Raw genomic sequence first — 72,089 nt, 5'->3', positions numbered from 1 at the left:
GCAGCGATGTGAAGCATGACATCTCAGGTCAGCATCATAGGGGAGGCGTAGTCAGCCAGGTCAAGATTCCAACCTGCCGTTGTTTCCCAATGATAACTGCAGCACATGCATCAACTCACTGGGTTGTCTCTTACTGATTGCAAATCAACAGTTTCGTTCAGTAGCAAGAATGGCAAAAGAGTAGCCATGAAACTATAAGTTGCTGGCGTGTGAGCGTCACAGGCGGGGCAAGGCGGCTCTTCCTGCCACGCCTCACTGTGGTGTGGCTTGGTCAGGCTTAGCCTGCCTCTGCACAGGGACATGGTCTGGCGCTTCCCCAGTGTGCAGCGGGATTGGCCAGCACAGCGTCGGCACAAAGGAGATCACTACTGTCCCAACATTGCAGGGAGCGCGGCTATTCTGTAATGAAACAGTGTACTTCCAGGTAGCCTGCACCTTACGTCAGTATGCTGCATCCAGGGCAGCTTCTAGCCAACTTTGTGCCCAGGGCGAAACACCAGAATGTGCTCCCACCCCTAACAGGCATATGATGTCACTCCCAAACTACACCTATGTGTTGTGCGACAAAACCCCTTCTCAATATGAATAAATAATTTTCATATAATAAAGCTGGTTTCATTACAGCTGTTGCTTTCCAAGAAAATGTTTTTTTTCTGTCACCTGCTCTTAGGGAAGGCCTTGCCTGAATGCAGTTCCAAATTCTCTATACTGGCACACTACGGTCTGACCAGCCTACCTTGGTCTAATGGACCACTGGCCCTGTGTTGCAGGTGGTCTGTTCGTACCACCTCACTTGCATTTCGCAAGGGGCAATACTAGACTAACCAAATGAGTGATTTTCTGATGGAAGGATATCATTCCAAGATGGACCATCTGGTACATTCATATTCTACTCTTTCAAAATACCTCTATGAGAGTGGGAAAGGGGTCAAATAGCACCAGCGGGGGTTCATGTATGCTTTGCATTAAATCACAGAGCCTTTAAGGACTATAACAGTGATCAGAGATCTCTATATTGGATAAAAAAGTCTGTGATAAAAGGATTGTATGTGTGAATCTCTAAATTCATAACAGATGCATGAATTGGTGCTCACATCACTGTTCACAACACTCATCCCACCATTAAAATGTTTATAACCATAAACCATGCATACTCATTTGGACAGCTTACGTTTTTGGATGCACGTTTAAAATGGCTGTACCATCAGACACTCAAGGATCCTTTTGCTTTTTTTTGCTGATGAATTTTAGATGAGGAAGGGCTGGGTTTCAGTGTGAGCATGCCCAACCTCCAATACAGAAATATCTTTTAGGAATTATATCTATAGACAGAACAGGGCACTGTAGAAAAGAGACCCAATAAAAAATGCATGGAAAGGCTACACAGAAATGACTGTACCTCAAATACTTTAGCCTTACCAGTAATAGTAAGCTGCTGAAGCGTTTTAAACAAAACCGGCTTCCAATGCATGGTAAAAGGTCAAATATTCCTCAGCCACTACCTCCTCACTTTTACACAGACCTCAGGGGTTATTTCTCCAAAAACTAGCAGGTCCATGCTTTATTTTAACAAAGCTGGCATAAGCATCACTTATTAGTGCTGTCCTGCAGCTAGTGAAAATCACGGTGTGGCAGTGTAGGAAGGGCATTTGGCCTAGTGGATGTACAATTTGGGGCAACTTCTTTGATCGCTTTATGCATTTAAGTGTGGGCACAGTATGGCATGCTCGTCAGAGCCACATGCACAAAATGCCAGTATGCTATTTCATGGACATTGGACACATCAGACAGAAACAGGCATATGTGCTGTTACATAATGGAGCGCCACATAGACACCTTTAAACAACAGGGTGGTGGCTTGTGCAGCACACAAAACATTGCTGCATACATATCACTGCATCGGTTTGTCATGGACTACTGTCTCCATGGTGACAGACAATTAACTCTACTTTCCTAATCAAGGTGCCAAATCACATTGAGGTGCCAATTGGTGTGTGCAATAGGCAGTGGCTGGCTTGTTTAGATAATTTAAAGACCTTTGATGCTGAGTGCATGCATATAGTCCATGTCCCAACGCAGCCACTGGAATACCTAAGCAAGAAAAGGACAGTTAACCTTCCCAGGGATGCACCATATGCAACTAAAAAGTAATATACAACAAAAACAAGTTTTGGGGTGTTAAATAAAGAGACTTGAAAATAAAGAAAATAGTTTTAAACTTTTTCTATATGGCATTTTAACTCTCTTTGAAGAATGCATACGTTTGGGGGAGCTAACTGATACTTGTGCTGGCCTGGTGAATCAAAGTGCCATATGTTTAGTTCTTAACATTTTGTTAAGCCGATACTGTCTAAAAACAATGGATTGTTAAATGAGCCATCACTTATAAATTGGCCCACTTGAAAGGCTGTCAACACAAAGAATGGGAGGCACAAGTTGTGTGACTCCAGAGCATCTCACACGCTGTGTTTGGAATATGTATTCCTGTGTATGCATATTCCGAATGCATCGCAGTCATTCACAAGTCGGCAGAGAGCAGCCAGCCGAACATCTCAGAGGAACACCCACTGGAACAACTGGCTGCTTATTTTTTGTGTGGCCAGATCAGAGTCAGCTTTCTGGGTGGGCCCCTTGCTGCGCCCCCTCCTGAGATGTTTAGCTCTGCACCCCAGGCCATAGCCCGCTCTGTCCGGGCCAAGAAACAGTGCTGGCTGCATGAATACGTTATGTCAGCACTCTGCACGTTCATACAACTGGATGGAAACGGAGCTCAAAAGTTTCCATGAGGGAGAGTTTGGGTGGGGAGAGGCAGGAATGGGTGGGAAGAGCCATAGGGATTAGAATGGCATGGCTATGGGCAGGCAATGGGTGGGCTCATAACCAAATAACGCCTATACACTGTCTGTCTACCTCAAATGTCATTCCTCTGTGTCCCTCGTCATATTCCCATTCCTCCCTAGGTGTACTCGAATCTGCATATGAATGCAATTCATTACTCCTGGGACGCCCGGGAGAGAGCTCTACTCCCTCCTGGGAGGATAGGTCAGGGGAAACATGCTAGCCTTGAAAGCAAGATGATGTGGAGCAACACAGGTTCGATCCCCAGGCCTGTGCTTATAAACCCCTGGGTATTAAGCGTGTTATAAATAGCCAATTAAAAAAATAATAATAATGGCTTGGCTTTGAAAGGTGTCACAAGCGGGTATATTCACCACATCCAACACACAGTAGGGCCACTGTACATGCACAATCAGATCAGAGGGACACACCAAAATGAAATGCTTAAGATGACCGCATGCAACACACAGTAAGGGCACCGTACGTGCTCAGAAACGTCTCGGGGTAAACAAATACATAATATACAAAAGCATTAAATATGTACAGCAAACGACACTAAATGGTCCACCACACCCAACATGAATCTGCCAACATAACTCACATACAAATCATACATCCAATCATTCTATGTTTAGTGTTTAATAATAGGTTAAGCCTTGATGGTTGTCATTCCCAACCTGTGAAAACTTTTTATAGGCAGTAGCTTTGATAATCTCACATATATCAGGGTTGGTGCTCCTTTTGTGCTTCGATAAAGCATGCCACTTGAAAACCTCGAAAGAGAAACTGCATACATACACGCCTTTATTGAAGCCAGTGTTGCATTCAGATTATACTCTGTGACACAATCAACGATGTCAAAGTGTTCAGTGATTCCTTAATGTGTTGGTACTGAAGGTACTGAAGGTTTTGTAAAGGTGATGGCTTGAAGCATGAAGTTCTGTTCTCTGTCTACTACAGGACATATTAGGATATCTACAATAGCACATGACGTTCTGGTCTCTGTCTACTACAGGACATATTAGGATATCTACAATAGCACATGACGTTCTGTTCTCTGTCTACTACAGGACATATTAGGATATCTACAATAGCACATGACGTTCTGGTCTCTGTCTACTACAGGACATATTAGGATATCTACAATAGCACATGACGTTCTGTTCTCTGTCTACTACAGGACATATTAGGATATCTACAATAGCCCATGATCTTCTTAGTGATTCTCTCAATTATTTCTTCCACGATCAATATCTGTCAATCTTTCACTCTATGTCCTTCCACCACCACCATATTATTCTTGTATCAACAACATTCACATAAGTAATGTAGTTGTCTTTATTTATTGAAATGAGAATGTAACTACACAACAAGAATTATTCAATAAGTGATCATTCAGTTGCCTAAACATATGCCGATATGCAATTAGCAGGTTTTGGTAGTGCCAGGCAATGCACTCTTTTACACCTTGGTGGAGCCTCCCGAGGTTGGAGTTGGAGGGGAGGGAGTGAACAGTGTGGGCCTTCTTACATGTATGGTTTTAATGGTAAAACTGGCAGTATGTCCAATTGCTGCCTGTTTTAACACTTGGTTATTGGTTGTGGAATTCATAGGAAATCATGTCTGCCTGGGAGTGAAGATATATCCTGCATTCACAATGGTGGCAACAGTGCTGAAGGTATTTACTGCAAGAGGTAATACTGCCACTCGCCAAAGAGGTCCTGTGTTACTTCAGAATGGGGAGTAACAGGCATTCCTAATCAGGCAGGGAATTACCGTCACCACTGGCAGTAACAGCCATTCAGTTTGGCAGAATTGGCACAGCTAATAACCACACACCCCATTAGTAGGACCTGTGTGCACTCCTGGACCACCGTTTACTCCCAGTTTACCTTCGTTGTCCGACCATTTTACAGCAGGCAAGCATGCGTCAGAGCATATAAAGTAGTCCCTGCGCTGGACTTGGGAAAGCGCATTAGGGGTATTTAAATAGAGATCCAGGCAATCAGTGGTCCCTCTTGCTTTCACATTCATGTTTGTTTCAGAAATGGACAAAGATAAGGCAGCATCTTGCTTTCTCTCCTTTCCAGCACGAAGAACAGTTTAGATTAGGAAACGCTTTTGCGCATGTGGCTGAGAAAACCACTCTGATTTTAGCTGGATACCCGGAGGCAGGAAAGAGTTGGACGGAGACTGGTCAGTCCATTTAGTATCCTTAATTGGTGTCTGTATTGTCTACATCAATATGTCCTCTCTGAAACCTGTTCATCCAATGCAGGAGGGCCTTGACTCCCGTCATCATGCTTCTACTTTCTTGTCCCATTTTAAGATGTGACACTTTTATCCTTGCCTAGTGGCTGTCCCTTATTCCGGGACATAAGCACTGTCCAATGTCTGGCCCGTGTCACCCTGGATTCAGGGTCCCAGCGTCCATCCTGGGGTCAGTGGCAAGTAATGGATGTTGTAACTTGCTGCTGCTTCCCATTGCGGGGAATAAACAGACCTCTGAAGTAGCAGCCCTAGACGCTCCATGGAAAACTGCTGTTTCTCCAGTGGGCAGTAAACTCACACAGGCCTAGACTAGTTCTGCATGGGTCGCCCCCTTGCCTCCAGGCTCTACTGCTCTCAATTCTCTCTGCATGGGCCATTGCGCCATCTCTTAGATCATGTTAGAGAAAGCTAAATATGTGTTCTATGTTCACCGACCATGATGTCGGTCAAATAACTGAATGAAGAAGGCAGAATATATGACAGTGGCATGACTCGCTGATTTAGTTGCCTAGAATCCTCCAATAGAAGCACACCTTTTCAGTCCTTCATATAACCATGACTGTCTCTTAAACTTATTTCTTCCGGAGTCCAACATGGCACAAAGTTAAAACTGAATAACAATACAATCTTATTTTTTTTTCAAGATGATGTGTTGATGAAAGTGATGTGTATTAGTTACAGCTTTCTTCCAATGTTTCATTTTTCTTGTGGATTTGCCAACACTATCCCTGCAAATATATTGTCCTAGCTGGTGTTTAAAGTGCCATTTCTGTGATGCATCAGCACCACCACTTTTTATACCCAGACCTCCTTAAGAGGAGACGAAGAATGTGATATTGGATTTAGTATCTTGATTAAAAAGACACATGCTTCTGCCATTAAAAAACTGGACAATGGGCACTGAGCTAGAATCAGAGTCGAAGCGTAATGCTATGGTTTCCAGGTACACGTTGTGCCCAATTTAAAAGTTTACTTTTCTGATCCCCTGAAGTGTAGCACATGGACATGTGGTCACAAATGGTAAATTGTGAAATTGCCTCTCTTGCCATAACTAGTTTAAAGACGTCTCGTGAAGGGATTTCTGCAGATAAATCCATTACTGAAAGGTGACAAAAGGACTCCAGCCCACTGACGTCTCCTGGAGATATAGTAATAGGGCAGGGGTTAATCAATTGTTATTCTTAAGTGCCCGTTAAGTGCCCGTGCATGTGCTTGGACCCGGAGAGGGGCTCTGTGGCTCCCCTTGCTCCCTCCTGCAGTGGCACTGGAAGTCATTGCTAAATGGAGTGTGAATGGCAATAGGTTTTCTGCCAGAATGGCCCGACACATGGCTGAACGCACGCTTTGAGAGATGGTACTGATGCCCCGGGAGCATACACACATAGACCTTCTCCCGCAATGATGTCGCATCCATGAAAGCGTTCAAACACGAGTCAGGTCTGTTTTTCCTTTCTGAATCTCACCACAAAATAGGAATTGAAAGAATACTTTTGTCTTTTTCTCTTCTTGGACAAAGACGTTTTAATGAATGCCCTGAAATGTATATCAGAATGTCTGCAAGACGTTTTATTGGAATGTAATTGAAACACGTTTCTAATGTATATATTGTATATTTTTATATTATTTACATTTATATTTTCTACTCTATTTCTGTCAGTAATGCAGTGTCAAATGTTTGTATTAAACTAAGTCATTAAAATATTTCAGTGAATTACCTTTACACTGGATTAAGGACAATAACAGAAGCTTGATAGAAATATATTTATAGTCAGTGAAAACAAACCTTAGTTAAGAGAGAGTTAAGGTGATCTGATTTATCGCAACAAACCCCCTGAAATTCAGTGCATTTCGAGCAAGTCCCCCTTAACTATGCTCCCCTTGCTGTGCAGTGTATGACCACAAGGATGACATCACTGATGACATCACATATTACATCATATATGACATCATTGATGAGATCAATAATTACATCAAATATGACATTGATGATTAAATAAGTTTGAATATTTTTGTTGACCTCTTGATACATATTTTATTTTATTACACTTAACAATAATAACAATATGACATGGAACTATACATTGATACAGAAGTATAGTCTGATTACACGTGGAGCATTCATTTGTAGGACAATCAGCTTATAAACTTTCAAATAAAATTATGGAACGTTATACAAAATGGTTTCAATTTCATGTAAGAGTAAATATTATTAAACAATTACAATACTTCATTGTAGGGAAAGTACCTGATTCAGGTAGATCAATTTCAGGTATTTCAAACATAATACAAGAATATATAAGAGTAAAAATAAAGTAAGAATATATACAAGTCGAAACATGTATAATAGTAAAGGGTTATGAAAATAGTCGATGTTCACATTTAAATTTACAATTTCCTTACTCTAAGAACATTACATGAACACATTATTTTCTAAATGACAATTCTTATAAAAAATAATCACATACAAAAGAAAGTATGTGCCTGTGTGCATTGTGATAGTATATAATCTAAGAATTCAAAGTTGTGTTAATATGCAGAAAAAAAGTTACTTATACTACATAATTACATTGGTAGAAAATAAATGAAATTACTAATATTGTTGGAAATTTCTTTTGAAAATACATTTTGAATGTGTATACAAGTAAATCAGATTTCCTTCCAAAGTACTTAAATCCTTACGTACTATGCTTCTTTGTAATAATATCTGTGTGTATGTACATATCTATACCATGCGGTACATTTAAAGAATGTAATGTTTAAGTATGAAATATGTACATATATGTTATGTTAAAAAACAGAGTTGACATATTTCAAAATGTAGTTATTCAAACCACCCGCTAGCAACACCTCTGCCCATTACTCCCTCCCTAATAGATGTAATCCCTGTAGGTGTACAATTTCTTTTTTTTACCCTTATCCGATTCCCCAGATATTACCCCAATAATGTTAATAAACTACACATGCAGCAGCAATGAGCTCCCCATGCCCAATACCAATATTACACCGATAATGCGAAAATGCGAACAAAATCAACTCTTCCCTGCCCTCACAGGTACTCACCAAGTGCCCCCTCCTCTTTCCATGGTCTCCCAACTCCCCTCATTTGCCTTTCTCTCCCTCTCCCACTACCCCTATCACTCTTCGTTTCGTGTGACACAGTTTCATTCCCGATCGCGTCTTCCGATGTAACCGAGACTATATTGCTGGATTCCCTGCTGTTAATGCGATAAGACAAGAACGTCTGAACTGTAAATGGCTCCACAGACCACCCCTAACTCCCCACCTTCACACAATGTCCTCTTTCACCCTGCCCACCTCTAACCCGATGCAATTTCATCCCTTTTCCTCCCCCTAATAGCTTTTTTTTGCACTTTTCCTTTTCGCCTTCCCCTAGTATTACTGCAGTAATCGCTCTTTCCGCACAAACAAAATGGCAACTTTTCATTTTGGAAAGCCTTTCTGCTTCAAAGCACCATGGAAAATGTAGCTATATTTTGTGGAGAAGGGGCACCCCCTTCACCATCAAGTATTTTAAAAACTACTGGATGCAATCACCCCAAAACTGTCCCAGATATTAAGTCAACACTTAATATCTGGGGCAAGTTGTTTCTTATTTGGTTCGATTCCGTCAGGTGGTTTCAGTGCTTTGACCTGACAACATCTGGAGCTTTCCTCCATGGAAAAATAAATGGCAATAGGCCAAAAGGGGCATGTTCTTTTTTTAAAATAACCTTTTCATTTGTTAACAAATCTTTCCCAAAATGTCCTGTCTGTGGGGGCATATGACAAACAATTTGTTTGGAAAATAGCCAAATCTGTCCACCAATTCAAAGGTTATTAGCAATCGAATTTTTGGATTTCCTATGACTTTTGTCACTCACCTTAACTCGCCGCTCTGTAATATATATATGCATACATATATTCAGTGAAACAAACTTTGTTAAAGGAACGTTATGGTTAAATTGAGTTACTAAAACCCTATGAAATTCAATGAAAAAAAACTTTGTTAAAGGGACGTTATGGTTCCACGTAAAACTGAAAAACCCTTGAAATTTGCCAGTTATGGTACGCTAAGCAACCATAATTCACGCCACCTTCGTGCACTGCTAAGACTAACACCCAAGACATCAAAGATGACATAACAAATGTCATTGATTACATCACTGGTGACATCACATGTCTGGCTCCCTCTTTTTTCATTTACTGACATATCTAGGCCAGTAACAGTCAGGAACTAAAAATTCATATACTCATAATTAATATTCAAGTACTATGTTTGTAGAGTTATACTTCAAATATGTTCTTACAGTGATTCACTTGGGGTTCACTCACAGCATATGAAACATATACATAGGGGAAAACACAGATTTGGAAAACAGGAATGCTTTGTGTGTATAAAGATAATCAGTAAGGTTATCAACACTTTCTAATAGATCTGCCTTTTTTTTAAATTACTTTCCTTTCCTGGATATGCTCATATTTGTATACATTCTATGCACACTACTCTCCTTAGGGTCCAGTCTCATTATATGATAGTTATACATAGCGAAGTAGTAGCTTTGAAGCAGAGCGATCATTTCTGTGTATGAAGTTAATCAGTTGGGCTATGAAGATTGGCTGGTAATACTGTTGTTTACTTCATTTTTACTGTATATGCTCATATTTGTAAGTGTTGTTGTTATTTATGTTTTATTTCAATAATGTAATTATGTAGTAAGTGGGTTGTATTAGCTAGTTATTAAATGTCGCACAGCAGATAAAACTGTAATAAAAAGCATTTGTCATTTCACTATTCAACATGGTAAGATTAAAAATATTGCACATCCATCATGTATGTTGCACTCAATGCCTATGTTTCTACATGAGTAGCTAAGTATACTGGAAAGAACCTGATAATAGAATGGTATTCGTATCAATGCATCACTTAATGCACTACGTACCTCATGATTTTTATTCCAATATTCCTTCACACTTTTTTATCAACATTACTATAAGAATCCCTTGTACAGACTTTTCATGAAAAGTAAATGCACATGTGATGTCATCAGTGATGTCATCAATGACATTTGTGATGTCATCTTTGATGTATTGGGTGTTAGTCTTAGCAGTGCACGGTGTGGCGCGAGTTATGGTTGTTCAGCGTACCATAACTGGCAAATTTCAAGGGTTTTTCGGTTTTACGTGGAACCATAACATCCCTTTAACAAAGTTTTTTTCACTGAATTTCATAGGTTTGTAGTAGCACAACTTAACCATAACATCGCTTTAACAAAGTTTTTTTCACTGAATATAGATATAGATAATGTAAATGTTATAAATGTTTACTAAGACTCCCTTAGCTTACGTACATATAACATAGAAAATACTGAACTCCCTGCCCCGCTAGAAATGTTTGAGGTCCGCGGACAGCACACATGTCCGCGGACGGGCACAGTCACCATCAACACTATCCAAAAACTCAGGGGGTATCTTACATTATTCTATCATACAATAAAAACACCAAACATGTTCAAAAAGCACCACATAAATACATTACATTTAATAATTAATAAGAAGTGGAAACTGTATATCTAAGACACCAACCATCCACTGAAATAGTATTTCCAAATATAATGGAATATACCAAAACAAAATAAATATGCCTAGAACAGAATTACCTCACAGAAACTGTGCACCAAAAAGAGCATACCTACACAGCAGTAACACCAAAAGTTTGTAAGAAACTAGTAAGTATAAAATATTTATTTCATATATTTATACATTTTCAGTATTACGTACACTAAAACTGATATATATATATATTTTTTTTACACAGAAATGTCCAATACTTTGCAATGGCTGGAAGAAAATTTCCCACGAGACGAAATGAGTGAAGACAGTGATACTAATGGTAGACGCAACATTACTCTATATATGCCAATTAATAACCATTACTTTATGTGTAGTTAACATATTTTTTTTAACAAAACAGCTTGTTGAGGACCACATTAAAGAAAAGATAAAATATCACTGTCCCATATGTATCTGTTCCCCCTCTCCATGTCCCAGCCAACTATACCCAAACCCTCCCCAGCAAGAAAAACATTACGATGAGACTTCCATCCTATCCTCCCCTTCCATACATCTTGTCCAAACCCTAATTCCCCTGTATTTGTTTCAGTGTCTGCTTCCCCCACTCTTTCGTAATTCTTATACTGTTAAACAATAATACAATTTTAAGTGTGTTCTTAGTATATGCCTTTTTCTTATTTTTTTTTAAAGTCAGTTAGGGAGTCCACGGACAGTGCAGGGGTCCGTTACGTCCGCAATTAACCAAAATGGGGGTGTCCTAAGGACACTATACCTGTTTGTACTGTTAGTAATTAAAATGGTGGTGTCCTTAGAACACACAAGATGTCCGCAATCACCCAAAATGGGGGTGTTCTAAGACTAATGTCCGCAACCAGAATGAATATATCTGCAGAACACATATCCCGTCCGCCCGTCTGCAAAGTTTTGACACACATTGATTTTATTCAAGGACTTCAACACTGTTCGTAGAACACCCGCGCACATGCGCCCCACACACTTGGGTCCTATGAACATCACGCCTGTCCGTAACTGTCTGCCGCACGTGTGTCGCACTTTTAATTTGTTCGGGGACCCTGCCACTGTCCGTAGTACACCCGCACCCATGCACACAACCATCCCTGTGCATTTGGTGTCCTGCGGACAGCCGTCCCATTCGTGAATGTGTCCGTGACGTCAACATGTGACTGCACCCACGCTGAGCATGTTTCCTCATTTGCAGACACTGTCTAGGCCCCCGAACATTAAAAAAGTGCTTTTTCGAACACTCCAAAGTATTTCACAGTAAAACTTCACCATTGCACATGTCCCAGGCTATGTCCCTTCTGATCTGTATACTTTTTTGGAACTTTTTGAGCTCTTTGTTGGTGTTCGAAGTGTTCGGGGATGGCGTGGGTGTTTGCGAAGCACGCCCCAGTACCCCTATAAAAAGCCACACCCCAGAGCCAATCCTCATTCTGCTTTTGGATTTCCAAGATTTTGTCAGGAAGGTCGGTAATCTCCTCTTCTTCCTGTGACACCCCAGACTCCCTTTCCTCCCCTTCCTCCTCACCTTGAAGTCTCCGACGTTGAGTTAGCGTAGGATTGTCCTTTGTTCGAGCCTTCACTCCTTTTTCTGTAGATAGGGACGACCAAGGTAGGACGCCACAGTGACACCCTTTGGGTGATCTGTGGCAGCCCTCCTCGGTCGCTGTTCAATGGGGAAAAAGCCAATGGCACAAAAAACCCCGGAAGATTAGTATCTTCAAACGTAGTGGAGTAGTAGTTACACACTCCGGAGGCAGCAGTAGAAGGAGAGGAATCTGATGAACTTAGTCCGGCTATAGAGGAAATTCCAGGAAGAATCGGGTATGATACCAGGTCTATGTAAGTTCTCGAAATATGAGACTGTAGAGGGCTAGGCGAGGCAATCCACTTGGCAAGCAGAGGTCGGTACATGGGATATCAACAGGAAGTAGTTCTGATACTGGATAAGCAGGTAAGGGCTGGACAAGGCAATCCACAAGGCAGGCTGAGGTCGGTACACAGGGATATCCACATAACGAACAGAGGAGGGTAAAGAGGAGGTCCTAGAGAGGCGATACCTAACAGGAAGAAGACAAGAATAGACGGAAAAAAACAGAATAGAGAGAAAAGCTCAAGACGGGAGAGAGGAAGGATTCTAGATGGGAATGGAACAGACAAGGGAGGAGGGAAAAGAAGACGAGGAGAAAAACGAGAAAAAGGCACGGAGCGAAGAACAGGAGGAGGAAAGGAAAAGAAGGATCACGGAGGGAAAAAGGGAAACAACCCGAAAAATACAGCGGCGCAGGAACAGGATGAAAACACTGTACGTTGCAACGCACCTGACCCCGGAAGTGAAAGAATTAAATACCGGTGTCAGGAACGCCGCAACGAACGCCGCAACGACAACTAGACCTGCACAGCACGTAAAAAAAAAGAAACACGTGATGGAGCCGCTATGGCGGGCGCAGCCTCCACTTATTCCAAAGCTGCCAGGTTCCCTGAGGCGTGACAGTATGCCCCCTCCTAAGGTCCACCCCACCAGGTTTATTGGGGTGTCTGAAATGGAACCTACGCAACAGGAGAGGTGTATTTAAATGTGCTCTGGGTTCCCATGAGTCTTCAAACCTTGGGTATCCTTTCCAGTGGACCAAGTACTCTAAACGTCCCTTACGGTATCGAGAGTCACAAATTTGGGATACCTCATATATGTCTTTAGTGGGGTCTGATGGGACCGGTGTGTTTTTTCTTTTTCGGGACCACTTATCTTCCATGAAGGTCTTCAATTGAGAGGTGTGAAACACCGGATGCACACGACTCAAACGAGCAGGTAACTGTAAGCTAAAGGCTACTGGGTTGATTACATGTGTTATCTTGTATGGTCCAATGTATCTAGGGGACAGCTTAGATGGGTGTACCCAACGTGGTAAATATTTAGTGGACAGAAGTACCTTGGATCCAACTCCCCAATTGGGCACTGGTCTCCTGTGTTTATTAGCTTGGGTTCTATTCTTTTCTTGAGCCTCTATGAGTCCCAGTCTAGCCTTGTTTTGGGCTTCTCGAATAGTTGCTAACGAAGCTTCCACAGAAGGCACCGAGGCCTCAATGTTGGCCAAGGGAAGAAAGGTACGGGGATGATAACCGTATGTACAAAAAAAAGGGCTGGAACCTAAGGCTGAGTGGCAAGTGTTGTTATATGAGAATTCGGCCGTCGGGAGTAACTGGACCCAATCATCTTGTTGTTGGTTGACAAAACACCGGAGATACTGTTCCAATGTACCATTTAGACGTTCAGTCTGTCCATTTGATTGTGGATGGATCCCGAGGTCAAGGCCCTTTCGATGCCTAATCTCTTGCATAAGGCAGACCAGAAATGAGAGGTGTACTGGCTGCCACGGTCTGAGACGATCTTAGTAGGCATACCATGAAGCTTAAATATGTCTCTCAAGAAGACTTCAGCCATGCAAGATGCAGATGGTACCCCAGGTAGAGGTGAAAAATGTGCCATTTTGGTGAATGAATCGATGACCACCATTATACAGGTACAACCCTGAGACTGTGGCAACTCTACGATGAAGTCGGTCGAGATAGTGGTCCAAGGACCTGTGGGTAAGGCACCGGATTCCAACAATCCCAGAGGTTTTTGTGTGGAATATTTGTTACGAAGACAGGTAACACAAGACTGAACGTATTGTCTGGTCTCTTCCTTCATCCTAGGCCAAAAGAAATATCTCGATAAGAGTTCTTGATTATTCCGAATACCACGATGACCCGCAATCTTGGTATCATGGCACCAGGATAATGCTGTCTTCCTTAACGAAGGAGTTGGCAGATATAACTTGTCTTTAACCTTATATAATCCATCCTTGATTACATATTCGGTCTTGTCACTATGTCTTTCTGCTTCAAATCTCCCTCCAGAATCATCCTTGACCTGTTGCAGGAACGAGTACACCACTCCTATCCGCTGAGATCTTGCAAACATCAGTTCTGTAGTTGTTTCTTGTTCAGACAGGTAGTCACTACGTCGAGACAGGGCATCAGCCACTAAGTTTTGTTCACCCGGAATATAAGTAATATTAAAATCAAATTGGGCGAAAAAATGTGCCCACCTTGCCTGTCTTGTGTTGTAACATTCAAATTGACGCAATACCTGCAAATTTTTATGATCTGTTCGGAGGGTAAAAGGATGTTCTCCACCTTGGAGGAGGTGTCGCCACTCTGGGCAGGCTAATTTCATAGCCAGCAATTCCCTCTCTATCACAGAGTAGTTACGTTGGCTGGAGTTCAGTGTTTTGGAATAATAGGACACTGGATGTTCCTTCCCCTCATACACTTGCAGTAACACTGCCCCTATAGCTGCAGAAGATGCGTCAGTTTCCACTATAAAAGGACTGAGCTGGTCAGGTTGTCTTAATATGGGAGCTGAAAGAAGGCTTGTTTGAGTTGTTGGAAACTCTCTTCGGCTTGAGAAGACCATTGGAAAGGAGAGGAAGATTTCTTAAGGAGTGAGGTCATCGGGAGTACCTGTTGAGAGAAGTTGGGTATAAATTTCCGGTAGAAATTTGATAAACCAAGGAATCTTTGGATATCTTTAACAGACTTGGGAGACGGTCAATCTAGAATAGCATTGACCTTCTGAGGGTCCATGGCAATTCCCTCAGAGGAAAGAATGTAACCCAAATATGATATGGAGGTTGCTGAAAACACACACTTTTCCAATTTGACAGAGAGATGATTGTCTTTGAGTCTGTGAAACACCTCCTTGACATGAGTGTTATGCTCAACTTGTGTGTGGGAGAAGACCAATATGTCATCAAGATAAATGATAACAGAGTGTCCCAGAAGATCCGAAAAAAGTCTGTCCATGAAACGTTGGAATATCGATAGAGCATTTACAAGGCCAAAGGGCATCACCTGATACTCATACAAACCAAAAGGGGTCCTAAAGGCAGTCTTCCACTCATCTCCGGTTTGGATCCTAAGCAAATGGTAAGCGTTGCGTAGGTCTAGTTTTGTAAACACCGTGGCCGACTGCACAGCATGAATGATTTCCGAGATGAGAGGCATAGGATATCTGTCCTTGATGGTTACCTTGTTTAAGCCTCTGTAATCAATACAGGGGCGTAACTCTTGCGTGTCTTTCTTGGGAATGAAGAATAAAGAGGCACCAGCAGGAGATTTGGAGGGTCTGATCAACTCATTGGCTATGTTCTTGTCTAGGTAGTCTCTCAAATACTGCCTTTCTTGCATAGTCAAGGGATACATACTACCAAATGGTACTAAGGCATCTGGGTGCAATTCAATGCAGCAATCTTCGGGTCTGTGAGGAGGGAGCTCTAACGGGATCTTTTCTGTCACAACTTCCGTGTAACCACTCAAATGGGATGGTAAGCAATGTATAGACTTAGATTCTATCCCGCAGGAAGTTTGCATCATGGAAAAGGTAGGTTTCGGCAAACAGCCTGCTTTGCAGGAGGTAGAATGAAAACTTAACAGGTTTCTGGACCAGTCAATGGTAGGGTTATGCCGACGCAACCATCCAATGCCTAGAATCAAAGGGAAGTGAGCCGCTCTAATAATATCAAAGGAAAGGCGTTCAGTATGCTGCATGATACGCATGGTGAGGACTTCAGTAGAATGGGTAATAAGACCTGCGCTAAAAGGTTCGCCATCTACTCCCTCCACCGTTTGGTCCTCGGTCTTAGCTATCCGAGTCAGTCCTTGACTCTCTGCCCAGTGGGTATCAATGAAATTTCCTGCGGCTCCACAATCCAGAAGGGCCTGAGTCTGGATGGAGGTCTGGCCGCTCAGAAGAGTGACTGTCATCACCATAAGTCGATCACCGTCAGAACACTCCAAAGTGGTGACTGAGAGGGTAACAAAGGGACTGAAATCCTTCCCTCGGTAATATGTCCCTAAATTTACCGAGGGTACTCGTTTCCCGAGCGTCTAGGAGGCACATCAGGACAGTCTCGAAGTAGGTGAGATGAAGATCCACAGTACATGCATAGGTTCCCTTCTCGCCTTCTTCTGCGTTCCTCAGCCGAGAGAGGGGAACGGGTGATGCCGATCTGCATAGGCTCTTCACGCGAGAGACGAGTAGAGGGAGGTGGTGCAGAAGGAGAAGGAACTGGGGGCATCGGAAGACCACTCTTGATCTTACGTCGCTCAGCTCGCCGTTCAGACAGCCGGAAATCGATCCGAAGTGTTGCAGTGATTAGCTCAGCAAAGGTTAAGGGGCGTTCGATACGTGCAAGTTCATCCTTTAACTCTTCTCGCAGACCCCTCCGAAAGATGGCATACTGAGCTTGTTCTTGCCAACCGGATTCCGCGGCGATCTGTTTAAATGAGGTGATATAGGACATTAAGTCTGAATTTCCTTGTCTGATGTCCAGCAAATCCTCGGAGGCCAGAAAGGTGCTCTCGGTTCGAAGAAAGGTTTGCTTCATCAAGGTCTTGAAGGCCTCATAATCCTGAAGCACTGGATCAGTTCTATTGACTAAAGGGGTGGCCCAAGCCAAGGCATTGCCTGACATGTGGGTTATCATAAACCCAACCTTGGTATGACCAGAAGTAAAGGCCTGTGGCCGAAATGAGAAAGGCAAGTGACAGGCATCCAAGAACTCCTTTAGTCTTTTGGACGTTCCATCATACTTCTCAGAAACTAACGGTAGAGGAGGTAAATCTGTAGTCGGTAGTTCCCGCTCTGCTATCCTCTGTTGTAGCACTGCGTTCGCGCCCTTTAGATTCTGGACTTCCAGGCTCAAGTTTTGGACGGCTGCCACTAGTTCCTGAACCTGCTGCGGAGTGGCCATGTCGAATTCGTGGCGTTGCAAACTGTCAGGAAGGTCGGTAATCTCCTCTTCTTCCTGTGACACCCCAGACTCCCTTTCCTCCCCTTCCTCCTCACCTTGAAGTCTCCGACGTTGAGATAGCTTAGGATTGTCCTTTGTTCGAGCCTTCACTCCTTTTTTTTGTAGATAGGGACGACCAAGGTAGGACGCCACAGTGACACCCTTTGGGTGATCTGTGGCAGCCCTCCTCGGTCGCTGTTCAATGGGGAAAAAGCCAATGGCACAAAAAACCCCAGAAGATTAGGATCTTCAAACGTAGTGGAGTAGTAGTTACACACTCCGGAGGCAGCAGTAGAAGGAGAGGAATCTTATGAACTTAGTCCGGCTATAGAGGAAATTCCAGGAAGAATCGGGTATGATACCAGGTCTATGTAAGTTCTCGAAATATGAGACTGTAGAGGGCTAGGCGAGGCAATCCACTTGGCAAGCAGAGGTCGGTACATGGGATATCAACAGGAAGTAGTTCTGATACTGGATAAGCAGGTAAGGGCTGGACAAGGCAATCCACAAGGCAGGCTGAGGTCGGTACACAGGGATATCCACATAAGGAACAGAGGAGGGTAAAGAGGAGGTCCTAGAGAGGCGATACCTAACAGGAAGAAGACAAGAATAGACGGAAAAAAACTGAATAGAGAGAAAAGCTCAAGACGGAAGGGAGGAAGGATTCTAGATGGGAATGGAACAGACAAGGGAGGAGGGAAAAGAAGACGAGGAGAAAAACGAGAAAAAGGCACGGAGCGAAGAACAGGAGGAGGAAAGGAAAAGAAGGATCATGGAGGGAAAAAGGGAAACAACCCGAAAAATACAGCGGCGCAGGAACAGGACGAAAACACTGTACGTTGCAACGCACCTGACCCCGGAAGTGAAAGAATTAAATACCGGTGTCAGGAACGCCGCAACGACAACTAGACCTGCACAGCACGTAAAAAAAAAGAAACACGTGATGGAACCCGCTATGGCGGGCGCAGCCTCCACTTATTCCAAAGCCGCCAGGTTCGCTGAGGTGTGACAGATTTACAACAGAACAAATGTGCAGGTTGCTGTTCTTGGTTCCTGGGTCCTGGTTATTAACCTTCCAGACGGCATCCCAAATTGCTTCTGCTGCTACTGCCTCGGCGTCAGCACCCCCAACCCCTCCACCACCACCCCATCCCAAAGGGCCTGCAGAGGGGAACAGGCATGAGGATGCAGAGTCTTTGGTGTGGCGGTTATTTACCACTGTTGATGGAAAGTCAATAGCTGATGCGAGCAAGGGGATCTGCACTCAGTGCTGCATGGTGCTCAGTCGTGGCAAGCCTGGTTCGTGTAGCTATGGTACTACATCAATGAAGCGACACTTAAAGTCGTTCCACGATGGGGCTATTCGTAAAGTTATACCTTGCGATAAACGTAGTAGGTTGAGTTCCTCTGCAGCATCCTCCGTTTCTGCTCCTGTCACCACAAAAGACACACCTGTGGGACAGCACATCCCTCCAGCTGCCTCACAGGCCATCCATGATGCTGTTGACCGTTACCTTTTGAAGGTCACAATATTGTGCATGTACTGCGATGCAGTACTCTGCAGGGGGAGAACTTTCGGAGTGCTTTCGAGACTGCAGTCAAGGAATATCAGAAAGTCTGCAAGCTACCTCAATAAGGCCCACCCTACATCTTCCTCTCGCCTCCTTTCCCATCCTTTCCTTGTGTGTCGTGTTTAAAAAAACTAAAAAAATATAAAACAACAAAAAACACAAAAAAAGGCTCTTTTCAGAGCCGCCTTTCACTGTTTAAAAATAGAAGTGACAAATAAATAGTGGAGGGCCCTGTGCATTTTTTAGACATCCGCGGACAGTCTGCGGACATGTATTTTTTGGGAGTACTGCCCTATCAGAACTATTGCACTTTTCTATAGGGAGAAGTGGTGACTCTGAAAAGAGCCTTTTTGTGGTGTTTTCTTGTGTTTCAAAAACTTCAAATGGTCAACACCTACTGCAAAATGGACTGCTATATTTCCAAGAAAGATCGCAATGCATTTTGTATATTTCGCTGAAAAATCTGATTGCCAGCATAAGTAAGATGTACTCCATCCCTGTGAAAAATGTGCCTGCTACAAAACATAATGTTTTTATTCTGAAAAGATGACATACCAGCAGCTCTCAAAAAGGCACAAACAGCCTGGTGAACATTGCGCCTTGCATTCTCCATTTGTGGACCAAATGAAAAAGAACGCAACCACATTTGTCTGCGCAATACAGAAAAATATTACTCTGGAGTTTGGATACATGTCCATGACTTTCCCAAGTCCTTCTTTCATTGCAAATAGCAAAGAGATTCCAAACTGATGTCCTAAACTGTTCCCTCCACAATGAATAATAATAAAGTCTAGATGATGCTATGTCACCAAAGAAGCACAGAGAGGTACCAAATCCACCCACTTCATTCCACGCACTCCATGCCAGTGTACTTCCACATGAGAGAATCCAAGATGTGCACAGTGATCTGCATGCACCTCTAACCAACTTATCCAAGAATCTCCCAAAATCCAGACAATCTGATTTCTGAAACACACGGCCATAGCTATCTGCTCTTCTCTCAGGAAAAAGACCTACTGACAAACTCTTTCCTTAAAGAACACACCCAGTCAACCTTCTTTACCAATCCCTTGCTCTGCTCAGTCTCATTTGCATGCCTCTCAACCCGAAAATCCCCGTATGTAATACGCGCTCTCCGCGGACAACATGGGGTGTCCGCAGACAAATCGAAAATCTGAACGTGCGGAATGAAAATTTAAATAGTGTGCCCCATTTCCTCTTTGAGGTTGGCTCTGAAAAGAACTTTTTTTTTTTTGCAGATGTTTCAAAAACACCTTTTTTGTACATGTTTTATTTCTTACTATTTTCCTCTAAAAATCTTCACATTAGCTTCTCCAAAGCAACCCTTATGTACCAAAACAGCAGGGCATTTCCCATAATAGATAAAGAAATGCCATCTTCTTTAAAATAAACATTATCAGAATCAATGTTCTCATTATTACAAAAGAACATACCAGCTCTAAGCATGAAAGCAAACATGCCTCGGTTGATTGCACACCTAGGAATATTTTGCTAAGGTCAAAAAACAAGACTATTGTCCCATACCGCCCTAGGTAACAAAGCAGACAAAATAACCTTGGAATTTGGAAGGACTTTCATGATTTCCTGAACCAAGTTTTGCAGTTCTTGCAACAAAGTAGGGGCACTGACATAACCCAAATGCACAGCACCACAGTGCAGGACAACTACATATGGACTATTGAACCGAGCCTTATCCTGACAAACTTCCAAAAATGCCTGCAAATGAAAACCAGGCACAGTACTCCACACCACCTCCACTCCTTTTACATCAAAATTGTTTGCCACATTCCGACATTTAGCATACTGCTCCAAACTATCAACAAACATATCTCTGAGCACCAACACCCTTACTTTCTCCACCTCTGCCATCTTCACTACCCACAGCCTCTCTCAACACAAACCACAACCTCAACATCTGATTGGTTGACCCTACAGTCCCTTTTCCATGCTGGATTTCCTGAGAAACCCCTGATGTGGCACGCCCGGTCCGCGGACAACAGCATTGACCGCTGAGTGCGTAACACTGGGGCAGCCCTTCTACCCTTTCCACTTCTCTCTCTGCACTATTCCCTCATTGGCTACTGTTAAGCAGTCACACAATCATCCAGCAATCACATCCAAGAACTGTACATCTAACTCTATCATCACAGATCAGCACTTTAGATGTACGATTGATCACTCTCAGTTCAATTCGGCTGTGACTGCAAAGGACCTACAGCAACATCTACTATAAAACTCCCCAAAACTTCTACTTGCAGATCATGCACATCCACATGCATGAACACAGACTACATGTATGAATATTTTCTACAAAGTACATCTACAGCTCTTCTAGGAATACAATACATCCCGGATACATAACTCAGTGGCAACTTGCGTGCCTTGGCAGCAAGACAACACGAAGCAACACATGTTTGATCCCGGGTCCTCACTTAGAAACCTCTGGGTGTTCAAGCACGTTATAAACACGCAACTAAGATAAAAAAATTACGCAACTAAAAAACAAACAATTCCTGTAACAACGCCTCGATGCCCGCGGGCTGTGTGAGCACTTTGAAAATGTAAAATAAAATAAATAAAAATATAAACAGAGTAACTGCCACTTACCCTGTAAAAACTGTAAAATGAACTTAATTTCTCCCATCTGCTATGAGGAAGTGTCAATTGCAAACCTTTCTGGTCTCCAAATTTGTGTTTACACACACACACCTATCTAAAAAAATATTATTTCATATTAGTACCCGGCGAGAGTCAAGCAGAATGCAACACGCATTATGATTGGCTCTCGCCGGGTCCTTACCCGGCCGAGAATCCTTTGATTCTTGGCTGGGATTGCAGAAGCCTTGTCCTTGGCGGGGGGGTGTGGCAGCCCCTCAGCCAATGAGGAGGCTCGAAGCAGGGCCATCCCCGCTCGGAGCCTCCCCACGGCTGAGAGGCTGCCTTCGCACCCCGCTGGGGACTCAGGTAAGCTTTTCTTTTCCTACCCTCTCTCCTCCCCACCCCACCCCACTTACCTTCTTGTTCCTGCGTCCTTGGTGCAGCCTCCAGCAGTGTGGAGACTCCATGCCTTCACACAGCTGGAGGCTTCCATCGTCCCCTGCTGGGGACGCAGGTACGTTTAGTTTTTTTTTTGTTTTTTTTCTCTCTCCCCCCTTCCCCTCCCTCCCACCCTCCCAACCCCACTTACCTTCTGCTTCTTTTTTTTTTGGGAGCGGACGCGCTGGGAATACTTGTGTTGCCAGCGCGTATGCTCCCAAAGGCTACCATGGAAAGAGAAAACGGACTCCAATTTTCCCTTTCCTGGCCGCCATTTTCTTGGTTGTTTTTTTTTTTCTGTCCCAGAATGCCCCAGCTTTTTCGGGACAGAAAAAAATGCTTTTAGTGCCCCGGTCACGCATATATTGCAGGCCAGGGCACTAATAGCAATATGACCCTCGCGGCGGGGGCATTACCGATGGGCCCCGGGGCATTACCTGAGTCGGTAATGCCCCTGCCGCTCAGGTCATATTGCTTAATTATAAGATGGGAGAAATAACAGTATAATTATGAAAACAAAAAATAACAATGTCTACAATAACAAAAGGGCTATAAACACACATATTCACTTACTTCTTTCTTTTACAATTGCAGTGAAGACCACTCTCCTGAAAAGCAGGAGCGTCTGAAGTACGAACAAAGACTTAGAAGAAACCTACTCTTTCCAAACAAAAAGAAAGTACAATACTAACATAATGTTCTAACTGTACTCAAACACACTAGCATTTTAGTATTGCAGAACACACAAGTGTATTAACCCGTTACCATTAGATGTAGTATTAGTGCTTCCCCTTACCAGTTCCATACTTTATATTAGTCATCTGAAGCCCAGTATAACAAGACACACATACAAGAATAGCCTTCCCAACTTGATGTAGCAGCCCATTGCACAATCACACACCTCCACAATCATCCTTACCATCATACTCAAAATGAGGTCCTCAAAACAGACTATGAAGAGCTCTTTGGGGGAAAACACATTGTTTTCAGAGATCTTCTTCAATTGACAACAGTGAAACCGGAACCTATTTTTAAAACCTTAGGGGACAAACTGTGCGGTAAAACTCTTGGTAGCATAGGAAATGTCAACCTTTGACAACATTTCCAATACAGAGAATTAACAGAAAACATGCGCCAGTTTGCAGACCTCACATACGCCAACATTTTTAAAAGTATTTGAGTTGGTGTATTATCTCAAGAAGCACAATCAATATTAAAAACCAGGCACATCCATGCACTCTATGGCCATAACTCATGTGCTACTGATGTCATGGAACAATTAGCACACAAAAATGTCAATTGTATGTCCTTGATGCCAACCCTTGCAAGCTGTTCAAAATTCAATAAAACAATGTTGAAAAAAGAAATGCAACCAATAATTGAAATTTGCTCCACAGATAAACTGGACTTACATGGTATGACACTACCCATGTGTCAACAAGCCACAACAAGATTAAATACCCTAGAAAACTCTATCTCCAACAAAACTAGTTTTGAGAAAATATTAAAATTATCTTTAAACTGTAGAGTAATGTTTAAACGTAACCTTGATGTGGAGCAAGGACTAGTTAATGGAGCACTTGGTACAGTTGTTGGCTTTCAAACATACCCACATGACAACAACATTCAATTTGTCAATATTCTCTTTGACAAACTATCAGACGTTAAAAGGATAGGATGCTCAACAGCCTGCTTCCTTCTTTTCAAAGACATGTATGTACGCAGAGAACAATTTTCACTAACACTAGCATACGGAGTTACCATTCACAAATCACAGGTCTTATCCTAGATAAAGCATTAATAGATATTGGTAGCACAGTCTTTAAAGAAGGCATGAGCTAGAGAGCACTATCACGCTTACGTACACTTGACAGGCTATTTCTAACCAACATTGATGCAAGTAAAGTAAATGCAGATATTCCTTGCATTCTAGAATACAATAGGCTGCATTCACTTCACACCCCAATCTAAAAACCTATTCTTTCCACAAAAAGCAAAACATTGTATAAGAAAACTACTTCAAACTGAAATGATACAGCTTATCACTCCGAACAACTGACTTCGACACAGAACTGTCAGGTCCATTCAAATTTTCAAATATAACTACTGTAAATTGCTACACAAATGTAGCAATAAATATTTTATTCCAATTGCCACCAATTATTGAGAACATTAACTTACACAGTACAGACCAATTGTGTTCGCAAATGTTAGTCCTTCATAGAAATGCAACCAACAATCCTGACAACACTTAAAGTGTTCATGGAATAAGATAAGAATTGGACTACTGTGCTGGAATTGTCAAATTCACTATAAACTCACAAGAAGATCCACAAGAAGTTATAATGTACTTACTACAAGTACTAGAAAACAAAAACATACCTATGAATGAAATCTTCCAGATTTCTTATATGTGGAAACATACCTAATTGTGAATCCATTCCATTTCAGCAACTTGTATAAAATGCAAACCACGGCAGATTATGTACTACGTGCAATTCAGATAATCGCTCCACCTTACAAATACAGACACATACAGGCCGATTCATGGAATTAATGTGCGCTGAAATTTTCAGTGCAAGCGTGCAAAAGCGTGCGAATCACAGTGCCAGTGCGAAAATCGCAGTGAAACCCACGCACAGCGATTCATGGAAGTCCGTGCGCATGTAAATCCCAGGATGTGCGCCAAAATTCTGCGTGGCGCACGATGGCGCACACGTCTCCAAACAGCGTGCGCTACGCACACTGCGAAATCGCACATAGCGCGGCGCACACAACAAAAGTAGGAGGAACAGAGGGTGTGACACGTGGAATGGGGAGCAATGCGTGAAAATGTGGCCGTCATGGGGGAAGTACAGGAGGCAAGTGCGTGGAACGCCCACACGCTCGCCCACAACACGTATTCATGGAATCGAACGGGGCTAACGCGAGCGCCAAAAAAGATGCGCTAATCCGGAAACACCTACGCCAGCAGGAAGCAGGCGTACGTGGACCGGTGCAGCATAAAAGTGCGCGCAAACAACAAACAAGCTCAGACGCCAGGATGAATATACTGTTCCTAGCAGCAGTGGTCGTGGGATACCGCAGGAGGAGGAGGAGGATAGTCAGGCCCAGAATTTTTACACCCAGAACCAGCCTTTTTGGGATGCCTGATGACCAGGTGTATGGGAGGTACAGGTTTCCACCTCACATAATACTCGACCTGGTCAGTGAGTGGGAGGATGACCTCACATCACCCACCCTGTGCTCCCAAGTACTCAGCCCCCTGGAGAAGGTCCTCAATCTACTGCACTTCTTGGCCACTGTTGCGTAGTGACTACACAAGTGCTACGCATGCGCGAGCGGGATCGAGGCTCGCGCATGCGCTGTCATGAATAAAGACGGTCCTCCGCAGTTCGAGCTGGGGACCCGAGCAGAGCACACACGTCCTGCATGGTCCCTGGTCTATGTGTGTCGGTGTGCATGCAAGTGCAGGTGGGGGTTGTCTCGAACTCACATGTGTGGCCGGCGGCCATTTTGTGCTATCGGAGATTGCAGCGGTTGCGGCCCGAGAGGGTGCTTGTGCGCCGGTTGCAATCTCCAGTGTGGCATTTACAATTGTTGGACCCTCCCACTGCCCTAGGGCTGTGGTTTTGATAAAGAAGGAGAAGAAAGGTGGTTTTGGTGCCGAGATCACACATTCGTCATCAAGTGTCATCGTGATTACGTGGCCTGCTCGCCAGCATGGGTGAAGAAGGAGAGAATGAGGGTGCCCTTGCGCCCATCCCACGCAGAATGCACAGCACACTAGCCCCCATGCCCAAATTTGACACCACGGGCCCACCCTCCAAGCTGGGGCCAAAATGGCTCCTGTGGGTCAAGAAACTGGAAATAAATGTTTTTCAGGGTCCCTGGATAAGAGGATGACGACGCCAAAGTTGCCATCATGGTGTATTCTGCAGGCACAGAGGTGCACAGAATTTATGACTCTCTCAACATCCCGGTGGTCATGTATGATGCGGTGAAGTAAGCCCTAAGAGATCACTTCCTGCCCATGGCCAACGTGGACTTTGATAGATTTGTCATGGGCGCGGAACGACAACATGATGAGGAGTCGCTGGACCAGTTCTGTGCGTGGCTGAGACACTAGGCAACCTCCTGCAGGTGGGTGAATGAAGAGGAGATGGTCCGTAACCAGCTGCTGCAAGGGTGCAGTTCTGGGAAACTAAGAAGGCAAGTACTGAGAGAGCCTGGTCTAACTCTGCAGCAAACCCTGGACACGGGAAGAGCGTACGAACTGGCGGAGGCCAGGGGGTCAAAAATAGACGCAGCCACGCACTCTAGCAAGGGAAAAGAGGCATTTGCCATTAGACGCTCTGCCCTAGGGAGGGCGAGATGGACACAAAAGAAGGGAGATGGCCCTCCAGTGCCTGGGGCTGCTCTGTCTTGCCCCTACTGCGGAGATGACTTGCCACACGTGCAAAGTCGAGGGTCTGCGGCCAGTGTGACACACCAGGACATTAGGCGAGGGTGTGCAGGGCTACCGCACCGGTAGCAGCCTCAAGAGGTCCAGTGATAGTTGGTGGGAGCAACACTTGGAGGGGGGGGCGTGTCGGCTGTCGAGCAAGGCATGCAGGACCTGAACATTGCAGAGGAGGAGTAGGAAGAGGAAGAAGTCTTCTTCATCTCAAGCATCGCCAAGGGCCCAGGAAGCCGGCAACCGACATGCACGGTAAACATTGGGGAAGTCCCCACCCCAGTCCTCATAGACACAGGGGCGTCGGTCTGTGTGTTAGCAACGGACCACTATGAAGCACTCCCGGGCTCACCTGAGTTGGCACAATCCACAGCGCGGATATATGCATTTGGAGGTGACTTGCCACTCCCCATTCAGGGGGTGTTCGTGGCGCCAGTTTCCCACGGGCAGAGCAAGATAAAAGCAAGGTTCTTCATCACCAGCGTGAGCCCGCACTCCTTATTAAGCTGTGCTGCCTCCGAGGCACTGAACTTGGTGCACTTCATGTTTGCCGTATATCACACTGACCTGGAATGCCTGCTGCAGCGCTATGACATGATCTTCCAAGGCATCAGGAAGCTAAAGGCCGACCCCATACCACTTCACATCGACGGGTCAGTGAGGCCGACAGCGCTCAAGCATCGCCGCATCCCGTTCCATCTGAGGGCGCAGGTGAAGAAGGAACTACAGACGATGGTCGATCTAGACATCATCGAGAGAGTGGAAGGGCCCACCCCTTGGGTCTCGCCAATAGTGGTGGCCCCGAAGCCAAAACAACCTGGGGAGGTCCGCATCTGCGTGGACATGAGGCTATATAACCTGGCGATCAAAAGGGAACGACACCTCACGCCCACCCTGGATGACATTGTCGGTGAGCTGCAGGGAGCAAGAGTGTTCTCTAAACTGGACTTGAGATCTGGCTACCATCAGCTGGAGCTTCACCCCGAGTCAAGATACATTACTACCTTTACGACTCACGAGGGGCTGTATCAGTTCAGGAGGCTGAGCTTCGGGGTCTCCTTGGCAGCGGAAGTCTTCCAGAATGCCATCGGGGGAGCACTGTCGGGACTCAAAGGGATGATCAATATGTCGGACGAAATCCTGGTGTTCGCGAGATCGGAGGCGGAACACCTAAAGCGCCTGGAAAACACCCTGGAAAGGCTCCGTGGCCTCGGCCTGAGTCTCCACAAACAAAAGTGTGAGTTTTTGAAAGACCGGCTGGAATGCTTCGGCTTTGTGTTCCACGCGGGGGGCATCTCCCCAGATCCGGAGAAGGTGAAGGACATCCAGGAGGCCACCCCGCCGGGGTCACCCGCAGAAGTAAGGACCTTCCTGGGGATGGTCAACTATTGTGGACGATTCATTCGCGACTTGGCATCCCTGTCGGAACCCTTGCGGGCACTGACTAGAAATGACGTGCCCTGGAACTGGGCCGGGAAGGAACAGAGGGTGTTCGCCGCCATCAAGAACGCCCTGTCGGGCCAGGAGACGATGGCCTACTACAATCCGGACCAGGAGTCGGAGATCGTGGTGGACGCCAGCCCAGTTGGACTGTGGGCGGTTCTCATGCAGGCGGACCCCCAAGGGACCATGAGATCCATTGCATACGCCAGCAAGGCTCTCACCAAGACAGAGAGGCGCTATTCACAGATCGAGAGCGAGGCCTTGGCTATCCTATGGGGCTGCAAACACTTTCGCATTTACATTCTGGGGACGTAGTGGTGGGGACGGATCATAAGCCCCTGATCCCGATCATGTCTGGAGCGTCGTCCAAACCACCGCCACGCATAGAGAGGTGGATGCTCTCGCTAAAGGAGTACAGGGTCAAGCTGATGTATCACCCTGGCACGCACAATCCAGCGGATTATCTGTCCCGACACCCAGGGGCTGGGCAGCCCAGGGACGCGGACGAGGAGGTGGGCTATGTTGTGGCGGTGCACCTGTTGGTGGAGGCAGCACTGCCTGTCGCCCTGGCGCACCAGGAAATTGCAGACGAGTCGAATGCTGATGCGGTGTTCCTAAGGATCAAGGAGGCCATGTCAAGTGGGGAATGGCGCAAGGTGTTGATGAACAATGCCAGAAGGGGCGACGATGCTCAAAAGGACTTGAGGGTGCTCTGGAAGACACATCATGAGTTGTCGGTGGCCGAGGATGGCCTCCTGCTGAGGGGGCACCAGATAGTCATCCCGCACACTCTGGTGGGCAAGGTGCTGCAGTTGGCCCAAAAGGGACACCAGGAGACGGCAAAGACAAAGGCGCGGCTCCGGTTAAAAGTGTGGTTCCGGATCTAGAGAGCAGGGTGGACGAGTTTGTGCGGGCCTGCGTTCCATGCCGGGCAGCGAGTCCGGTGCAGAGAGGGCCACCTATCCAAGCCAGGGAGAGGAGTGAACGCCTGTGGGGGACTGTGCATGCAGACTTCGGGTCCACGGGCTGTGGAATGTACTTTCTGGCGGTGAGGGACCAGTGGTCCCACTATCCCAAGGTGGAGCTGGTTGAGTCCACGGCAAGTGATCACACCATCCTGGCCATGGAGAAAATGTTTGCCACCCATGGTTTCCCTCTGGAGATCTGTTCGGATAACGGGTCACCATTCCAAGAGCAGCAGTTTGCTCGTTACTGTGAGGAAAGGGGGATAAAGCACCGGAAAGTCACCCCGCTCTGGCCCAGGGCCAATGGGGAGGTGGAACGCTTCATGCGGACGCTCAACAAGAACTTCCGCATATCGATGAATGGAGGGGAAGATCTACGGCGCAACCTGTTTGACTTTTTGCGGGAGTATCGCACGACCCCACATCAATCTACTGGGGTCGCACCGGTGGAGGCCCTTTTTAACGAGTACCCCGAGGACTGTTGCCCGAAGTGGAAGGTCAGGGTCCGGGGGAGATCGACAACAACCGGGTGCGAGAAGAAAGAGCTGCCCGGAACGTGAGTGAGACGGCTCGGTGAGGATTGCCGGAGAAGGCGATCGCAGTGGGGGACACCGTGTTGGTACGAAACAGGAGGGCGGAAGGAAAACTGTCGTTGCCCTATGAGGCACAGCCGCTGGGGGTGACCCATGTCAAAGGGTCCATGGTCACTGCGGCCAATGTACAGGGAACAGTCACGTGGAATGTGTCGTTCTTCAAGCGCATAGAGGCGGCGCCTGACCCGCAAGAGAGCACCACGCGGGAGCCCGAGCAGCACGCCGGATCGGCACTGAGGGACGACCGACCGCCCGAGACTCCAGGGATACCAGCGGTGCCCCCAGCTGAGGCACGCGGGTACCCGAGCCGGGCAGGGCGCAAGCCGCCGCAGAGGTTCCAAAACTTTATTATGGACTCTGCCTCGTAACCGGTACGAGACTGGCCGTTAAAGTGTGAAGTACTGTGTTACATAAGTTGTTATGGTTTCTTGTTTGGGGGGAAAAGGAGGGATGTTGCATAGTGACTACGCAAGTGTTACGCATGGGCGAGCGGGATCGAGCCTCGCGCATGCGATGTTATGAATAAAGACGGTCCTCATCCACTTCGAGCCGGGGACCCGAGCAGAGCACACGCGTCCTGCGTGGTTCCTGGTCTGTGTGTGTCGGTGTGCGTGCGAGTGCAGGTGGGGGCCCTGGGAAGCCCCCACCATCTAACAGCCACTGGATCATTTCAGCGCACAAGTGCTATAGTGGGGGGTGTCACAGGCCACACAGTCACGCTGCCTACACCAGGTCTTGGCCATCATGACTGCACGCCCATTAGTCCGCAGGCACATATACCTGCCCAGAACACCTGCAGAAAGGCAGGATGCCGTCCAGGATTTCTACAGGGTGGCATAATTCCCCAAAGTGCTAGGTGCCATTGATTGGACCCATGTGGCTCTACGTCCTCATAGGGCATCAGAGCACATCTATAGAAATCGCAAGCACTGGCATTCCATCAACGTGCAGGTAGTATGTGATCCCAAGGGAATCATCACCTCAGTATATGCCAACTATCCAGGGTCCACCCACAACAGTTTCAGTTACAGAATGTCAACCCTAAACTGGGACCTAGAAGCTGTGCGGCATGGCGATACATGGCTGCTTGGTGAGTATAAATGTCACAGCACATGCATGCATGTCAGATACTGAGTAATGGCACAACCCCACTAATGATACCCATCAACACCTCCCCAGGGGACAGTGCCTACCCTCTGAGCACCCACATGATGATGCCAATTCGAAACCCCACCACGCCACCCGAGGTAAGATACAACACAGCCCACATTGCAACCCGGGGCATAGTGGAGCGCACATTCGGAGTGCTCAAGTCACGCTTTCGCTCCCTTGACCTGTCTGGCGGGCAGCTGTTATATGCTTCCCCAGTAGTGTGCAGGATCATAGTGGCAGCATGTGTCCTGCACAACGTGTGCAGCTGGTGGCTAATTACTTCACCTAAAATCACACCCCTGTGGAGTGCACACAGCCCTGGCACATACCAGCTGACAATCAATGATGATGACATAAGGGACAGTCAACTGTCACAACCATACCAGCATGAGATTGGTCACCTGGAAGTGTTACATTGTGTGCATCTCTACCTACACAAACACCATCAATGCTGTGTCATCAAAAGACACTTCTATGCTGCTAAATTCATTACCCCCTTGCAAAATACAACATGACAACAGCGCCATGTCACCCAACCCCTCCCCAGCTCCGCCACCCAACACACCATGGCATGTCATGCTATGTGAAAGCAAACAAAGTAATCCCCAAAACCTGACACAAGTGTCACAAAGTACACTGTCCCTAATGGAAACTGGCCACACACAATATGCTCCCAGTAATGTAGAACTAACAACACACATGACCAAATACTGACCAACAATACAATGCAGCAACACAACCTCAAACATAGGAAAAACATGACAGTACTAAGTTAAAGTAGTCGTAGTCTTACAACCTGAATATGCCACCACATCGACCTCTTCCAACTGTAGTGTTGCAGCCTTCCAAATTTGTCAGTGTACTGCATAGAACATGAACTCCATTTCCAAAGTAGATGGCCTTGTGAAGACATGAGGAATGAACCTGCAAATTTGGAGGGAGACATGGAAGCACAAGCACATATCAATACACCATGCAGTGTACAAAACAACAACAATATCCACTAGGAATGTCTACACAGTATTGACTACAGACTTCCCACACAGCTCATGGGAGCCCAACGTCACTGTGTAATTCACTGTCACTTGGTCACACCCTTTGCAAGCCCATGGAAACGGGAAGCAGGAGGGGTGTGTGTCTCACGAACCCAAGCATCTAACCCAAACTCAGGACAAGCCTGCATGTGCCCAGCCGGAATACAGTGGATGCCCACGGGAGCCACACAAGGCAACACACTGTAAAAAAATAATTAAAAAAAGAAAATATTTTTTTTTTAAATGGCCATGTGGGGGTCAGGGGGGAGGCCACCCAGGAGGTCTGAAGATAGGGTGCACACCAACAGCCAGCTGTGTGGATGTTGGGGGAAAAAAACACCTCCATGGGTTCATGGCCTGCACGGCTATGCTATTGTGGGAGAATTGCTGCTGTCGCTCTCATCACCCTCTGCTGCTGCATCAGGAGGTGGTGGTGCTATGGGAGGCAGCCCACACAAAGCCCTGGTATGGTCCTCCATTGCAGCAAGCATGCAGGTGTTGAAGGTCTGATTCTGGAGGATTAAAGTGCGGAGATCCCCATGCACCACCTCACGGGTTGCATGCATTTCTGCACGCATGGCCTCCCGTGATACCCGGATCTCCTCACGTGTTGCCTGCATCTCAGCTGAGAGCGAACTTGTGAGCCGCTCCCGCTGCTGTTCTGTCCTCAAATTAGTGGAAGCCTCAAGGTCAAGAAGAGTCTCCCTGCGGTTATGGAGTTCTTCCCACAGGGCTTCCCTGTGGGCCTGGGACTCTATTGAGATGGATTGGCGCAGAGTCTCCAGTGCCGCCCATCGGTCCCTTTTGGACGGCAACATGTCTTCCCTGTGTGATTGGCAAATGGAATCCGTTGCCTGCTGTAGTTGCTCCATCTTCCTTTCAGGGGGGATAATGGAAGTGGCCACCCTCTCCATTGCCTGAGCCATCATTTCAACTGATGCTGCCTGTTGGGTTGCCATACCGTACATGGAGTTCTCCCATACGGTATTGCCTGGTGGCGTACGGCCACCGCGTCGACGGGCACCACACCTGTTTGGGGCAAGGCGATGTGCACCTTGCTGTGCTGGCACTGCCTGAGGCTTCAGGACTGCATTCCCCCTCTGATCTGCTGGCCCAGGAACAGGATCAGATGCTGTGGAGTGTGACCCTGCATCCGTAACTGCCAAAGGCGGATCTACCAACACTTACATCCCCATAAAGGGTTCTACCCCTGGTGCAAGTGGGTTGGACAGAACAGAATCCCTGCCAGAAACACTTACCTGCAACAGCACATAAGACTCATCATCCAATTCAGCACCCGAATAGAGGTCTGGGGAGGTGCACCCAGAGGCACCCCTGGAAAGAATGGTCTGCAGTAAGATTGGGTTCTCACCCACCACCACACCACGCCCCCCCACTGGTGCCTGGTCGTGCCTGAGAGTCCTCCTGGGTCTGGACCATCTCCTCAACCTCAACAGCATCAAGTGCATCATCACCTACAAAAACATGAAAGACAACAGATGGAAACAGGCATGATCACCATAGCACACACATAGGCCATGACAAGCCACAGATCCAGTACATGATTTACACATGTCCCACATGACTATAACCCTGCCATGCAAGCACTGTCAAAGAGTTGGAAGTGGAGTCAAAAGGGCAGACACTGGGGAGAGCAAGACGGAAAAGCAACACATTTGCAGCATGTTGGGTAACACTGGCATCACACATCAGGCTGTGAGTGCCATGTCCAATACACATACATGACACATGCCAGCACACACATGTCATGTAGCATAGGCACGGTAAAGTACAAAACTACAGCTAAATGCCAGTGTATTGGCACTGTCACACATCCATGTGACATCGACATGATGAGAGGATTAATGCTGAACAGTGTTGCAAAATATGCATGTGCCACACACTGAAACACACCCAGTGTCCAATAATACAGTAATTGTGGGGTGATCTATTTTTCCTCACTTTGACATCACAGGAAACATATGTCATTTTCCACATGCAAACAGGCACTTATCAAAACATTTCTGCAGGCCAATACTCCATCAGCCTGAATGGTCTAATCGTGAACATAACCAGGTAAAAAATTGCCCCAGTGTGGCCAGTAAACAATGACCGCAGCATATCACATATGTCGCAATAGGGTAGATAAATGTCTAGCAAAAAGGGGAGAGTGGAAACTATCATCCTGAAGGCACACTTACAAATTCTGACCAATGTATTTGCAAGATGGCAGTACAAGGTAAACTGCACTAATGTGGCCCTAATAGGCTACTGTGGGCAGAAGGGATGCAGTCATAGCCAAATACAAGGCACGTGATTGTATGTGAGGAAGGAAATGGGTGACCCATAACACTCTTGAGTACACACCCTCACCTGGCACTCAATCAAAACCCGTCACCCAAACAACATACACATGCATTACACACACACGCATGGGCACTCACCGGACAATGCTTCGTAATCAGGTAGTTCTCCCACACTTTGGATCTGTTCCTCTGTGACGAAGGTCCCAGCAACAGACTCATGTTCAGTGAGTTCGTTGTCCTCTTGTGGAGACCCACCACCAGTCACCAGAGTAGCGGAATGATTTGAGGCCTGCTTGTTCTTTGCTCTGCGTTTCAGGTCATTCCACCGTTTGTGGCAATCATCAGCTGTGCGCCTCACAAATCCAAGGGCACTTATGCGGTCCGCGATGATCTGCCAGTGTGCCTTACGTTGACCAGTTGTGGTCTTGCACCCTGCAGTCAAGAGCATTTCATGGCTATGTGCCGACACATAGGTCACAAGTGCATCAAGCTCCGCGTCATGAAAGCTAGGCTTCCTTGACATGCCGGAGTGTGTAGCCGTGTCTGGGGTCTCAGCCTGTTGTGCCAGAGCACCCTTCTTCCTCTTTTTTGAGGGTGGAGCAGGGCCAGAGTGGCTTACGCAGCTCTGGTCAGTAGGGGCAGAAGCACCAGTGGACTGGGTAGTAGGAGTGTGGGAATGCACAATGACCATAGGTCTTGGTGCAGGCATTGGTTGCAAGGTGTTTTTGGCAGGGGGAACGTCAGTTTGATGGACCTAGACCAACACTGTCCTGGCTGGGAGAGTCAGAGCTGGGGCGGATAGAGCTGCAGCTGCCCCTGTAGCCTCCCCACCCTGCATACTTGGGGCAGCAGATGACATAGCTGCCCCAGATCCACGTGGCTTGGTGACAACAACTTGCACCGCCAAACGTGGCCTAGACTTGCTGACCTGGAAGTCAGCCTGGAGTCATCCTGTGCCAGGTCAGGTGCCACAATGGGCTGGTCCAACAAGGGCTGAGCTGGGATGGTCTCAGCCACATTTCCCTCAACCATGGGGGGGGCATGGGTGTCCCTGATTGGTCGTCCACACATGGGGGTATAGGGGCACCCTGCAAATCCCAGCCATGTCCCCTACCGTGCCCACCACGTCCACCTTTTGAAGGTCGACCACCTTTGCCTCCCTTACCGCTTGGTCGCCTCCCAACCATGGCACAGATGTTGTTGTGCATATGGGAGGAGCAGTAAACTATTGTCCTGGGCAATTGGGGGTCAAAGGGGTAGGGTACTAGATGAAATACATACCCTAGTGCTCTAACAAGGCTGTCTGTGACCCCTGGGGGAAGATGACGGGTCACGCAAAGCACAGGCAGCCCAAAAACTAACATGCACGCAACCCCTCGTAGACCACGTGCATGGAAAAATGAACCCGCACTATGCTGTGGCACCCAGAAACCCAAAAATAAGCATACGCATAATACACGCAGCCTACAATGACCTCTGAAGGGGTACGCAACACACGGGGAAAGGACAGTTGGTAAATACGTGCGCGACTCACCGTCTGCCTGGAAAAAGAACATGTAAAAGAAGCGCGTGTGCACGTTGGCAACACCCTCGCCAAAAGAAGAATTGTACGGTGTCTGAGGAGACAGGACAAAAGGAGAAGTGAACGCTGTTTGAGGAAACGGGCACAAAAAAATAAGAAAAATGAAAGCTGTCAGTGGTAACAGGGAGTACGAACTAGAAACGCTGTGAAGTAATCACGTGTGAACCGACAAGAAGTACAGATTTCACCCACTCGCTCTCCACGAAAAGCACATACAAGGAAATGGCGTCCTACAATTAGCTTTTAAACTGGCCCACACGTACACATCACATACACATGTACGCGGGCCCTTTCCTCCAATTACACGCGATGACACTCGGACGTGCAGTTTTTCCATGTGTGCTCTGTCATCACGTGCTATGAGGGAAACGATCGTGCGCGTAATGTAACTTACGCGCTTACGCGCTAAGGGCATGGCGTATGTGTGCTGACGCGCTTAAGGGCCTTTCCCAATTACACGCTGATGCACACTTTTTTCACGTGCCAAATGACTCCGTATCAAGCTGGCCACGCGAAAACACATGGAAAACCAAGCTCCTGCCCTGAAGGCCATTTTCCTGCCCCCCAGAGCCCCGAGCACGCTCCCACCTGCCATCTGCTGCTGCCTGACTGCCTGCTGCCCACATGCCCTGCTATTTGGTGCTTGCACATCAACCATCTGCAGGGGTCCAGTTGCTGTGTCCACCCCTGCTGGAACAGACGACTCCCGACTGGGATACCATCGCTCCACAGCCCAGCCCCAGGACCCAGTTGCCCCCCCACGCCTGCCTCGGGGGTCACCATGTCGGGGCAGACACCATCTGAGACCACTGGCAACCCCCAGCCAGAGAGGCAGAAGGCCACCAGCTTCAGTCAGAAGGAAGTTGGTGTCCTGGTGGAGCATGTCCTGGGGCATTACGATGCCCTCTTCGGAACATCACGCGCCAACAAGGAAGGACGGGAGAGCATCTGGGACAATGTAGTGGTTGTCATCAACGCGGAGGGGGTGGCAACCCGCAACATCAACACGTCAAGAAGAGCTGGGAGGACTTCAGGTCCAGGACCCTCATAAAGGCCTAGCTCCTCGTGCAGGGGGGGCGGGCATGCATGAGTAACATCCAGATGAGGGTCCTGGAACGCGTAGGCCCAGCGCTCCACGCCCAGATCCTGCAGAGGCAGACCTGTCTGGAGTTGAGCGGTAAGTGGCCAAGCATTGGTGTGTGAGACAGGGCATGTTGCAGTGTGCTGGTAGTCTGATACTTGCCTGTACGTGTGACATAGGCCATGTATGGATGTGTGTGTGTAGGGGCATCATGGTCCTGCATGTGAGGCCACTAATGTGTGAACCACATGGTTGGTGCATGAGTTACAATGCTACATGGAGAGCTGTATGCGTAATGCACACATGAAAGCATGGCATTCTCTGTTCTTGGACATGGAGGGGGGGTGAGGGATGGGTGCTGATGTCATGAACATGTATGGTGCACATGTGTGTGTGTCTGAGAAGTGTGTGTGTGTGTGACTTTGAAACGCCATGGATGCATGTGACTGTGAAGGCAACATCTTGGTTAACAGAGTCCCTTGTACATGGATGCTGATGTTGATTGCAGGCAGCGGGACTGTTTCTGCATGTGTGTTGCGTGCATTCAACCATGTATTGTGGAGGGACAGGATGGAAGTGACATTTGACAGTGCCACTCATGTGTTTTTGATTCATGTGTAGGGAAATGATGTACTGTACCCTGATGCTTGTGTTCTATGTCTCCCTCTACGCAGCGTCAAGTGAAGAAGAGGGCGGAGACGGCGCTGTGGAGCCAAGCGGCGGGGATGCCTACACCGGGCGGCGACGCAAGGCATAGCCACCCTCCCAGGAAGTTCCATCATCCGGGAGTGAGGGGACTGGTGCCGCGTCTGCCACTACGGCTGTAGCGGAAGGGGCGGGTGAGCCCCCACAGGGTCTTCCAATGGCGGAAGACGGTGCAGAGACATCCAGGTTGGTGGTCTCCACAGAGGAGGAGGAGCCCGCTACTGAGCCGGACATGGGGTCTGGTGGGGGTAGTATCACTGGTGCAAGTGGTGCAGTCCAGGGTCAGGGTCAGGAGGCAGCACAGGTCACCACGGAGGGGCCTGTGCATGTCGCTGTCCTTGACCCTGTGACTGCACCACCATGCACCAGCAGGGATGCCCCGTCCTAGGCCCGTCCGCAGGTAGGGGAGAGTTCCATGTCATCTGCCTCTCCACTACCTGCAGACGAGGGGTCCCACGACCGCATGGGCTCCATCCTGGTTGGTGTTGTGTTGCGCACGCGTGTCATTCGTGATGACGTGCGTTCTTCATGGGTGGAGAATGCACGCCATCACGAAGAGCAGCGTTGTGACGTGGCACTGCTGGGAGGGGCCCTGGTCAGTGGGTTCCTACATGTGTCGCGCACTCTGGCAGACCTCTCCTCCTCTGTGCAGACTATGCGCCAGTCATTTTCCACACTGTCTTCCGGCCCAGATTCCACCAGGGCCCCCTGTGGACCTGGCCCGACCAACACAGCCAGCTTGGTGGAGCTCACAGCCCTGCCACAGTCAGGAGTCGGCGGTCCAGAAGGGGTGGACACCACAACTGAAGACCAGCTGATGGAGGATGTGCAGGCACCATCAGCAGGGCACATGGACAGCAGCAGCAGCAGGAGCAGGCTCTAGGTGGGAGCAATGATGTCTCGGGCCATCAACATCGGAGGGGCAGGCATCGGCCAGAGGGCAGGAGGACCCAGGAATGGGAGTGTCTTCCGTGTGGAAGCGGTTGGGCCAGCGGATAGATGCGGAGCGGCGGCGGGCGGAAGAGGCGCGGCTCACCATGGTCAATGCGGAGTTCTCCATGCGTCGGGCGTTGAGGCGACATGGAGTTCGATGATGCCCTGGCCCGGGACACCACAGAGTGAGCTGCAGGACTTGCCCGCTACCATTGTATATAGTTAGATAGTGTTAGGTTTCCTTTCTGTTTAGTTTATTTTGGAGCGCTTGGACAATGCACCACGTTTTTGTATATAGTTTTTTATTAGGTAGTCTTTTTTGTAGGTTTCATTTCATTAGTTGAGCTCATGGACCCTGGATTGTTGATTTGTACATAGTTCACCATGGAGCAATGGATTTCACTTTCTTTTTTCCCTTGGATTTGCTCTGTTGGACTGAGACTTTGGACACCATTTCTTTTGGATTTCTTTGGATTATGATTTCTTGTATTTTATTATTTTATGGACAAGCAGCGTTTCTTTTCTTATTCCCATTGTTGTTTGTTGTTTATTAATTACATTCATGTTGTGTTTAATACATTTTTTTCATCATACTTTCATGTGTGGTATTATCTCATCGGTTTCATGCATGTCATGATATGGGTTTTCACATTCAATTGCACCCATTGTGTGTGACGGACATGTGTTAATTTACATACTTGCCATTGGGGTTGTATCATGTAATTGGCATTTCTATGTGGGTGGATGCAATACTTGGTTGGGTCTTTGGGCTGTGGAGGCTGGCCACAAGGCCCATGATTGAGGATCATCATGACGTGGGGGCAGGGGGACATGAGTGGGGGCCTGCTGGCAGGTGACCCTGACTGCTGGGGGTGGGGGTGCAGGGAGACATGAGTGGGGGCCTGCTGGCAGGTGCCCCTGACTGCCGGGGGTGGGGCTGCTGGGGGACATGAGTGGGGGCCTGCTGGCAGGTGCCCCTGACTGCTGGGGGGTGGGGTGCTGGGGGACATGAGTGGGGGCCTTCTGGCAGGTGCCCCTGACTGCTGGGGGGTGGGTGTACAAGGGGACATGAGTGGGGGCCTGCTGGCAGGTGCCCCTGACTGCTGGGGTGTGGGGGTGCAGGGGGACATGAGTGGGACATGAGTGGGGGCCTGCTGGCAGGTGCCCCTGACTGCTGGGGGGTGGGGGGTGCAAGGGGACATGAGTGGGGGCCTGCTGGCAGGTACCCCTGACTGCTGGGGGTGTGGGTTCAGGGGGACATGAGTGGGGCCTGCTGGAAGGTGCCCCTGACTGCTGGGGGTGGGGGTACAAGGGGACATGAGTGGGGGCCTGCTGGCAGGTGCCCCTGACTGCTGGGGGGTGGGGGTGCTGGGGGACATGAGTGGGGTCCTGCTGGCAGGTGCCCCTGACTGCTGGGGGTGGCGGTACAAGGGGACATGAGTGGGGGCCTGCTGGCAGGTGCCCCTGACTGCTGGGGGGTGGGGGTGCTGGGGGACATGAGTGGGGTCCTGCTGGCAGGTACCCCTGACTGCTGGGGCATGGGGGTACAAGGGGACATGAGCGGGGGCCTGCTGGCAGGTGCCCCTGACTGCTGGGGGGTGGGGGTGCTGGGGGACATGAGTGGGGTCCTGCTGGCAGGTGCCCCTGACTGCTGGGGCATGGGGGTGCAGGGAGACATGAGTGGGACATGATTGGGGGCCTGCTGGCAGGAGCCCCTGACTGCTGGGGGGTGGGGGTGCAAGGGGACATGAGTGCGGGCCTGCTGGCAGGTGCCCCTGACTGCTGAGAGGTGGGGTGCAGGGAGACATGAGTGGGACATGAGTGGGGGCCTGCTGGCAGGTGCCCCTGACTGCTGGGGGTGGGGGTGCAAGGGGACATGAGTGGGGGCCTGCTGGCAGGTACCCCTGACTGCTGGGGGTGTGGGTTCAGGGGGACATGAGTGGGGCCTGCTGGCAGGTGCCCCTGACTGCTGGGGGGTGGGGGTGCTGGGGGACATGAGTGGGGGCCTTCTGGCAGGTGCCCCTGACTGCTGGTGGGTGGGGGTGCTGGGGGACATGAGTGGGGGCCTGCTGGCAGGTGCCCCTGACTGCTGGTGGGTGGGGGTGCTGGGGGACATGAGTGGGGGCCTGCTGGCAGGTGCCCCTGACTGCTGAGGGGTGGGGGTGCAGGGAGACATGAGTGGGACATGAGTGGGGGCCTGCTGGCAGGTGCCCCTGACTACTGGGGGTGGGGGTGCTGGGGGACATGAGTGGGGGCCTGCTGGCAGGTGATCCTGACTGCTGGGGGTGGGGGTACAAGGGGACATGAGTGGGGGCCTGCTGGCAGGTGCCCCTGACTGCTGGGGGGTGGGGGTGCTGGGGGACATGAGTGGGGTCCTGCTGGCAGGTGCCCCTGACTGCTGGGGCATGGGGGTGCAGGGAGACATGAGTGGGACATGAGTGGGGGCCTGCTGGCAGAAGCCCCTGACTGCTGGGGGGTGGGGGTGCAAGGGGACATGAGTGGGGGCCTGCTGGCAGGTGCCCCTGACTGCTGAGAGGTGGGGGTGCAGGGAGACATGAGTGGGGGCCTGCTGGCAGGTGCCCCTGACTGCTGGGGGGTGGGGGTGCAAGGGGACATGAGTGGGGGCCTGCTGGCAGGTACCCCTGACTGCTGGGGGTGTGGGTTCAGGGGGACATGAGTGGGGCCTGCTGGCAGGTGCCCCTGACTGCTGGGGGGTGGGGGTGCTGGGGGACATGAGTGGGGGCCTTCTGGCAGGTGCCCCTGACTGCTGGTGGGTGGGGGTGTTGGGGGACATGAGTGGGGGCCTGCTGGCAGGTGCCCCTGACTGCTGAGGGGTGGGGGTGCAGGGAGACATGAGTGGGACATGAGTGGGGGCCTGCTGGCAGGTGCCCCTGACTGCTGGGGGTGGGGGTGCTGGGGGACATGAGTGGGGGCCTGCTGGCAGGTGCCCCTGACTGCTGGGAGGTGGGGGTGCAGGGAGACATGAGTGGGACATGAGTGGGGGCCTGCTGGCAGGTGCCCCTGACTGCTGGGGGGTGGGGGTGCTGGGGGACATGAGTGGGGGCCTTCTGGCAGGTGCCCCTGACTGCTGGTGGGTGGGGGTGCTGGGGGACATGAGTGGGGGCCTGCTGGCAGGTGCCCCTGACTGCTGGTGGGTGGGGGTGCTGGGGGACATGAGTGGGGGCCTGCTGGCAGGTGCCCCTGACTGCTGAGGGGTGGGGGTGCCGGGAGACATGAGTGGGACATGAGTGGGGGCCTGCTGGCAGGTGCCCCTGACTGCTGGGGGGTGGGGGTGCTGGGGGACATGAGTGGGGGCCTGCTGGCAGGTGCCCCTGACTGCTGGGAGGTGGGGGTGCAGGGAGACATGAGTGGGACATGAGTGGGGGCCTGCTGGCAGGTGCCCCTGACTGCTGGGGGGTGGGTGCAAGGGGACATGAGTGGGGGCCTGCTGGCAGGTACCCCTGACTGCTGGGGGGTGAGGGTGCAAGGGGACATGAGTTGGTGATCAGTGGTGCAAGCTGACATGTGGCTTGGCTGGGGGGCATGCCCATGGTGGATGGGCTGCCTGCGGGACATGACCAGGGGTGCGGGGTAGTCCCCTGTGTTGTGGGCCACCTGCAGGGGCAGTGGAGGGTATAGATGGAACACCTGGGAGGACCCACACTGCCAATTCACATGTAGGTCTCCACGCGCACCCCCAAAATTCACGTACCCCGCTCTGATAGCCAAATTGCGTGTGAAACTTCCCGCGCACCCCAGGAATACACGTACCCCACTGCACAGGGCCAATCGCGTGTGAAACTTCCCGCGCACCCCTGAAATACAACTACCCGGATCCAATCATGTGTGAAACTTCCCCCGAACCCCAGTAATACACGTACCCCACTCGCACAGGGCCTATCGCGTGTGAAATTTCACGCGAACCCCAGAAATACACGTACCCTGCTCGCCCAGGGCCCATCGCGTGTGAAACTTCACGCAAACCCCCGAAATACATGTAACCTGCTCAAATGGCGTGTGAAACTTCCCACGAACCCCAGTTATACACGTACCCCACTCGCACAGGGCCAATCACGTGTGAAACTTTACGCGCACCCCAGTAATACATGTACCCCACTCACATAGGGCCTATCGCGTATGAAACTTCACGCTAACCCCAGAAATATGCGTACCCCGCTCACCCAGAGCCCATCACGTGTGAAACTTCACGCGAACCCCAGAAATACACGTAACCTGCTCAAATCACGTGTGAAACTTCCTGCGAACCCCAGTTATACACGTACCCCACTCGCACAGGGCCAATCGCGTGTGAAACTTCACGCGCACCCCAGTAATACACGTACCCCACTCGCACAGGGCCTATCACGTGTGAAACTTCACACGAACCCCAGAAATACACGTACCCCACTCGCACAGGGCCCATCACGTGTGAAACTTCACGCGAACCCCATAAATACACGTAACCTGCTCAAATCGCGTGTGAAACTTCCCGCGAGCACCAGTTATACACGTACCCCACTCGCACAGGGCCAATCGCGTGTGAAATTTCACGCGCACCCCCGAAATACACGTACCCGGATCCAATCATGTGTGAATCTTCCCGCGAACCCCAGTAATACACGTACCCCATTAGCACAGGGTCTATCGCGTGTGAAACTTCCCACGCACCCCTGAAATACACGTACCCCACTCGCACAGGGCCTATCGCATGTGAAACTTCCCGGGCACCCCTGAAATACACGTACCCAGATCCAATCACGTGTGAAACTTCCTGCGAACCCCAGTAATACACGTACCCCACTCGCACAGGGCCTATCGCGTGTGAAACTTCACGCGCACCCCTGAAATACACGTACCCCGCTCGCCCAAGGCCTATCGTGTGTGAAACTTCACGCGAACCCCAGAAATACACGTACCCTGCTTGCCCAGGGCCCATCACGTGTGAAACTTCATGCGAACCCCAGAAATACACGTTCCCTGCTCTGCGTTTGCTGTGTGGCGGCCCTGTAAACTGGTACAGGGTTAGCGCAGCCCTTTGCGCTGGATTGGGGATTTTGATGGCTTTTCCTTGCACGAGGGCATTCTTGGGGGCGTAACTGGCGCTGCTGCAGGGTCGCTGCGCCTCTTTGCGCCACGGCTGGTTTTGGATGCTGAAATCCATGAATACGCTGTGCGCGGAAATGGATTTTAGCGCACGCGGCTGGCGCAGAGATTTGCACGCGCACACTGTGCGCCAGCCACGTGTGCCACTTGTGCGCGAATTTCTATGAATTACCGTATTAGTAAATACGTTATAGTAATGCTTTTACGTTACAATGCAGATGGTACCAAAAACAACTGTAAGCTGACTAGATTCACACATGGTCAAGTATCACTTGGTAAGAAAACCTTCACAACGATAGGTATAATCTACCACGCAGGAGCCACAACCAATGCAGGTCACTACACTGCATATATAAAAAAGAACTGTGGATGGTTTGAATGTAATGATAGCACCATTACTCTAAAGCAGAGATTGCCAGCAAATCTTGTAAACGCTTACTTAATATTCTTAAAACCAAAATTTAATACGTAATCTGTGTATGAACATAAGCAAAACAGTTATCTAACTGCCCCAAAAAATCTGTAACAACCCAACAGATAGATGAATAGCATAAAAGTAGAAATAAACAATTAGAATACGCCAACAGGTATCTAATTGCCCCATAAATCTGCAACAAGCCAACAGATAGAGGATTAGCAAGAAACAAAAAATAAACAGTAAAACAATGAAAGAAATATATTGTACCACAACATAGAATTTTTTTTTAAATCCAGCATGGATTTTTTTTTTCCACAGACCCAATGATTTAGAAAACAAACACAGAAACTTATCAAATTGCGCAGTACACTGGTTTGAACTATACTACTTGTAAAGTACTAAATATGAGGGTCATAAAATACAGAAATGTCTATTATGCAATGCAATAACTCATTATGAACTACTTACTCTAACATATGATCTTTTCTTTTATCAGAGAGATCGAAAAAGTATGTCTGGTCCAGTTACCTATGTCATGAAAAAACTGCATAAAACCACAACAAACTCAACCAATAAGTATAAAATAAATAGACTCACAAACACTGCACTCCTTGTTACAAACTCCACAATCTTAACTGCATAGCCTAGCCAAAACGTAACATACAAGCTCTACATGGGTGTTTGATTCTATGGGTGTGTTATGCTGTGGTGGTTGTGGCCCGGCATACAGTCTTTGGCGCATGGCCCACAGCCTTCGGTCATGCACCCAAAACTCTAGGCCCTGGCCACAACCACTGCAGCATAACACAACTATACTACCAAACATTTTGACTGTGGTATGTGGGCTGCTTATAGGGGATAATATTACAATCAATCCTTTTCTAACAACCCAAAACCAACATCATACTAAAGTAAAATAGCTAGTTGTGCCTTTATTATGTCCGCGGACAGCCACAAAGACCGCGGACATGGCGAACATGTCAGCGCATCCAAGATGGCGTGCGTATCGAAACAATGTGATGTGCCTCATGCCTCACTGCAGTCAATCGGCGGACACGTTGCGGGTCAACGGACATGATGCAATCTGATTAATCAATCGGTGTCCTGTCCGCGGAGCAAACAGAGAAGTGTGTCAGCGGAGCGGACATAGATATCTCTAATTTGCCTTGCATTTTGGTCATTTAAAAAAAATAACTACTGGACGGATTTATACCAAATTAACAAAAGTACGCTTTCAGGACTAAGCTGCCACTCTTGCTGCAAATTTGGTGGAAATCCATCCCACGGTTTGAGCTGTAGGCGTGCGCAAAGTATTTTCCCATTATGTCTATGGAAAAAAAAGAAATGTTGGGACCCTCCTATAACTTTACCCCGCCTCGACCAAACCTCACCAGGATTTGCAGGAGAAAAGAGAGTGTGCCATATACTTGTTTTGCAAAGTTTGGTGAGGATTCATCCAGGGGGAGCGAATTTATATGCCGCCCAAAAAGTGCTCTTCCTATGGGATATGTGGAATCATCGCACTATAATTAAGGTGTGTACTTAGTTCCATAGGGAACCCAAACATTGAATTTTTAATAACATTTGCCTTGCAGGACGGATTTGGCAGATATTTAGCAAACAGAAAGATTATCCTAGGGAAATATTTGTTAAAAAATGTAAAGCTTATTAAGAAACCAAAGAACACTATTTTGGCCTACTCTCTTTCATTTTCCTTTACAGAAAAAAGTCACAATATGTGTGCAGCGCAGGGCAAAAGCCACTGCACAGAAGTAATCAATTTAGGCATGAGGGGTTGGGGGTTACTCAATGCAGTCATTTTTAAAATATTTGACAGGTAAGGGTGTTTCTCCCAAATTATAGCTTTGTATCTCCCATGGTGCATTGCAGCTGAACGTCTGAGAGGTTTTTCAAAAATATAAAAGCAGCCATGTTGTTCTCAACAATTCTATTGCTAATAACTTTTGACCGCCCAACTGGACATTTTGGGAACAATTTGTTAACAAATGAATATGTTATTTAGAAAGCATAGAGATGCAGTGTTCATCTTACTCCCATTTGTTTTCCCATGGAGAAAAAGTGTTTTTTTTTAACAGCTGTAGCGTGAAAACCTCTGGCCAGATTTGGACCAAATACATAACAATGTGGGCACAAAGCATTGACTTAATTTCCTTGACCGGTTTGGGGTAAATCGCTCCAGTAGTTTTTTAAAATATTCAGCAGGTAACAGGGTGCCAGCTCCTTGAAAACGTTATATTAGTCTTGGTGCTTTATAGTGAGAGGCAGAGATGCTAATAACCTTTGGCTTGCTAGATGGACCTGGATTTTTTAAACAAAATGTTTGTCAAGGCCCATCTCACGTATTGGACATTTTAGGAACAATTCATTAAAATAATGAAAAAGTTATAAAAAAAATATTACAACTCAGTTTTCCCTGCTGGATGGATTTGGAAGACATTTTGAAAACCAAAGATGTGGTGAACAATACACTACAAAATGAAAAACGTATTAAGAAAACAAAACATCACTGTTTTCAGCCCATTATTTCCTCATAGAGAACAAATGCAGCGGGATAGATTTTGACCAAATAAGAAACAACCTGGACAAAAAGCGATGACATAATTTCCTTGACTGGTTGTGGTAATTCCATCCAGTAGTTTTTAAAATATTCCAGCGGGAATGGCGTGCCCCCTGCTCCTTAAAACCTTGAAAGTGCTTTGCAGCAGAGAGGAGAGGATGAGCAAGAGTAACAACTTTTGACTTGCTGGATGGATTTGGATAACATTTGTCAAACAAAAAAAGTGTCAAGCGCCCCCTTGACATTGTGGGAACAATTTGTTAAAAATTCAAATGTTTTTTAGAAAACATAAAAACGCAGTTTTCAGCTTACTCTCACTTGTTTTCCATTTTCTAACAGCCGTAGCGTGAAAACCGCTTGGCAGATATGGACTAAATAAAAAGCAAAAAGCATTGACTTACTTTCCTTGACCGGTTTGTTGTAAATTCATCCAGTAGTGATTAAAATATTCAACAGAGAACTGGTGCCACCTGCTCCTTGAAACCTTTATATTGGTCTTGGTGCTTTACAACTGAGAAGCAGAAAGAGGCTAATAACTTTTGGTTTGCTGGATGGACTTGGATTAAACATTTTTAACAAAATATTTGTCAAGGCCCCCCACCCAAACTGGACATTTTGGGAACAATTCATAAAAACATGTAAAGTTATGAAAACATATTACAACTCACTTTTCAGCCTACTCCCACTTGTTCCCCTTAGAGATAAAGTGTCATTTTTGAACAGCAGTAGTGGGCAGATTTGAACCAAACTTTGGAATGAACACCCCCGCAACCGTACAGAGTTTAATAATGTTCTCGACATCAGAAAGAGACTTTCAACTCTTCTGTTTATGTAGTAACTCCTAGGGGAACACTAGGCGCTATATAAATACCTATACCAATACTCATAGCAATCACATCAGGCTAAAAGTTGGGAGTGGGAAAGAAGACGCCATGTGAAGCTGGGGACTTATGGTTGGATTGCGGAGCCAGTTATGGGTAGATATTATTTGGTTTATTTGGGGAAGATGGTGTGAATCTCATGAGATTACAGCGGCAATGTCACAAGATGGGCTCAGAATTTATTTTGCATCACACAAAGACATGAGTGATGGTGTTAATGGGAGAGGGCTAGGGAGGGAAAAAGGAATTAAATGGAGTGTTGAGTGTGAGGACCTGGAAACAAGAAGGGGGAAACATGTTGAGTGCCTGTGAGGACGTGGAAGACTTTTTAATTCTGAGCAATTTTTGCTGTTATCGCATACATTATTACTGTGAAATTTATTCGGGAGTAAGGAGTTAGAAAAAAGTCTTAACATCTTCATTGCCTAGAGCAATGGGTGTTTGATAATAAATTAATGTTGTGACATGGCCAGTGGCCATGACTAGTGGGCCCAAAAGGAAGATATTGGTGCAAAACGTACAGAGGCCACGGCAGAAGGACATAGGTAATGAGACCTCAAGGAACTGTGCAACATGTTCGGCTGTAGCCACTGGCCATGGCTGAAGCCATGGCTAGTGGGACATAAGCAAAACTATTGGTACAACATGTACATTGGCCACCACAGAAGACTATTCGTCCCAGAGTAAAATATCGTATAGCAAAACCCTTGAAGTTCATTGAAAAGCCATTTGTTAAGAGACAGTTAAGGTGATCAGATTTAAGGGAACAAAACCTCCTGAAATTCAGCACTTGCATTTCAATCAAGTCCACCTCAGATAAAACAATCCATTGCACAAACCAAAGAGTGATAATGTGTAATGGGCAGGAGAGGCAGAGGGAGGAAAATGGCCATTGAACGGAGAGGGGGGACCTTGGAAAGAGGAGGGAGCACTTGGAAAGATCCGGTGATGGCAGGGACAAGTTTTGGATTTTTGAGCATATCGGGGGAATACCGGGGATTCCTAGAGGCATGGATAGTTGAATGCCGCTGTATGTGTGGTTTATTATTATTGGTTCATTATCAGGGAATATCAGGGGAATCCTGTGGGAATGGGCAGATAGTGAAAGGTTTTACACCTGCATTGATCACATCTCCGAGGTGGGGGGTAATTCATCTCTGTGCCAAAGGTCATGGCTAGTTGGCCCCAAAGAACCCTATTTGTGCAACATGTACTGTGGTCACTGCTGAAGGCCATGAACAATAGCTATGGATAAAGGCCAAGGCTAGTGGACCGCAAAGAAACCAATTGGTACAACATGTACAGTAGCCACGGCCCTGAAGAAAATATAGTATAACAAAACCCTTAAATGAAAACGTAGTTAAGAGAGAGTTAAAGTGATCATATTTAATGCAACAAAACCCCTCCTATTCAGCAATCGGATTTCGAGTAAGTCCACATTAACTATGTGTCCCCTATTTTGCACTGTATAACCACAATGATGATATTACAGATGAAATCACTGATGACATCACTGGTGGCATCGGCCAAATACATCATGCATGACATCTCTGTCACTGGCTTGATTAATTACATGTTGACATATGACAGCTCTGTTTATTAACAAAACATATAAGAACATATTTAATACTTAAACATTACAATGTATTCTGTCCTTGTTTCTTTGAATGTAATGCACAGTATACAATTATGTAGCATAAGCAAATGATTTGTTTGCATATTACTCAAACTTCGAATTCTTAGATTATATATTATCACAATGCTCACTGGTGCATACTTTCATTTGTATGTGATTATTTTTTTAAATAAACCCTGTCATTTAGAAAATGTGTTCATGTAATGTTATTACAGTGAGGAGAATTGCAAATTTAAATGTGAACATTGACAATTTTCTAACACTAACGATTAAACATGTTTCTATTTCAATCTATTCTTATTGTTCTTACTACTACATATACTTATTATATTATATTTGAAATACCTGCAATAGACTCACCAGAATCAGTTACTTTCCCTGCAATGAAGTATTGTACTTAGTAATACATGAAATGTAAACCATTCATATAGCGTTACATATTTTTGTTTTAAAGTTTGCAAGTTGATAATTACTATAAATGATTTTGCCACACGTATCACATCATACTTCAGTATCAGTGTATTGTTCCCTGTAATGTTGTTATTTATGTTAAGTGTAATAAAATACAAATGTATTTAATCAGAAATGTCACATTTGATTGTATTATTGATCTCATCAATGATGTCAGGTATTATGCAAGTAGTGATGCCACCTGTGATGTAATCAGTAATGTCATCATTGACCATGCACTGCGTAACAGGGGGTGCATAGTTAAGGTGGACTTACTAGAAATGCAATTGCTAAATGTGTTGCTCTAAATCTATCTGATCATCTGAAGTCTCTCTTAAGCAAGGTTTTTTAACTGAATTATAGTGTGGGGGTCCCTGCACTATAGTTAAGTTGAGTATCGAGTACTATAGGAAACATGAAAATTGAATGGCTAACAACTTTTGACTTGTATGATGGAGTTGACTTATATTTTTCCCAAAAAAAAGTTTGTCACGGCCCCCTCCCCAAACTAGAAATTTTGGGAAAGACTCATAATAAAATGAAAAGGGATTAAGAAAGCAAAGAAATGCTGTTTTCAGCCTACGTCTATTCATTTTGCCATAGAGAAAAAGTCCAAATGACTTTGCAGCACACAGCAAAATCCACTGGATGGAATTCACCCTCGTACAAAAAAATTTGGGCACAAAGCGTTGACTTGTTTTCGAGGAGTGGTCTGGGGTTATTCCGTCCCATAGTTATTAAAATATTTGATGGAGAAGGGGGTCCCCCCTTCTCCCAAAATTATAGTTTTATATGTGTCCCACAAAGAATCAGTGAGGCTTAAAAAAAATGAAAAAGGCGCAATTTTTTTGCTTGATGCAAGAAATAACCACAATTATAATGGGAATAACTGGGGTTAGCTGAAAACAAAAGTGAACAAAATAACATTTGGAGGAGGAACAATGATGACATGGCATCAGGCTAGAGGTGGAGAGGGGGAAGAGGACAACATGCAAAAATAAGGAGTTGGGGTTGGGCGGTGAGTCCAAGTTCAGAGCTCAAACGTTTTTGCATAACCAGGATTATCCAGTGGTTACAATAGAAGCGATTGGGAATGAAAGTGCATCACATGAAACCGCAAGTATTTGGAGGGAATAGGCTAGGGCTATGGAGGGAAAGGGGAAATGAGAAGATTGTGGGAGCTTGACAAGAGGGGGATGGGCACTTGGTGAGTGTCTGGGATGGCAATGGGAGAATTTTGGATTTTACATGCATATTTTTCAATAACCGTGGTTATTTGTGTGCGTTTATGGATAATCAAGGTATCCGTAGTACATTGATAACCATGGTTATCAGAAAAAAAGTTTTATAAAAATAGAGTCTAAAATAAGGGAATTGTACAGCGACAGTGAGTTGGGTGGGTAATGGGTATAGCCGAAGGCTATAGCTAGGTAGTTAATTTAAGAAACCAAATGGTGCAATATGGAAAGTGACACAGCAGAAGGTCATGACCACTGGCTAGTGGGCCCCAACAAAACCTATTGGGGCAAAATTTCAAGGGACCATGGTGAAATGCCTTGGCCACTGGCTACATGCTGATTTTTGGAAATTTTAATGGCTGTAAAAAAAATTAAAAGAAGGTTTAGAGATACTCCCCATTATGTTGTGCTTTGGGAGCCAGTGCTCTTGTCTTTGTGAACGTCAATGATATGAACTAATCCTCACTGACCTTCAAGATTGACAGCAGTTGGTGTTGAATAGATGATGGTATGTGGACAAGTGAAGTGCTCCTCTTTCAACTTTCTTATGTTGTTCCTCACAAGGACTGGGTCAGCCAGAATAAAAAAGTCCTGCTTGTGGAAAGTATCCATTTGGGTCACCTCATTGTCCAGATTGGATTTAAGGCCTCCTCTGCAACGATATATATTGAAGGGATTTGGTAAGTTTTTTGAGATACGTCCTCCTGTGCAGAATAGCAGAGGAAGAGTGTGCATAGGAGATTGTAAACAACTACGGAATAGGCACATGCATTCTCTGCCGTGTAACATTCTCATGAAGTGTCAGGTGGTGATATCCTCCAGGAGTATTTCTCAGTACAAACAAAGCAAGAAACAAGCACTGCACCCAGGATTTTTTTCAAGTGTTTGCATAAGCTGTGCCAATCACATCTTGAGCAGTCCATTCATCCTTTCTACCAAACTGTTGGCTTGAGGATAGTAAACCGTGCATAGTGTATGCTGTATCTCCAGGAGTGTTGTCATCTCCTGTATTAAATCATTAGAAAAGTACTGCTCATTATCAGAACTCATTTCATCTGGAATACCACACCTTGTGAATACCTCCCTCACAAAGAATGTAGCCACAGAGCAGGAGTCATTATGGGCAAAGGGACCTTCCTCAAGCCAACATAAAAATGGACACAGAACTACAAGCAGGTACTTGTAAGATGTACATCTCTCTTGCATGTCAACATAATCAATATGCAACTGCCGGAAGCGGCCTTCCGGTCGTGGTAATATTCTCTGTACAACTCTCAATGTGTAACCAGACATTTCTGGAGGGTCATGCAGTGATTTATTAATTCTGTGACATACTCAAACGGGTTTAGCTCAAACCAGGTTTCGCTTATCCCTGCAGCCACATGCTCTTTCGATACATGGACAGGATAGTGAAGCTGTTCCAATGCCAATTGTAACAGTTTTCTCAGCAAAAAAAACTTTCCTGTGCTAACGTGTCACCAGACCAAGTCTGGCGGTGACAAAGAACATCCTCACATTTTCAATAGATCTTTTTCAGTATCTGATGTTTCTCCCTGCAACTCAATTATCCACCATATTGGTGCTGCATTAACGTTTTCTGGCAGTGCATCTTTTTCTTTTCTCACTTTTAATACTGCTATTAGAGGTATGTTTTCCTTTTTGTTAGGGAGCAGCACATGCAACCCCATTGGAAGATATGTTGCTTCTTTTGCTGCTCTTTATGCTCTTTCATTTCCTAGTGAGATAAAATCTTGCCTTTCTGTATGGGCTTTGCACTTTATTAATGCTAACTCTACTGGGAGTGGTAACATTTCTAGTAGTTTACTCAGTAATGTTGCATTTTGAATGGAAGTGCCATCACTTCTTTTAAACCCTATTCTTTCCCATCATGCTAACCCTGAGTGCACTGTGGAGGTAACATAGCTGAATCAGAAAAGATGTTCACTGCTTGGCCCTCTGATATGTTTAGTGCTTCAATAAAGGTCACCAGCTCTGCTGCTTGTGCAGAGTAATGGTTTGGTAGTTGTGTCTGTGAGTACACTACCAGCTCCTCCCCCTTGCATACTCCTTGTCTATCCCCCACCACTGCGCAAATTGAATGCCTTTGCCCTGCGGCCTGGTCAATGCTGGAACCTCCATCAATGAAAATCATGCCCCCCTACAATCATTTTCTCCTTAACCAGGGGGTTTCCTTCACTCCTGTCTATGCAGGCTGTGCAGCAATGTACATAATCCTCTTCCTATATTCTCTCTGCAATGAACATTGCTGGGTTTATGGTCCTGCATCCCACCACTTCTATTGCAGAATTAGTTAATATGACCCCATACCCTGAGGCTCTCTGAGTTATCAGTGTTGATTTTGTTTTCTCCAGTATTGCATTTAATGCATGTTCCACAAACAAAACTACTGGGCAACCCATAGTTATAGTGGAAGGCTTCTCAAAAGCAAATGCAACAACAGCAAGTGCCTGCTCACATGGAAAGTTTCCTGCATCACTGCATACATTGACCCACTGTAATATGCAAGTGGCTTGTGTCCCTGTCCCTTTTCCTGTGTCAGTACTGCTTTCATTACGTATGGAAAAACAGGTGAAACATTTCTTGCTAAAACTGGTGCATGTGCTAACTCACGTTTTTAGGTCATCAAAGCTTTCACCAATTTCAGCTGCCCATTTTAGGTGTGTTCCGTTTTCTGGTGCTTCTTTTAGTGCTTGCAACAATGGCCTGATGCACATGGAATAATCAAAAACCCATACTCTGCAGTAACTTCACAATCCCAAAAACTGCTCCATCTCTTTTGCTGTTTTTGGTCATAGAGACTTGTGTATGGCTCCACTCTTTCTGGTGTTAATTTTCTCCCTTCTGCCGACACAATCTGACCCAAGTACACAATTTAATTTTGACAGTATTGTAATTTCTCTTTGTCCACTTTGTATCCTTTGTCTGCTAGCAAAGTCAGTAGCGTCACTGAGTCCTTTCTACACGCTTCTTCTGTGGGCGGCACACCAATAAGTCATCAACGTACTGTATTACTGTGCTTGCAACCTGCATATTGATCAAGTCCATTTGTATTACTCTGTTGAAGATGCTTGGCCCATCGCAGTACCCCTGAGGCATTCTAGTATGTTTGACTTGGGTCCTGTGATACATAAAAGCAATGAGATACCTGGAGTCTGGATGTAGTGCAATGGAGAAAAATGTTTTTTAAGTCAACTACTTTGAAATAGTTTGCATCTGCTGGAATGCTACACAAATCATTGCAGGGTTGGGGACCAATGGATACTCTGCCTCAAAAATATGGTTCAGAGGGCTTAAATCCTGTATAGAACCCATGCTCCTCGCTTTGCTTTCTTGATCGAATAGATACCTGTGTTGCAAGGTGATGAACTAACCTGTATTATGCCTTGCTGCCATAAGGCATGTAGGAGGGACTATATCAATTTTGATCTGGAAGGGGTGGTGCTATCGAAAGACAAGATTGTGCTGATAGTGAAATATGCAGAGGGTGGGGAATGGCGCACTGTCCTGTGCATCGACCCAGCTCAACCATTGAGTGGAGTGTCTGACGGTCACCTGTTGGAGGATATGGACAATGACAGGGAAATGATATTAGCAGTGTTTGTCCCATGCAAGATAATGATTCAGAATCAAATGTACCATGTCCCATGATGTTAGCAAGGAGTGTCCCACAGTTTGCTCAAGATGGTTTGATTCCATCTGTTTGGGGACAACCAATACACATGAGGTAGGCCTGTTGAAGTGTGTGACACCAGTACACATTACCCTCAAACAAGGAGTGGTATTTTCAAGAGTAAGACAGTACCCATTGTCCAAAGAGGCAGATGAAGGGATACATGACACCATCATGGCTCTCCTACACCAGGGTATTATAGAAACATCAAATGTCCCCTGCAGCACAGCTGTATGCGGCCATCAAGAAATCAAAGGGATCAAGTTGGAGGAGGATCCAGGACCTGCACCACCTTAATATGATAGTACAAGGTGAGTTTCCAGACTGTACCAACCCAGCCTCTATGCTGTGTAACATACTCACTACAGCGACCCACTTTACTGTTATTGATTAAAAAAATGTGTTCTGTTCAATTCCATTGCATCCCGATTCCCAGTACCTCATCACGTTTATTGAGTGATGCAATTCCAACACAGAAAGCTCCCACAGGGGTACTCTGAGTCCCCTAGTATTTTTAACGGGGCACTCAAAGCAGATTTAGGAAACATACATGTTCACAGTATCATCATTCAATATGATGATGATTAGTTGGTGTGTAGCGCCAACGAGCACCAAGGAAGGGAGGACTCCATTACGTTGTTGAAATTGCTGTCACACAAATGGTACAAGGTAGACAAAGCAAAGTTGCAGTATTGTTAACAGGAATTGCTATATTTAGGACAACTGATTTCTATTGATGGTAAGAAGGTGATGCCTGACTGTGCAGCAGCAGTGTGCAGTACCCCCCAGCCAGTGACAGTAAAAGACATGAAGAAGTTCCTAGGACTGTGTAATTACTGAAGGGCATGGATCTTCGCTTACACCACATACACCAGGCTGTTATTACATGGACTGAAAGAGGCCTAAAAGACAAAAAGCACCATCACATGGACAGAACAGATGGTCACAGGCGTTTAGGGGCTCAAGGACGTCATTAGCATAGCCCCTGTTTTAGTGACCCCAGATTACACACAAGAGATGTATTTGTTTTCACATTCAGATGGACAGGTGATGACAGCAGTGTTGATGCAAAAAGGTATGAAGGGCCACAAGCCTCGGGTGTGTTACAGCAGCATGCTGTACCCCAGACATGCAGGGTCAGTTCCCATGTGAACAGGCTCTGGTAGCAAAAGCCTTTGCCATTGAAAAAGCTGCTATGATTACGATGGGGTGTTCAGTGAGATGATATGTGGAATACACAGTGTTAGCAATATTGGAAAGGTCTAAATCGACACTAACAACACAAAGAGCATCAGTGTACGAGGTGATACTATCCAGCCTGTCCATTCACATTGTTAGGTGTAAGACCGTGAACCCAACAACATTAAACACAACCAATCACTGAGGATTATGATATGCATGACTGTGTAACTTATGGGGGCCCAGAGGATGATATTTGTCTTTGATAGTTCAGCAATCGTTGACCAGGAGATGATCAAGAGGCACATGGGGGCAGCGGTGATCCGCCTAGTAGATGGAGAATACGATATATTAGTGTAGAAGAAGTTGCCCATGCATTATTCAGCCCGGGCTGCAGAGTTCATTGCCCTTATAGAGGCACTAGAGGCACCCCAGGGGTGCTGAGTGATGATTTACTCTGACGTAACTTACGTCAACATCAGTGTGCATTCTGGACTGTCCTGGTGGATTTCAAATGGCTATTAGATAGGTTTATTTATGCTCTCTTGCTGCTCACACTTGCTGTTGTCATCAAGCTTGCTGCCCACACTAATAATACAGACCCAATCTTCCTCAGAAACAAGACAGCAGATGAAGCAGTTAAAATAACAGCATAACTCCCAGTGCGGGACATTGAGGCATACACAGAAATAGAAAGGGTACAAGTATAACTAGAGCTCTTATATACATCAGTCCCAATCACCCAGATATTAGAGATGCAGGGGCAGACACTGCAAGAAGAAGAAGAGTTGTGGAAGAAGAGAGGGGGCCAGGAGTGCCCCACTGATCTAATATGGCAACATGTCCTCAAAGACAGGGTAGTAATGCCCCAATAGTTGGTGATGGTTGCGCTTGAACAGCTGAACTATCCTTCCCATGTCTCCAAACAACACATAGCAGCAGACATTCAGGAGGATTGGTTTGCACTGAACCTCCAGGAATTGCTAAATAATTTTGTTGCAAATTGTGTTACTTGTGACATGTACAATTTAGGGGGCAAACATTGAGGGCACTACGTGGCACATTATCCCACCCCACTGGACCATTTTGAGAATTACACATTTGCTTTGCACACATAGGAATACGGCACAACACATATAGAAACCTCGGTGGGCTGAGGTTGGGCCATCCAGATGCTAAATCAGCTGCCAAATTTTAAGTTTGAGAAGTGTTCCCCAGAAGGGGGGTGTGCAAAGTTCTTAAAAATGTTAATGGCACCCACTTCTTCATCGAGATGTTTAAGGAAATAGTTGCATTATTAGGAATTCGCCATAAGATGTGCTTGATCTACCACCCTCAGGCCAATGGTTTTGTTGAGAGGGTAAATGGCCTCTTAAAAGGTAAACTGTCAAAACTATGTGTGAACCTCAAGAAGAATTAGGTCCACGATTTGCCCCGGCCATATTCAGTTTGAAGACGCAGCCCTGCAAACCCATCACCTCTCGCCTCACAAGTTTATAACAGGAAGGAGAACGCACACGCCAGTTTCGCCTACGCGTATTGCATCAGGGCTGCAGCTGTGTTGCGAGAAGAGTGTACAGGATATTTGCATCAGTTAACAAAATGCATTAAAGTACTTTCTAGACAGATAGCGCAAAGAAGAGCGGACATAGAAGACAGCACGGTGCCCCAAACTGTGAGCTCACCACCACAACAGTTACTACCTGGAGAGAAAATATATGCTTGGAACTTCATTCGCCGATGGAGTAAGCCGTGTTTTCATGGACCATACACTGTGGTGAAAGTAAAAGAGTTGCAGTATTGGGTGCACCTTTCTGATGTCTGCAGGGCTCCCCATACAGCTCCCCCTTTAGCAGACTCAGGGCCTCATTGCGACCCTGGCGGAAGACCGTGGTGCTATTAGCACCATGGTCCATGCCAGTAAGTTACCGACTCTGCCATGGAGAAAGGGGGAATTACCACCCCATTACAAGGTTGACGGGGAGGTAATTCCCCCTTCCTCCATGGCCCTTCCCCATTCCCAATTATTGCCCCATAGGGCTCAATGGGAATGGGGAAGGCGCTAAGTACGGTGCCGCAAATTGCGGCACCGTAATTAGCACCAAGGTCCCTTTGCGGGTCCCTACTTTAACGGCTGGTCTACACCAGCCGTTAAGGCCGTTAAGGTCGGGTCCCGCAAAGGGACCTCGTAATTAGGCGCTAATAGGTTAACGGCACCGTTAACCCATTAGCGCCTGGGTCGTAATGAGGCCCTCAGTGTCTGACTGAATGAAGTAATAATTGTTTCAATAAAATTGCAATTTTTTTGCTCTCTTCTATAAATAAAAGTTCCAGCAAACTATGTGCTCCTTGTTCAAAGATATATTCATCCAGTGGTATAACTTTTTTGGTTTATTTCTGTGCAACATGAACAAAAAGTCACTATTGCATGACTGCCTCATTCTTTTTGCCCCATGCAGATTTCTCATCACAACTATTGTGTTATAATGTCTATTTTGTTTAAAGTATCCACTGAGCTCATGTTAATGACCAGGTGCACCCCACGTGAATAAGCTGATGGGGAAGGTAACATTTCAGGTAACTCACCAATCCAGTAGGGGTGAACTATGTGTTAGAGGGTAGGGGTCGATTAGGATGTGGCCAATTGGTCAAAAGACTATAGGGGACTGGTAGTTTTTATATAGGTGGTAGTCATTAAGGATGGGGAATGAACACTGTATAATGCGTGTGTCATTAATCACAATGTCTTTCCTTATAACTGTGTTTTTGCTTTGAACTAACAGTGGGCTCATTGGCAGTTGGGTTCTACTGGACCCTCTGTCACCTTTTTCCTTTTTGTATACAAAATAAACTTTGTTTTCCTTGCAAAGAGGTGCACTGAGTTTTTTGCCTTAGAGGATTGTTTTTCATTGTCTGGTTGTCTGGAAGACTGTCTTACAGATGTTGAATGAGAGTAATAGAACACATTTTAGAACTCGGATAATAACCCTATTTATTCATAATACCTTCTTAGTTTGTAAAGCTTTTTTGACTAGCTTGGCTCATAGCAAAAGCTCATTTATTTATTTATTTATTTATTTATTTATTTATTTATTTATTTGGTTATTTATATAGCGCTCATAGCCCGAAGGCATCCAAGTGCATTTCTAGACAGATAACCCGCAGAGCGAGTTGCTGAGGTTACATTGGTTTCAGGTTGAAAAAGTTGCAGTGTTGCACCAGTGCAATACAATACTATGCAGTACAAAAAGTGGTTACATCGTTACCGGTATTAGACCAGTTGCTAGTTGGCATCATACAAAAAAGACAGGGTAATTGTATGGTTACATGTGGCCGGGGTTATATAGTTGCCAGCGGTAATAACGATACAGGGTGAGTGAGAAAGGACAAAATATATTGCTAGTTGAATCTACTTAAGTGTAGCACAGTGGGGAGTTATTTTTCAAGCTCTTCATCATCTTTAAAATATACCTTTTTGTACAGACAGATCAAGGAGACTAGCATGGGGCAAAATTTGCCTCTAGTCTCGATAATTTATATGTGCCATCTTTTTAGAGCAAAGTCAACCACAATGGGTGAATCCATTTAAACACCATATACTTGTATAGTGTTGATTCATTAATGACAATTTTTGTCCATGTAATGAATCAGTGGTGGAATTGTACGAGTTCTATAAACGGTTAAGGGAATTTTACATACATCTGAAATTCACAATTAACATTAAGAAGTCAAAAGCACAATTTTTTAATATCATGATTTTGATAGAAGAGGGTAAACCTTATACAACATTGCATACACAAAACACCAATAGGAACACTTTGCTTTAGTATGGAAGTTATTACAACTATAGTCTCAAACAAAACCTAGATAAGTACCATTTTTAATGCATCTTTAGAAATTACTACTAAAAATAATATTATGAATTGTCTACAAACAGGCTAACGGAGAAACTCTGTGCATGATGGTATCCTTGAAAAAGATCATAGACAAGACTAAATATTGATTCTAGAACACACTCATACAGACATTGTTACAAAGTAAATTTATTCCAATGTCAAATAAACTGGTATATGTCCTGATGTATAAAAGAGGAACAAATAAGATCAAGAAGGTCATGCAAATAAATTGGAATATTTTTCAGTTTGTTCAGGATGCTGTAGCTTCCAGTGAAATCCATATATTTTCAGGAAACCCCGTCCCGCTTTGCCGGGTGCTGTTCCCTGCTTCTCGGTGACAGAATTGTCTTTTATTTCCTTTGGGATACCAGCACTTCAACTACCAGGAGGTGAAGACTTGTCTTAAAAAGGACCTTTTAACCCTTACATTGGGTCATATGCACTTACAAACTTTGTATTTTTCTTCTGCCTAGGCTGTGTTTCCGCCTTTTGGAGGTGTGACTATAAAATCAGGCTTGCGCGCGCACCGTGCGTGCGCACCCGGGGAAGCCTGATTTGCCGCTTCGCTGCAGCGGCATGTGCTATGCGGGCATTGTATCTTTCAAACCACAGTCGTTCTCTGAAGGGTGCTTAGTTTTGCTTCTCTGTTGAGCAAAGTGGGATGTTCTTCGGTTAGCCTTTTGGAGCCTTTGCAGTTGCTTTACGACTTAAATTGTGAGTTCTGAGTTTCGTTTAATTTTATTGATTCTTCTTTCAACAAAATGAATCGCAATTTGTATACCTTGCGAACTGGGATGCCACAAGTACATTGTGATATCCCCTTGTCTAATACTAAACAGACACAATCCATTCCATGTATCTCTACCCCGCGACTAGCCGATTGTTTACCCAAACCCAATACTTGCTTACAACGAAAAAAACAAACTTGTGCATGTTTAATGAATACAACTAAATCTAAGCCTGAACGAAAAAAACAAACTTGTGGCTGTTTAATGAATACAACTAAATCTAAGCATGCCACGAGTGACATAAGATTTTTCTACCCCGATTGTGTAGTCAAACAACATGCTGGCAATATTGCCGGACAGCATACACCAATAAACTCTAATGTATCTGTGAATACTAAGGCTGAGCAGCTCTTAATGACAAATATTTCTTTATCTGATAGCACAGTCCTCAGGTGTGATTCGATGGTGCCTTTGATAGAAGCTTCTCAGGTTGTTGACTCTGTGTCTATAAATGATGTGGGTGACGTAGTAGGCAGATGGGGAGCAGGTGCAAGTGGATCTAGGTCACCTGGCCTAAGCCCCGCCCACCTGGTGCCTTCCTGCCTGCCGCTCTTTTTCACCACTTAGCAAGCCCCGCCCACCTGGTGCCTTCCTGCTTCCCCCTCTTTTTCACCACTTAGCAAGCCACGCCCACATGGTGCCGTCCTGCCTGCAGCTCTGTTTACTTACTTAAGGAGCCCTCCAGCTTCTTTTCCTTTGCAGATGGGGAGCAGGTGCAAGTGGATCTAGGTCACCTGGCCTAAACCCCACCCACCTGGTGCCTTCCTGCCTCCCGCTCTTTTTCACCACTTAGCAAGCCCCGCCCAACTGGTGCCTTCCTGCTTCCAGCTCTTTTTCACCACTTAGCAAGCCCCGCCCACCTGGTGCCTTCCTGCTTGCCGCTCTGTTTCGCTACCTAAGGAGCCTTCCAGCCTTTTTTCCTTTGCAGATGGGGAGCAGGTGCAAGTGGATCTAGGTCACCTGGCCTAAGCCCCGCCCACCTGGTGCCTTCCTGCCTACTGCTCTTTTTCACCACTTAGCAAGCCCCGCCCAACTGGTGCCTTCCTGCTTGCCACTCTTTTTCACCCCTTAGCAAGCCCCGTCCACCTGGTGCCTTCCTGCTTGCAGCTCTTTTTCCACCACTTAGCAAGCTACGCCCACCTGGTGCTTTCCTGCTTGCTCCTCTTTTTCACCACTTAGCAAGCCACGCCCACCTGGTGCCTTCCTGCTTGCCGCTCTGTTTCCCTACTTAAGGAGCCCTCCAGTTTCTTTTCCTTTACAGATGGGGAGCAGGTGCAAGTGGATCTAGGTCACCTGGCCTAAACCCCACCCACCTGGTGCCTTCCTGCCTCCCGCTCTTTTTCACCACTTAGCAAGCCCCGCCCAACTGGTGCCTTCCTGCTTCCAGCTCTTTTTCACCACTTAGCAAGCCCCGCCCACCTGGTGCCTTCCTGCTTGCCGCTCCGTTTCGCTACCTAAGGAGCCTTCCAGCCTTTTTTCCTTTGCAGATGGGGAGCAGGTGCAAGTGGATCTAGGTCACCTGGCCTAAGCCCCGCCCACCTGGTGCCTTCCTGCCTGCTGCTCTTTTTCACCACTTAGCAAGCCCCGCCCAACTGGTGCCTTCCTGCTTGCCGCTCTTTTTCACCCCTTAGCAAGCCCCGTCCACCTGGTGCCTTCCTGCTTGCAGCTCTTTTTCCACCACTTAGCAAGCTACGCCCACCTGGTGCTTTCCTGCTTGCTCCTCTTTTTCACCACTTAGCAAGCCCCGCCCACCTGGTACCTTCCTGCTTGCCGCTCTGTTTCCCTACTTAAGGAGCCCTCCAGCTTCTTTTCCTTTGCAGATGGGGAGCAGATGCAAGTGGATCTAGGTCACCTGGCCTAAGCCCCGCCCACCTGGTACCTTCCTGCCTGCTGCTTTTTTTCACCACTTAGCAAGCCTCGTCCACCTGGTGCCTTCCTTCACCATCACCGTCTTGTGGCCAATGCTGGATTTGACTTTTATGGACTTCATTCACGGTGCATCACTCTTTCTCAACTTTCATGCTGGACTTCCTTTGCATCGTGTACTCCTGGTGGCTCTGAATCATGCTGTTCCCATCTTCATCTTGTATCCTGGCTTGCAACATTATGTTTTACTACTGACTTCTGCAATTGTATTCGCTCTCCACTCTTGCTTCTCCACTCTTTTTGACTGCTTACTCTCTGTTCTCTCCTCCTTTCCCTTCTCCCTTTTCCTATCTCCTCCCCTTACTTTCTTCTATGCACTTCAGAATTGACCCTGGACCTAATATGATAGCAACCTCGTCTGTTTCCTCCACCCTCCCATTACTATTTTTTTCCTCCCCATCACCCCTCCAGCACTATCTGAAATGTCGTCAGGCCTAGTATGATAGTCGCTTGTTTTGTTCCTCCCCTCCCTTTCTGCACCCCTCTCCCTCACCTTTTGTTTTTCTCCGGCTCTACCAGAAATGTTGTCAGGCCTAGTACGGTAGTCGCCTGTCTGTTTCCATTTCCTTCCCACTCTCCCCCTCCCTTCCTTTTCTATGTCTTAGCTCTTGCACTATCTGAAATGTCGTCAGGCCGAGTACGATAGTTAATTTCACATCCTTACTGTTCATGGCCTGTAAGAATGTGGTTGTATTTTCCCTTGTCCCCTCCCTTGAAGCTTGTGTATAGGCGCTATATAAATAAACAATCATATCATATCATCGACCTGCCATCGGCTGATACTAACTTCACGATTCAAGAAATTTTTGAGAATCTATCCTTCTCCCCCAAGATGTTTGAAAATTTTGATTTCTCTAATTTAAATTTGACCTCCTCTTTTCTTGCCCCTACTCCACGTAAGCGCATCTCTGTAGAAAAATGTGTAATTTCCCAAATGCCTCAAAAAATACCTAAAGTTGTTGAACTCACTTTAGAGGCAATGAACCTTACTCTACAGACTATCACTAATTTGTTTAATACATTAAACACAAAAATGGACTTTCAATGGACCCAATTAACATCAGTGTTGGACTGGCAGGTGAAACAAGTCCTGACTGTTGTACACAAAGGAATACTCACGAGAGAGCAAACGCTGAGAGTCTCGGTGATGATTGATCAATGCATGTCCCCCATAAAATTTCAAACTCCCAGAGTTGTTCTCCACTCCGTCATGACAAACACTTCTTTAACAAATCAGCCGACAGCCCCAGCAGGCCAATCCACCCCCACTTCAAATGCACTCCCTGCTGTGTCCTCCGCGACTGTAGAGACCACTTACGATGCCTGTGCTTTACCTTATTTCAGTCAAATTATTACTGAGAACATCCCAGCAGACGAAAACAGTACGGTTGCTCCTCTGTGTAATTTGGCTCTAACTCCCCAGAAATCATTTTACATTTTTTGTAAAGCATCGCATGTGTCACAACCAAAAGCAAACAACATAAGTGAAAAAAAAACTAAAAAATATAACAACAACCAAGACAAGCGTGACTTCAGAGTCAAAGCGATTTTTAAAAAAGCTTAGTCTGCCTGCGAAAAACGCTCTAATGTTCTCGAGTGCCGTTAAAAAAAATATGTACAACTGAATCAACTGTGCCAATCAAAATTGGCGTTGCAAAAAAAGTTTTTCTTTGCCAGCCGTCCCCTACGCACCATTGGACGATCTGATGGAAGCGGTGCAGAAACATGAAAGTCTAAAAAACAGAGTAGAATCTTGCCACGTGAAAACAGCTCCTCTTGCTAAGGAAGTACAGATAGGGCCCTCTAGTTTAGTGGGTCCCAGTGTAAACCAAAAAATAAAATAATAACTTTGGTTCCTACTAATAAAAAAAATCCAAACTGTGACAATGAACAGGCTGACTTGTAAGTTAGGAGAGAAGAGATCAGAAAGGATGTCGATAATTATATGAGCAGTCTCTCCACTTTGCCGATATTACAAGCCCCCCCTTTAAGATCAGGTGAGCTCGAGCGTGTAACACATGATTGTTTAGTTACCAAATCCAATAGCTTAGCGATGGGTCCAAAAAAAACTTGGTTGACTCAGTGGCTGTACTTAAGTCTTGCTTAGCCTCTAAACCCAAGCTCTTGTTTCTAGGTGTTAACAACCAAGCAGACGAATGTTTATCTGAGTCTCCTTCTGCCCATGAAGCTGACTTAACTAAATTGTTACAAACTATGCGGCCTATAGCGCAAAAAACTGCACGGCCCGTGAATGCCATGGAAAAAAAAAATCCTCTAACAAATCATGTGTCTCAACCAAAAGTCAATATGAACAGCCTCTAGCATTAATCCTGGGTTGCTGTCCTCCCCCATACCCTCAATACCTCTTGAATCGACACAGCATTCTTGAATTATTCTCCAATATCCCATTGCTGAAAGACGTTGATACAGTGGATATTAAACAAGTTGAATTTTTCAATGAAAACTCTTTAACTATGGTATGCCTTTGGTTGAGCTCTCGAGTTGTGAGAAATTTAATTTGGGAGGCTAAAGATCAACTTGTTGCTATGGGGTTTATACTTTTATCAGGCCCTCTGAGTTCTTATACAGAATCTGCACTGACTGCCAAATCGCCCCAAACTGGTACAGCAGACTGCGTTAAAAAATCAACAGAAGAACTTGCTGTTAAATGATGCTGTAATTGTGATTCCAACAGTTAACTGCCCTGTAAGATAGGGAGAGATAGCGTAATCTCCTTAATATCTTGGAATACGTGAGGGTTTTCTCATTTACTTAATAATAGGACCGGTACATTGAATAACTTTGATCTAGTATTATTACAAGAAATCGTGGGACAATTATGCCCTGCATTTCTGCCCAGCCTTGAAAGGAGACAAGGGGCGTCCAATGGCTGGTCTTCTGACGGCGTCTAAACTTAGGTTCAACATCAAAATAATTTACGATCTGGCGCCAAATCCTTGTGTACAATTCACAGTTATTTCAATTCACTCGATCTTATATGCGGTAGTTAACTTATATTGGAATCCCAAAGGCATTGACGAACAGAGGTTTATCAGTGAAGTATCCATTGTGTTAGATTACATTGTTCTTGTCCCTGAAATTTAACATACCATTGTGGCAGGTGATTTAAACATTCATTATTTGAGGCATAGTAATTATGTAGAAAACTCAAGACGAACAATGTGGGAACAGCTTATGTCTTCGAGAGGACTGTGCATGTTAAATGGGAGTAACTTGGACCATAGCAATCTGAAACACACTTGGCAACATGGTAAATACAAGGCGACCATTGATTACATCTATGTAGATGATAAACTGCTGTCTAAAATTGAATCATTTAACATCAGTCCCCAGATAGACAGTGATCATTGCATGTTAATACTCAAATGGACAGTACCGATGAACGCATCAAAGCATGATCAGCAAGCTATAAAAGGCTTTATGGTGGTAAACAATCGCTTAAATCGGATAAATTGGACGGAAACAAATTTGCATAAATTCGATAAATCCTTGCAAATAGCCTTCGCTCACTCCCAAACTGACAATCAAGTGACTGATATTCCGTATTACGATCTTATGCAATGCTTTGCCAAACGAAGCTCAAAGGAACCTCGATTTGTGCGAATGCATCATACATTCAATGAGGAGGCGAAAAAAAGAAAAACTGCCTTTCGATTGCCAAAACGTGAAGCAATGAAGTTACCATCATCTAGTAGAGCAGCGATGCTAATGAAGGCTAAAACAACATATAGAAACTGGCAACGCTGGCACTGCATTACACTCTTACAACAAGATGGTGAATCCATGTTAAAGGCCTTACAAGATCACAATTCGGCGCATATCTGGAAAGTGCTTAATGCGGCTCTATCGCCTTCACAGGCTGCGTCGCAAACACATAGTGTGTCGGAATCTGATTGGATTAAACATTATTCCGAAATGTATGCTCTTCCATTAGAAGCTCGGTCCAACACGGAAGTTGATACAAATACTCCTTTTCATATTAACATCTCAAAAACTGATATATTGTATTTGATCAATAAAATCAGCCACTCGAGGGCCCCCGGTCCCGACGGCCTGTCCAATCATTTGTTTAAGCAACATCCGGAATCATGGGCGTCCATTCTTTTCCAAATCTTTGAACAAATTAATATCTCAAAATATACCAGCATCATGGACACATTCTATAATAGTACCCATCCACAAGAATGGTGATTGGTGTCTTCCAGTCATTTATAGACCTATTGCCCTTTTAGATGCCCCGGGTAAACTATATAGTCGAATAGTGCTCCAAGAATTAAATGCTTGGTCTATTCAACAGTCTAAAAGAGATCCGTTTCAATCAGGATTTGTTTCAGGGATGGGAACGTCCATAAATCTAATTACATTAAACATGTTAAGATCTAAATACCATGATATCGGCCAACCGCTGTATATGGCGTTTGTAGACTTTCGCATAGCGTTTGACTCAGCAGATCAGGGATTATTGTCTCAGAAATTACACATTTATGGTTGCCCCTCCTCGCTCTTAACTGTTAAGAAACTTCACACAAACACAAGTGTCCAAGTCAGACTCTTGCTAGGAGGCCTATTATCAGCCGACATTAAGACCCAAAGAGGATTCAAACAAGGGTGCATATTGGCCTCAACCTTATTTAATCTGTTTCTACTAGACATAGGTATATCTCTACAAGAAGCCGCTTCTGATGCTCCGAAGTTAGGCATACAAAAAATCACTTGGCTCTTGTACGCCGATGATCTAGTGTTGGTGTCACAGACTCCGAAAGGTCTATAAGAACTGTTGAATAAATTGGCGAATTATGTGTCCAAGAATAATCTAACCATGAATGTAAATACAACTCAAATAGTTTCTTGTTTAAGGAAACCAAATCCCAAAATGATAAACTACCAGTGGACTATGCATGCTAAACCACTAAAGGTAGTGCCCTATTATAAATATTTAGGTCTCCCGTTTACTGGAACCAACTCATATCAGACTCTTGATGACACGATAAAAGCTAAAATTGTGACGCTGATATCTCAAGCTGAGATCATACTGTTTAAATATGGCAAATTTACCTCGGTTCATGTTGTTCCCTTTTACATGCAGAAGGTTGTTCCCATTCTTTCTTATGGTGCAGAAACTGTATTGCCAAGAAAAAGACAATATTGGGACTGTTTAGAAGGCAAGTTTTGGAAGTCAGTCTTCTGTCTCCCGACTTGCTCCCCGGTCTGCTTTCTAAGATATGAATTGGGCCTAATCTCAATGTATGGGTTAGTGCTGTGGAAGTTTTGTAATCTTTATCGCAAACTGTTATTGGGACTGTGCTCAATTAATATCTTGGGTGTAATTGCGACCTATATGTGTTTACCAACAGAAAAGTTTCCAAAAAATTGGACAGCGGCTGTTCAAAATTCACTTGTTGATGCGGATGTATCCATAAGTCTATTGCTCACAAACCCTGTTAAAGCGAAAATTAAATTGTATCGTTATGATTGGATTGTAACATATCAGTCTTGTATGGGTTATGTTGACTTCGATTTAAATGTTTTTCCGCATAGGAAATTCAGACAAATGAATCATTATCTTGTAAAATCGTCTTTTGCTTCCACTCGTTCTACGATGTTGAGAATACGTTTAAATATGTGCTTGACAAAACAGATTCTTGCTAAACATTGAATTATCCCTGAAAGTGAAGCTTTTTGTCGATTTTGCAAGAATGAAACTTAGTTAGAGACGTTGAGTCACGTAATAGTCCAATGTACCGCATTAACTGGTTTAAGAGAACAATACTTTCAAAATGTAATGCAATTCTCATGTTCTCGATCACTTGATGAAATTTGGTATGCTCTGATTACAAGCAATAGGACTGTTATACACATTGCACTAACTCAATTTATACAAACAATTTTGCCTTATGCGCCTTATGTCATTGAAACTTGAGAAGTCTTCATTTTCCTGGTGCTTAACATATATTTGACTCAACATATCAGTTATCACGAGACTGACTCTTTTAAAGTTCATGTAATATAAATGGAAAAAATTGTAGTAGGTAATAGGTACAATGTTTTAATATTGATATCATATGAATTCTATAATTTTAGAACTTAATGGAGATAGAAAAATTGATTTTATATATCAAATGTTTTTTACATGTTGTAAATTGTTTTGTATACATGTTGTATATGTTGTTATATTATTTGAAAATTTGAAAGGTTGAAATTTTCAGCCAAATCAAATAAAAAATACAAATAAAATATATATACATATTTTCATTTAAAAGAGGACATAACTTGTTGCATAATTTGTTACAGTCCCCAGTTAATACCTGTAAAGAACTTGAGGTAGAGGAGACCCAGAGATATTTGTGGAATAAACAACTCTAGTAGGGAATTTATGAGGCAAGTTTGTAATCTGCGAATATGTATCCAATGATAAGACATTCCAACATGTGGACAGATATTGAAAGCTTTCTGCTTCACAAATAGTTTTTATTTTCTATTCAAATTATATTGAATTTAGGGCAAAATGAATGTCCAGCAGAAGTATAATCAATGTATTGGTATATAATACAAAGATTCAGATACCTGTACTCCTATCCTTACTGCAAGCTTCTCATATTTACCAGGAGTTACAGAGACAAGATATAAAATATGGAGAGCAAGAACATGATATTAACTCACCTCACTGACCTCACTCCTTTTACATCATCTACAGTTTAAACGTCCTTGCAAATTACTATATGTCTGTAAAACAACTGGGTTATTAGGCACAGGGATAATTAAGCATGTCAGTTAGAAGGAAAGTGGTTCCTGCAAAAAGACATTGGAGAGGGAAACACCTGGAAGATGGCCTATCCAATCTGGAACATTAATGGATCATACCTTTTGACACTATGGGCAGGGACTGAATGAAAGAGAAGAATAAACCATGCTTTGGTTTCATTCTGTCAACCAACAGGATTTACGTTATACATTTTTCCTTTCCCAAATACATGCTATAGTGTAACAAAGTGATGTGCTCAGGATGAATGTGTTTAGGTGGGACTCTTTACATTTCAGGAAGGCAGTCTTTTATTGAACTAGAGGGGTTTCATTCATACCTTGTTTATGGTAGTTAGTTGATCCCATTACATTTTAGTGAAAATTAAATTGTCTAAAGTTGCAGAAGACAATATGTAATTCAATATATTCCCTGTTAAGTGTGCAAAATTTTCTTTCAACTATGAATATATTACTACCTCCCTTGACACAGAAGAAACACACGGAATACATAATGCTGTGTGCACTGCCTTGAATTAATAGACTAGGTTTTCAGTGTAATAAGGATATGCAAATGGATTTGGATTTGCGACAGCACCAATAGGTATTTTTCCCAGTGAGGGACCATCATAATAAGGTGGACCAGAGAGGAACCTGAGAAAGAAGAGAAGTGAGGTTGTTATATTACACGAGAGAGTGGACCAGAATGCAACATGTAGGAACAAGGGATTAACTAGACAACATCTGCCCAGTTTGGATCTTCTAGAGTAGGGCAGTCTAGAGAGTAATCTGAGAGGGAAGAACTGAGAGGCTATTATCTAACAAGTGAATGGCCCACAATGAGCAACACTTCCTATAAAAGACTGGACCTCAGTATGCAAACTTGTTTATGGCAGACTTCAAGGGAGAGTTCCTACATCAACAATCACAGAATACACTAACATGCCTGCGATACATTGATGACATTTTAATTATTTGTACACAAGGTGAAGACTCTCTTAAATAATTACAGGAATGAATGAATGTAATTTTTTTATTTCTTTTTTTAATTGTGTTCTCCTGTACAAAAAGTACATTTACTTGTATTTTTTAATGCACATAGATATAGCATACCATCCTAGAAACAATTAAAAATGAAAATGAAAAGAAGAAGGTGAAAAAAGGAGGAATTAAAAGTACATTTCCAAGTCAATAGGATTGCTGGTTTACTGATTATATACTATAGAGATCTCTCACATTAGGGAACGCCAATGCTGACTAGGTCCTTTATACCTTGTTCTGATACCTTGGCCAGCTCTGAAAAAATGTACATTAACATTTTAACCAAAGCAATAGTAGGTGATACTTGGGAACTCGTCATAAACCTGCACCATAAATCATGAGTGAAAATCTGCAACATTGAATGGACAAATCGCCCAAAGCTTCCGATTCTCGAATCCAAGAAGTGCGGGCAACACATCACGAGATGAAATAAAGTCTCAACAGAACCCATATTGTACACTCAGAAAGTTTGCATTTCAATAGGGAATCCAAGCTTGAAGCCAATGAATTCCAGAGTGGGGAAGCATTGAAGTCTGAACCTGAGATGCCAATGCTGAAATGTCAAAGATGGGAATTTAGCTAGGTATGTGCCAGGATTAATCAGGTGAGAACAAAGGCAGCGAATATGGCAAGGGAAATGTGCACAAAATCGCACAGTGAATAACCTTGAATCAAACAACGTGCACACAAGAACCACGACTCATATATACTAAAACCCAGGAGTGCAGATAGAGTGAAACAAAAATACCAATATATGAAAAGGGATGTGGGGTAAGCACTTAGAACCTCCTTATGACTGAAAGGAAAGTCGGCAAACTCCTTACCCACTATGCTATTACAGATACTGACAGCGCTAAGCCCACAAAGAGGGCAAGCAAGGACAGGATCTGTGTGCTGACACTCTGGATGATAATGAATAAGGAACTTAGAAACAGTACTCACGAGAACCAGAAAGACCACTTGAATGTCAGTAAACTCACGAACCCAGTTGATCAAACAGGGACCCAGAAGGCTATAACAGCAATGGTTGGAGGATAACTAAATACCTAAGACCTAAGTCAAGGAGCAAGTAGGAATTGTGATTAAAGAAATAGTGAGGAAAACAAAAGGCATTCACACAGGGACTAGTTACAACAGCACCCCACACCTAAATAATCAAATGGGAAATAAATGCAGAAGTGAAATGGAAAACATGGAATGGATCCCAATAGAAAGTAAGGATCAGGAGCAGGGAAAATTATATCACAAAAGGAAACCTTTCCCACCCATCCAAGGAGATAAGGCAGGAAGCTAAATCTAAAAAAGGGAAGACTAATGCATCAAGTTTTTCAGTAGCAAAGGACAGCATCAAAGAAACAGAAAACACAGGCAAATTGGGCTGCATCAAAGGGTAAAGCACAGAGAAAGGCTGCCTGCAGACAGAGGAATACAGAAAGGGAAATCCAGAAAGCAGAAATCAATTAGGCACATGAGTCCGAAATCCAGGGCGGAGGAAGAAGAAACAGGAACTAGGAACTAGGCACAAAAGCTAGGAACAAGGAACAAGGGACTAGTCACAACAGGAACACTGCAACGATGACCAGCGCTGGACTGAAGCAAAATGAGGCTTTTAAAGCTGCTTAACGAGCACACCCCTCAGGTGTGCCGCCTGCTGCACCTGCAGCCCCAGGTGCTGCCTATCCTCCGCCCAACCTTGTCCTGCAAGGGAGGAGGTGAAGCAGTGAGCCAGGCATTCTGGGAAGCATAGTCATTTCATTAAAGTAGCATGCTGGCTGCCAAAAACCTGGAATGGATCCGGAAGGGAAATAACTTGGAAAATAAGGTTTTAGCGCTCCCAATTCATCACAGCACTGTAGTATTAGGTTCGGAGGAAATGGTCAGTGGGGAATAAACCCCAAAACATGCCCCCAAGTGGCGGGAACGGCAGCGAAGGGAGCGAGTCGTGACAGTATACCCCCTTCCACGGCCGTCTCCAGGCGACTGTCACCCGCACAAAACATCTTCCTTCTATGATAGGAGCGCTTTGTCTTTGGAGGTGGCACTGATGGAAACGGTGGCCTGTGGGCAAAAGCAGATAGACTGTAATGAAT

Source organism: Ambystoma mexicanum, chromosome 7q, assembly GCF_040938575.1.
Source record: "Ambystoma mexicanum isolate Mex_15411 chromosome 7q, UKY_AmexF1_1, whole genome shotgun sequence".
In the NCBI taxonomy this organism is placed as follows: Eukaryota; Metazoa; Chordata; class Amphibia; order Caudata; family Ambystomatidae; genus Ambystoma; species Ambystoma mexicanum.
This window is presented reverse-complemented; position numbering follows the sequence as displayed.